Source organism: Camellia sinensis, chromosome 2, assembly GCF_055761805.1.
Source record: "Camellia sinensis isolate YWXY chromosome 2, ASM5576180v1, whole genome shotgun sequence".
NCBI classification, from domain to species: domain Eukaryota; kingdom Viridiplantae; phylum Streptophyta; class Magnoliopsida; order Ericales; family Theaceae; genus Camellia; species Camellia sinensis.
The window spans coordinates 219851233-219923321 of NC_138962.1; the positions used below are offsets into that span (position 1 = coordinate 219851233).

The window sequence follows — 72089 nt, forward strand, 5'->3', positions numbered from 1 at the left end:
GAGCCCATAGGCTGTATGCCAAGTTTGGGAAGTGTGAGTTCTGGCTGAGGGAAGTCAAATTCTTAGGCCACGTGGTATCCGGGGAAGGGGTGTCTGTTGATACGTCCAAGGTTGAGGCAGTGCAAGGTTGGGCACAGCCTAAGAGTGTGTTTGAGATCCGCAGTTTTCTGGGATTAGCTGGGTATTATCGTCGGTTTGTGAAAGATTTCTCCAGGTTAGCGTCACCGTTGACTAGACTGACTCGGAAGGGAGTCAAGTTTGTGTGGAGTGAGACTTGTGAAAAGTCGTTCCAAGAGTTGAAAGTTAGATTGACCACCGCTCCGGTATTGATTATTCCGGAGAGAGGGTTGGGTTATGCGGTTTATTGTGATGCCTCACGAGAGGGTTTGGGTTGTGTGTTGATGCAAGAGGGGAAAGTGGTAGCTTACGGCTCACGTCAGTTGAAAATACACGAGAAGAATTACCCCACACATGACCTAGAGTTAGCAGCTGTGATCTTTGCCTTGAAAATCTGGAGGCACTACCTTTATGGTGAGAGGTTCGAGGTATTCTCGGATCATAAGAGTTTGAAGTATCTGTTTACACAGAGAGACTTGAATTTGAGGCAGAGGAGATGGATGGAGTTCATCGAGGATTATGATTTTGAGTTACATTATCATCCGGGAAAGGCCAATGTTGTGGCCGATGCCCTTAGTAGGAAAACCATTAGTGATGTAGCTTGTATAGCCATCAGGGAATGGGAGATGTTGGGAGCACTGGGCGAGTTTGATTTGCTACTGGGCGAATCTGTTGAGACTGCGGCTTTGTTTTCTGTTGTTGCGCAGCCTACACTTTTGATTAGAGTGTTAGAGGCACAGAGAGGTGACCTTGAGGTGGAATCCCTCCGAGAGAAGATCTCCAGTGGGAAAGTTGAGAAGGGTTTAACGGTGTATCCCGACCTGAGTATGAGATACCGAAACCGTTTGTTTGTACCGGAGTCTTGCCGAGAGGAAGTACTCCGAGAGTTTCACCATTCGCGCCTTGCGGTGCATCCGGGAGGTACTAAGATGTATCAGGATTTGGGTCGCCAGTTTTGGTGGCGGGGTATGAAGAAAGATGTGGCTGTTTTCGTATCGAAGTGCCTTACTTGCCAGCAAGTGAAGGCCGAGCATCAGAGGCCAGCGGGTTTGTTGCAACCCTTGCCTATTGCCGAGTGGAAATGGGAGCATGTCACTATGGACTTCGTTGTAGGTCTTCCGAGGACTCAACGGGGTAGTGATGCTATTTGGGTGGTTGTAGACCGGTTGACTAAGTCGGCGCACTTTATTCCTATGCGCGTGAGAGATTCGGTAGATCATCTTGCCGATTTGTATATTCGGGACGTAGTGAGATTGCACGGGGTCCCAGTGACGATCGTCTCAGATAGAGATCCTCGTTTTACTGCTAGGTTGTGGCAGAGTTTGCAAAGTGCCTTGGGCACTAAGTTGACCTTTAGTACGGCTTATCATCCTCAGACTGACGGGCAGTCCGAGCGTACTATTCAGATCCTCGAGGATATGCTTCGGGGTTGTGTCCTGGATTTCAGTGGGACGTGGGAGAGGCACTTGCCATTGGTAGAGTTTGCCTACAACAACAGTTTTCAGTCTAGCATCGGTATGGCACCGTTTGAGGCCTTGTATGGCCGACCGTGTAGGTCTCCAGTTTGTTGGGCCGAGGTGGGTGATGCACCTTTGTTGGGTCCGGAGTTGGTTAGGGAGACGACGGAGAAAGTTGAACTTATCCGTAGGAGGCTTGTTACAGCCCAGAGTCGACAAAAGAGTTATGCCGACCGTAAGAGGAGGCCTTTGGCGTTTGAGGTAGGTGATCATGTCTTTTTGAAAATATCACCTAGGCGAGGCCTGATGAGGTTTGGGAAGAGTGGGAAGTTATCCCCTCGGTTTATTGGTCCTTTTGAGATCCTTGAGAGGATAGGTGAGGTTGCTTATCGGTTAGCCTTACCACCGCAGTTGTCCGGAGTGCATGACGTGTTTCATGTGAGTATGCTTCGGAAGTATGAGCCAGATCCATCACATGTGCTGGATTGGACCGATTTAGAGGTAGATGAGGATGCCTCGTATGAGGAGAGACCGGTTCGGGTCTTGGATAGGCGGGATCAGGTCCTGCGTGGCAAGACCATTCCTTTGGTGAAAGTCTTGTGGAAACATCACGGAGTGGAGGAAGCCACTTGGGAACGTGAGTTGGAAGTCCGAGAGAAATATCCGGACTTGTTTATTGATATGTAATCTTGTATTTAAAATTTTACATTTTGTTGAACTTAAGAGCTTTTATATATGTCTTAAGTTGTGAAACATTGAAAATGTTTTGGTTATTGGAAGTATGTTTTGGGACTTGCCTCATATGGAAGTTGAATGTGACACTATATGTGTTGAATATATTGTTGAAATTGGAAAGTTAGTGCATAATGTTGATGCATGTTGATAATACATATGTTGTTTACATATTGTGATATGTCTCTTGTTAAAGGGATGGGATGACCGGTAATGGGTCGAATTGTTGAATGTTCAAGTGTAACATTGTTTAAAATGAAGAAAAACTTGTTTTTGAAAACTTGTGCTTAATTTCGGGGACGAAATTCTTTAAGGGGGGGAGGTTATAGCGATCCCGGGTTTACCCTTGTTGTACAGTGATCCGGACATGTGTCCGTGAATGTTGGTAGTTGTTTATTTTCTAGTTTGCATCCTCTTTACTTTGTATATTGAGTTATAAGATGCGTTGGGCAGGTTTGTTTCAGGTTGGTTGCGTTTGGGAGCCTAGTGTTGCTGCCCAGATTTTTGGTCCTTCGCTCGAGCGAGGAGTTTGTCGCTCGAGCGAGAGTGGTGTTGCGTCTGGTTCTGGACCTGAGAGCTGTCTTTCTTGGCTCGAGCGAGCTTTCCTTCGCTCGAGCGGTCTGGGTTTTTCTTCGCTCGATCGAGAACTTCTTGGCTCGAGCGAGAGATTTCTGTGTCTTGTCGCTCGAGCGACCAATCCTTCGCTCGAGCGAGCGTGTTTTATATCAGCGGACAGCAGCGTCTAAAACATCACTTTTTCAGTCCCTTTCTTTGGTTAAACCCTAAATCCGACACCCTCTCTCTCTAAACTTGCACTCTCTCTAAGGTTTGATCTCCCTAGGGTGTTAATCTAGCCTAGGGCCTTTGTTAAAAAGATAGAGGGCGTTGAGAGCTTCGATTTAATCTGAAAAAGTTTGGATTTGGAGCAAGTTGATCTTGGAGTCTTCATCTCCTTTTTGGCTTAAACTTCAAGGTAGGGATATCCTACTCCTCTCTATGGGTTTTGTCTTTAAATTTTGGTATTTTGAGATGTTGGGCTTGTTTTGGTAATTTTGTGAAAGTTTGGGGCTTTTGTGCAATTATACAAAAGTTGGGGTTTGATTCATAATAAACCTAGATGCATGTTAGGCATAAAAAAATAGAACGATTGTTGAATCATTGATGAAAATGGGACCTAAGGGTTAAAATGGTAATTATGGAAAATGGCCTAATTACATTGTTTAATTAATTGGGATAATTAATTGGTGAGAAATGAGGAAATGAAATGTTGATTGAATATCCATTCGTGCATTTATTTTCTGTTTAGAAATAACTGCTTTGGGCTATCGGTGGAGGATAGTCGTGATTGTTGTAGACAATGCATGATGATTAGGTAAACTGAAACTAATCAATGAAATGTGTCATGAAACTTGACGGTTGATAGAATACATTATTTGTATGTATTGGGTGATTGTATATAGAACCTTTGTGTTTGTATACGTTGTGTGTAGAGGAGGAGATAGGGGATGTACTCCGCGGTTTAAGGGAAGATAGGGGATGTACCTCTAAACCGGATAGGTATTGGGAGGAGATAGGGGATGAACTCCGTAGACAGAGCTCATATGCTTGTCTAGAGAAGTGAAGATAGAGCTCATATGCTTATCTTTGTGAAGTGTGGATATAGCTTGTATGTTTATCTGTGGATATTGTTGTTATACATATCTGTTGAGAATGTGGATATAGCTTGTATGCTTATCTGTGGATATTGTTGTTATACATATCTGTTAAGAATGTGGATGTAGTTTTTATGCTTATCTGTTGAAAAAGGGAAAATGAAATGTAATTGGGACTTGTAAGTCGTTGACATAAATAGGTAATTTATGGGATTGTATCAGTGTTGACCAACTTTCAATTGCTAATGTTTTAGTCATTGTCCATGGTTGGTTTAGTGTATTTCTACTGGGCTGTGGCTCACCCTATATGGGAATATCATTTTCAGGTGCAGGAAGCATGCCACCTCCAAGGACATAGCTGGGAGGCTAGTGGCGGGCATAGTTGTGTCGTTTTACTTTTGATGTATTACATGTAATTTCAAGCCAAGGGCTTAATGTGTAAACGAGTTAGAACTCCTTGTTGTAACCAAGTGTTAACTTGGAAAGCTGTAAGCCCGTAGGGCATTTTGTTATGAGGTTAACATGTAATACTTATGTAATGGAACTCTAATGAATGAAAGAATGTGGTTAGTTTATATGTAAATGCATGTCTTATCTGATGGGTTTATTGTTATTATTTTGAGGGCGTTACAGTTTTGGCCATTTGAGCTACTTTTGAGCCACAAAATTTGAGTTACGAGACATTTTCCTTCACAATTTTGTTATCGAGTTGTGATGGGTTATTTTTTTGCTTAAAAAAAAGAAAAATGCTTCAGGGCTCAAATGCTTTGGCTCGAATAGCCCAAAAGCATGGGCTCACGTGCTAGAACAGCTCTATATGGCTCTCTCGCCTCTCTTTTCTCAGTGTTAGCTCACTCGCCTCTCTTTTGTTAGTGTTATACCAAAGCTCTCAAACTCTGTCTCTCTCTATTGCTCTGTCTCTCTCTATTGCTCTGTTTGTCATCGTTCTTCTGAATCATCTCCGAATCATTCGAGTTTATCTTCTCCGAAACGAAGCCGGAAAGTTGTTCTGTCACCTCATCTTTCCTTCCAAACAACGCCGGAAAGTTGTACTGTGGAAAGGACTGTCATCGTGCTCGGTGGTTAGCAGGATACTCCTTCCACAAGTTCACGCTCACGCTCGATTCCCTCGCTGCCGGATTACTGACCAATTTTATTCGAATCTCAGGTAAACCCAAAACTAGGGTTTGATGATTAAGGGTTTTGTATTTTGCCCCAATAATTTCAGTTAACCTTTCTATTACAAAATAGGTATTGATGATACAATTCTATTTAGGATTTTCTCCGGTGAATTTGTGATGTTGCTGTCTATAATTTTATTTTATTTTTTTATTTTTTTTGGTTGTTGTGGAATTAAACCTTATGTTAAACTTCTTCCATTGTGTTGATGCATTCCAATTGTTTGATGAAAGTCCCCATAAAGAAATTATCCTGATTTTATGTTATAAATTCAAAAGACTTATTTGTAAATTTTATTTTTTTAATTTTTGTGGTTGTTCTGGAAGCAAGCCATCTATTAAACATCTCCATTCTAGTTTTAACTGTAAAGATTTTTGACAACTCTAGGCCTCCTTCATTTGATGAAATTTGTTATTTCATGAATAACCCACCATTTTGTTGAAAGAATTTCTCTCTGAGTTTGATATGTTGCCTTCTCTTGATGCTGAAGTATAGCAAAGTAACAACAATGAGTAATGACAAGAAGCCAAAGCTAAATCCTGCAAAAAAAAATTGAATTAATTGATAAACTAATCTCTATCCAAACCAAGTAATTTTGTGATTAGTCATACAAATTTAGTGACATCATGCTAATCCTTCTTGTTTTTTTTTTTTTTTTTTTCACTATTGTTTCCCTGGAAGTGGAACACTTAATTTGTCTTAGTGTTGAAATTGAACAATCTTTAAATTCGTTTTTGGCAAAATTATTTTCCATCTAAGAACTTGGAAATCATTGTAAACCATTTCAATGTTGTTTGATAAGACATAGAACTTTCATGGACATTATACGTACCTAAAGAGAGCTTGATTACTGGAAATTGTGAGGCCTACTTGATGCACCCATGCCCATCTCTTCTGCCATCGCCGTAGTATCCATGTGCACAAGGAAATTGTGAATGGTGCATTTGAAATCAAGGAGGCAAGAAGGGAATTGAAATGGGTTTTGTATTATTTATGCAGATTAAAAATGGCTTCTTCATCTACCAACAACAGTAACATTAGATTAAAACCAAGAATGTATGATTGTGGGGGAATAGCTGCAATGTAAATTGTACAAACCAATGAGAATGGAAATCAAGGGCGTCTCTTTTTTGTTTGCCCATCAAAATATGTAAGTATGTGTTATGAAATTAAACTTGTAGAATGTCGGAAATTATTTGTGTAATTTGAATAATTGATTGTCATGCATTGTAGAGTAATAAAGAACACTGCAATTACTTCAAGTTTGCGGACGATGATGATAGGGACGTTACCTCCACAATCCATTCCAATACTGAACCTTGTAAAGCTATCCGAACAGAAGAATTGAATGATGTAAGGACAAGGCTTTTTGAGATAGAAAATGAAATTCGTGACCATGGTAAAAGGCTTCAAAGGATGGACAAGAATTTCAAGGCTTTGATTTATGTTATTGTAGTCTGTATCATTTTGTACTTTATTATGTAAGACACTTGACTGTTAGTTTTTGAGAAATTTGATTAATGTAATTATAGATGTAATGGACATGTTGGATGTTAGGAATTTAATTGAATGTGGTGTTGTAGGAATTTCTGAAGGAATTTGGTCCTTCCCTAATTAAATGTGGTGTTTTTGGCTAGTTATTGAAGAACATAATCAAACATAGTAATCTGTCAAACAAATTGAAGGAATATCTGAAGGAATTTGGTCCTTCCCTAATTACTTTTTATAAGAGTTTTCTAGTAAGCAGGCATATATAATATGTTATCATTTCCAATAATGAAATATGATGTAGAGTATTTCAACTACAATGAGAAAACAACGATATGACCTTCAAAGTCTCAAATGGATACTGTTTCCCAATGGCTTCAAGCTCTTTCTGACATTTCTCATTCAAACTATCAAACATTGCAACAAATTACCGATCCACAATATCCATCACATGTAAAAAGAAACTAGAGCATCTTACTACCACAGAAACAATTGCATTGCTAGTTGGTAGTCTTGGCTCTTAAAGAAGTGAACAATTCAACTTTACCTTGGAGTAGTGCTCCTTAATTTCCATTTCAACATCAAGACCTGTAAACTCACATAAGTGTCGATGCGTGTAGGAGTCCTCTACTCTGAAAACATGACCTATCTCAAAAACTTGACCAAAATCACCACAAATTGCCAGTTGCTTGTGAAGCTGAAGTGACTATGTCAGACATGCAGGTTGGCCTTTGTAGTCCAGCTTAAAAACAGCTGAGCCACCCTCACTGGAGCCTGCTATCAACTTTGGGGTATGAATCCCAACAAAGCCATCAGCTATTAAGAACTGTCTGAATATCTGCACAACAGTGAAACTGAATTAAGGACCAAGCCCAGTTCAGCTTGGCAATAATATTGGCAAATATACCTGGTAATTTCTTGAACTTCATTCCAACCAACCCACATGTTTGATTACACTGATTGGCACACCAAGTGCATAAGTTGTTCAAATATCCAAAAAATGACAAAAAAACAAAGAGGATTCTTCACCCTCATAACAATCTGGTACCCAACTGAATTGAATAAGAGAACATCTAATTTGACATCACTTACAAAAATAAGAGAAGAAAGACCTACTCATACATCAAATCAAAAATAACACAAGAATCTCAGAATAATAGAATTTGATTAACCCATTTTCATATATCCAAAACCCATTTTCAGGTGACAAAAGCTATGAAGGTTTCTGACCCATTGTTTACAAGCCAAAAAAAATACAAAGTACTAATGCAAAACTAAAAAAAATGTCACATTTGGATCTACATCTACATTCAAGCGAATAAAATTTGAAGCGATTGTCGAACTTTGACTGCTGATGTTGTTCACCATTCCTGATTGAGTATGAGATGTGCCTCCAATATTGTCCACCATATGCATTGGACTAAACTGTGCCTATTCAATATACAAGTAAACTTTACAAATATTGTCCATAAACATATATATAAATTAAAACAAGAACAAATATTTTACTTCAGACATTGAACACATACCGGTACATACATACTCTGTTGCATGTTATCTATGCAAGGAAAATAGTAAAATGAAGTTTGCGTCGCCTTATGAACATTGTAACACAATTTCATTATTCATTTCAGACATTAAAATAAAAAACAACGAACAAAATATAAAGTCCTTTGTCAAACACATACCAAGTCATACATACTGTCTTGCATATCATCCGTACAAGGAAAATTTAACTTTCGAGGCTGACATTGAGGTACCGTACGTCCCTATAGTAAAATACATTGGTGAATAATTGAAAATAAAAACATTCAACAATTTCCATATCACACACAAGAAAAGAACTTACCTGTGCTTTCGGAGGCTTTTTACTCTTTCCCTTCAACCGATTCACTATTTCATCCACTTTGCTAACCTTCCGTTTGGTACATGGACGGCCTCTTCATCGAGTAACCATAGGACTAAGAATCTTGCGAGACATGCTTGCTTTTGTAGTACTACGAGTAGACGGATTTTTTGCCAAACTATGAGAAGGTAGTAGATTACTAGTAGAAGGTGGCACGTTACTAGTAGAAGGTGGCACATGACTCGCACTACCTGATTGATCTTTTCTCACTCTATCCTTGATTTCTATCAACCCAAGATCAAGCACTTCGTGTTTTCCATCATCATTGGCAACAATTTCTATGATTTCATCCAACATCTTGTGGTATTTATCATGCAACTTTGCATTAAGAACTGCCCCAGCTTTAGTGTATGTGGTTATAATGCATGTGTACCCTCTTTCGATATCTTTCCTCCATCTTGATACAATGTATTTATCTGGAACCTGATATATGCTCCTCTCAAGTAGCACAGTAATTGCATGGGCACACATAATGCCCCTAAACTCAAACCATCGACACATACATTGCAATTCACATTCACTTGCATTAAAGTACACAACAAATTCCACATCCTTCATTTTCTCACCGACAAGAACAACCTCCTTTACATGATAAGTACAAATTGCTCCCTCCTCTTTGACAAAATTCGCACAACAATACAATAGTCGCTTCAATTCTACTTGCACGTCTTTAAATTTTGCATTTGTGTAGGCTGCACGAAATTGCTTCTCAAACTCATATATCATTAAGTAATTATACAATTTGTTTCGAGATTTAAAGTCTGCTTTCATATCTTTCTCGACCTTACTTCTTAAGGCATTATCATATTGTTTAACCAATTGCATTAAAGTTGTCTTCTAGTTCACATGTCCATCAAAAAATGCATTCATACTCTCACTTCATTGTGTAGTCAACATGCCAACCCAAAAAACGTCTTTAACATAGGTAGGAATCCACCTATGTCGCCCACTGTATAATACCCCCAACCACTCGTTATCATCCAGCTTGAACTTTAGAATCATCGCTTGCCATTCTTCATCAAATTCATCTTTTGTAAAACAATCATAAATTGCATTTCGCAAAGCAAACTTGATGGATTCATATTGGGCATATCCTCTTAATTTCACTGGAATTTCTTCATTATATGCCATAAGCACCAACAATGTCGAGCTTGTGGAAATACAACTTCAATGCCATTTTGCATAGCTTTGCACTGGTCTGTTATTATAGCTTTTGGAGGAGCGTCAGACAAGCAACTTAACCATTCTCTGAATAGCCACACAAATGTTTCAGTGTTCTCATTAGGTAACAGCCCATAACCAAGCAAAATTGACTACCCATGATGATTAACTCCTACAAACGGAGCAAATGGCATATCATATATGTTTGTGAGATAGGTTGTGTCCAATGAAACCACATCCCCAAATGTTTTACAAGCTGCCCTACTCCTAGCATCCGCCCAAAACAAGTTTCGCATGCGACCATCTTCATCGAGGTCAATTGCAGAATAGAAGTTCGAATTTTGTCATTGCATCCTATGAAAATAAAGTACAACTAATTCAATATTCTCATACTCTCAATATGATTCCTTGCATCTCGTTCATCAAATGTTAATGTCTCATACCCCTCTGTTCAACAACTATAGAATGAAATTCCTAGCCACCCCTATCCTTACTTCATCGTTGATTTTTAGTTTTCTCTTCACAGGAGTAAGAATTCTCTTATTCATTGCAAATGTCGTGAGTCACTAGGAATCAAGTCATGCGTACGTTCAAGCACAATTGTGGTTAACTTAAATCTTCCATCCTTTTGTAGAGTTGCTCTAACCTTTACTTTACATTCAATGAATGATGACAAAGATGGTTTGAGAGGGTGTACTTTTGATCATTTTGTTCTCTTGCGTGCTTGAGTACATTCAATTCTAAAGTATTTTACTTCCCTATCTTGTCCAATATTTTGTGTTCTATAAGCTACAACAAATCTGAGCGCATATTTTGAATAAAATGAATATACTTCTTGCTTTGAGCTAAAACACATGTCCTTCTTAGGTTCTTCAACTTCACCAATCTCATTTAATGATGGATTGTTCTCCGCTTCTTCAACTTCCTTAGTCCCATTCAATGAAGGATTGTTTGAATAAATGTTCATTGAAGCGTGTAGCTTCAAACCAAAATTGAGACAACATAACTAGTAGCCACACAGAAAATAAAGTGTAAGTGCATGTAGTGAGATGATAATCTAATGCAAATCTTAACTTAATATTGTCACATGCAACTTGGGTGATTTTTCATGAACAAAATTTTAATTTTTCTAAGGTTCTCCAACATAACCAGTAACCACATAGATTTTCATATTGGACATGGATATTTCATTTCAAGGTTAATGAATACCATTTGTTTTAATGTCCATGAAAGTTCTATGTCTTTTCAAACAACATTGAAATGGTTTACAATGATTTTCAAGTTCTTAGATGGTAAATAATTTTACCAAAAACGAATTTAACATAGGCAAGAATTTCAACACTAAGACAAATTAAGTGTTCCATTTTCAGGGAAACAATAGTGAAACAAAAAACCAGAAAGATTAGCATGATGTCACTAAATTTGTATGACTAATCACAAAATTACTTAGTTTCTATAGAGATTAGTTTATGGATTAATTCAAATTTTTTTTGCAGGATTGAGCTTTGGCTTCTTGTCATTACTCATTGTTGTTACTTTACTAAACTTCAGTATCAAGAGAAGGCAACACATCAAACTCAGAGAGAAATTCTTTCAACAAAATGGTGTGTTATTCATGAAACAACAAATTTCATCAAATGAAGGAGGCCTTGAGTTGTCAAAAATCTTTACAGTTAAAACTACAATGGAGATGTTTAAAAGATGGCTTGCTTCCAGAATAACCAAAAAAAAAAAAAAATTACAGACATAGATAATTCTTTTGAATTTAGAACATAAAATCAGGATAATTTCTCTATGGGAACTTTCATCAAACAATTGGCATGCATCACTACAGTGGAAATGTTTAACAGAGGGCTTGTTTCCAGAACAACCATTTTTTTTTTCAGACACAGATAAAACAAATTGTCTCTTACATCTCTCTCACAAATGCATCTCAGAAAAAAAAAAAAAAAAAAAGAACAATAGCTTACCTAAGATGCCGAACAGATAAAAAATGTTTAGGACATTCGGCATGGAGATTCCGAATAGAGGTGGACGGTGGTTAGCGACGATCGTCGGTGAACACCAGGTCGGTGGTCGTCGTGGTTGTCTCTCTCGTCGTTGTGAAGTCATGCTCGTCTAGTTTGTAACCCCTCTCTCTCTTTCTCTCTCTCTCCTCTCTTGTTTCTATTTTTTGTTTCATTAGTTTGATCTCCAGAACACGTGAGTTCCATGTGCATCAAATTTTCGGAAGGAAACCACTTTTGAGCTATTCGGGCCACCGCCCATTTAGGCTCTGTAGCAGTTCTGTAAAAAATATAGATGGGTTAATTGTACGATTTTGTTATCGAGCTGTGATGGGTTATTTTTTTGCATAAAAAATGATAGATGGGTTGATTGTAGCTTGAAGTAGTTGGCTTTTGCTGAGAGAGAGGTGGAAGATTTTATTTATTTATTTATTTATTTCAATATTTTAGATAGTTAGATTTGTTAATTTGTTAATAAAACTAGCATACAAAAATATACCACTTAAAAGAGCCATCATTGGTCCATTAGCTTGAATTCTTGATTTTTTTTTTTTTTTCATTGTATTCTAAGCTGAAATTGCATGACAACTTGCCACAAGATCCTTGGCGAAACGAAAGATTTGACAATGCCATAGTTTGGTCAAAAAAAAATTACACTAAATTTTGGAGGATTGAAACTGATAAGCATTTTTTATTTGTTATTATACTAATATAAACTTACAATACTACTAATATAAACTTCTAAGTTCGCGGTATGATTTGGACAGTTTCAAAATAAAATTATAAATTGAATAGCGGTTTAATAGATTGGCAAATTATACTTTAAGCGATTTTGGATGGATTGACAAATTGAAGAATATTCTAACCAATTATCAAGTATTTGCATAATATATAATATTAATTTGGATAATATTTTTCATATATATAACACAAACTAATTTTACATAATATTTTTCATATATATACATATATAACTACTAATTTGTAAAGAGTTTCACATATTAAATATCTCTCACACTCATTTTTACTTTGATATTTCATTATAGATTAAAAAATATAAATATATTAACTATAACGGAGCGGAATGATTTCGAAGGCGGATTATAATTTTTGAAGTTTAAACTATGATTAATGGATAGAACAATACTAATTGATACAAATCAATGCAATTTTAATAGATTATACGGTATTTTGTATAATCCTACTTACAATAAGGGAGTTCTATCCAAATCCCTAAAATGAAACAGAAAAGAAAAAAAACAAAAATACTAATACAACAAAAAATACATAAAACACCTCTCCCATGACATGATGATAATTTTTCTTTGCAATAACAGCCCCATTTTCAAATACTTGACAAACTCATCCATGTAACAATCATAGAGTTTCTGATCTCCAGCTATCTTCGCAGTTTCTCTTAACCGAGCTCTCATTTCATCTCCTTCCTTGGACACCATAGCTAGTTTCAGACCCTTAGCTATGTCGTCTCGGCTAAACGACCCATCTTCACTTCTCTCCACTTCAATCGCCAAACCATTTTCCACCATCAACCTCGCATTCAAACCTTGATCGATTATTAATGGAAGAACCACCATCGAGTGTCCAAATTGCAGAGTTTCAATCACTGATCCCCAACCTGCGTGAAACAGAGACCCTCCGATTGATGGGTGTTACAGAATCTCTCTCTACAGTGCCCATTCAAAGCTCACTCTCTCTTTCTCCAATGTCCAATCAGTGAATTCAATCGGCACAAAATCGAGATCTTCAATTGCCCAAGTGGGTTTTCTCAGTGCCCACAAAAATGGAAGCTTCGATTTCTCAAGCCCATGAGCGATCTCATGAATTTCTTCTTTGTTGAGTTTACACTTACTCCCAAACCCAACAAAAAGAACTGATCTGGGTTTCTGATAATCAAGCCATTTGAAGATTTGAGTCCAATTCTCATCTTTGGTTTGTTTCTAAGCTTTATTTGATTTTAATGGCGAAAGCAAACCCACTAGAATCGCAAGTTTCCCAATTGTGGGGACATATTTTGTGAATGACAACACATGGATAAGGTGACGCCGAAGTGTCAGCCAAGGTGCCACGTGGCTTGGTCATGCGTCGAGGTGATCTTGGCTAGGTCGAGGTTATCTGCGAAGATACTAGAATTTGAGATGAGCGAATAAGGGACAAAAGTCCTAGAACATGGGAGGATCTCAGTCTGGATAGAGATAAGGCTCAAGAAGAGTTTATCTCTATCTAGATGAAGATCCAGGATGAGCATTGAGCTTGAGTCCATTGAAGTGAGGCTTCTAATGGGATCAAGTCACTGTTATTTATAAAGCAAGGCACCCTCGTGGGTTTGAGGTAAGTTCTTTCTTGTGAGTTTAAGCACAATTTGCTATCTTTGAGAGATATTGATTAATGACTTGATCGTCGGAGTGCCCCCGGGTAGACGAACCACCGCTGGATTCTCATCTTCTTGTGCAGGTTGTTTGGCTTAATCTATTCTACTGGTGCTCTCCAACTAAGTTCCATGTTTGGTTGTGTGGCCAGAAAACAACACCCACAATTTGGCGCCGTCTATAGGAACTTAGTAAGAATAAATGGCCAACAACGGGCAGGGGGAAAAGATCGGGGACGATGTTCCAGGCGGGAGTGGTAAACATGTCGATCCTAACATCGAGGAAGAAAACCATAATGAAGGAGCACGCGGATCAGAATCCCGAGGATAAGGACGTCGGTAAAGAGGGAGACGCCCCGAAAAAAGTAGACCGAGATGAGTATTACAACGAGAGTGACCTTCAGGTATGGAAGGATAGATGCCTGAGGGGGGATGATGAGATAAAAAGGGATGGCAAACAAGTTGGCAGACCTGCAATCAGTTATCAACTTCATGATGCAGAACAACTTGCAACCATCGTTTTCGTTGCAGGACACACCAATGCCAGCGGCCAAGAATGATGCCCAGAAATGGGGACAGAAAACAATCCCAGTAGTCCCTCAGCATGACAAGGAGAAGGAACGTTCACATCGGCCTTCACGGGATGTCGAGTGGGCAGAGTCAGTGAGAAGTGAGTCTCAGAGGACGCCTCATACCAAGGGAACTTATGTCAAAGAACATTGACACGTCCAGGAAAAGGGACTTTGCTTTGATACAGTGAATGAAGAAAAATCCAAGAGGACACACCACGACGCTGGGAGCAACGCGCCAAAAAGGCAGAAATCTATTGATAGTCGTGCTCCCGGACGAACGAAGGAGGATTTGAGGGACTACCTCCAGAGGAAGCGACAAAACGCCAAGGTCACATCCCCCATCAAGCCGAGAATGCTATTTTCAGTAGAGTTAGATAGGTTTGAGGCCCCAAAAAGGTTCCATATGCCGAGGTTCCAAATTTGTGACGGTAAGTCCAATCCGAACTTTCACGTCGGCTTATATTTGAATTCAATGGCTTTAATGAACAGTTGTTGTGCAAGGTGTTCCCCTCATCCTTTGGGGAAATCGCCTCGGATTGGTTTCACAAGTTGCCGAAAGGAACTGTGAAGAGTTGGGAAGGCCTGGCCGAGATGTTTGTGGCCAGGTTCGTTACAAACAAGTTACAACCACTAAGGGTAGACTCCCTGATGGCTCTGAAAATTAGCGAGGGTGAAAGCCTCAGGGCTTATGCCAAAAGGTATTATGAGGTGTTCAACCGAATACCAGGATGCAACTAGGAGTTGGCAGTCGTGTCTTTTAAGAATGGCCTGGAGGATAAATGCCTGCTTCGGAAGTCGCTGGGAAAAACTCTACCAAAGAGTATGGAGGAGCTCATGGCACGGACCAGAGCAGAAGAGGATACGCGGGGAACGAAGGCGCCGAAGCAGAAGAAAAGAAATGGCTCACCGAAGCGAGGTCAAGGTAATACTGGTTTTAACAAGTAGGAAACAGTGTTGAGGGCTGCACAAGTAGTCACCACTATGTTCCGGATCCCGGTTTATAAAGTTCTAAAAAGGATCAGGAACCAGCCGTATTATAGAGCACCGAAGAATATTCTTGGTGAGTTCATGAGAAGGAACCTCAGGAAGCACTACGCTTATCATAATGAGAATGGGCACCTGACTTAGGGGTACAGAGCCCTGCAGACGCACTTGGAAGATTTGGTCAGACAGGGTCAATTGAGGGACCTAGTAGATGAGGCCAGAACGAGGGAAAAGCGTAAAAGGCTTCTTCCGACACCAGCGGCACCACCACCGCCACAACCACAGCAAGCAGAACCTCGGGTGATCAATGTGATTCATTCGAAAGTTAATGAGAATGATATGCGTGGAGAGACCCAAAAGGTGAGGCACTTACAGCATGTATATCAGGTCCAGCAAAAGAAACTTAGGACAAATGAGTACCAGGGACCAATGGTGTCCTTTACTGAGGCAGACCTAGACATGGTGCAGCATCCACACAACGATACTCTAGTAGTGACCTTCAAGAATAGAGAATGCCAGGTAAGGCGCATTCTGATCGACCAAGGCAGCTCTTATGGCATTATGTATATCAGATGTTACAAGGAGCTTGGCCTTCATTGAGATGATTTGGAGCAGTCCGATAGCCCAATAGTCGGGTTCAATGGAACATCGGCGTGGCCTCTAGGAGCAATAAATTTGGAGGTGCAGGCAGGCACCAGGAATGTCAGCACAGAATTTACCATAATTAATACCCCCTCCCCTTACAATGCTATATTGAGAAGACCGTGGCTGCACGCAATGAGGGTTGTTCCCTCAACACTACACCAGTTGTTACGATTTCCAGCTAAACAAGGGATTGAGGAAGTTAGAGGGGATCAAGTGTAGGCAAAGAATTTCTCCATGGCAGCAATGAAATCCAACTGCAATGTGCGAGAGGAAAAAAAAATAGAAATCAAGGACGAGGACATGAAAGTCCTAGATGATGTTGGCAAAGAACCGGCCGAGAAGAGCGATGAAACCTTAAAGAAGATTCTGGTCCAAGAAGGGGATGAAGGGCGTTTCTTCTTTCTCAGCTCAGGCTTGGCTGAGGAAGAGGAAAGGGAGTTAGAGGCTTTCTTACGGGCCAACATAGAAGTATTTACCTAGACGCCATATGAGATGCCAAGCATTGACCCCGAGGTCACATGCCATATGCTCAATGTAGACAAGTCAGCTAAACCTGTCATCCAGGGAGCAAGGAGGCCGACATTAGTGCATGTTGAGGCAGTTGAGGGGGAAGTGGACAAGTTGTTAGAAGCCAAGGCTATTCGGGAGGTGAACTACCCAACCTGGCTGTCCAACACAATTGTTATGAAAAAGAAGAACGGCAAGTGGAGGGTCTGTGTGGACTTCAGCGGCCTAAATAAGGCTTATCCCAAAGACAGCTTCCCTCTACCTAAACTTGATCAGCTGGTGGATGCCACTTCAGAGCATGGGAGGATGAGCTTCCTGGATGCTTACAGGCGATATCGCCAAATAGCGATGCTCTCATGACTCGAACCCGCCCCTAAAAGTTTGGGTCATAACCAGCCAGTAATTAGTAGATTACCAAAGGCCTCAAACGATCATACAAAATATTTATGCTAATGGGCCATAAACGGAAGCATTTAATAAAGAGAAGTCCATTGAGCTGTGCCAATCATGAGCAAAATTATAGAGTTAACCATGTAACACAATAATACATATATATACCCATCAAAAATATAAGTGCCACAAGAAATTTACACATATTATTTATAAACCCAAGACCATAATGACAAAAGCAAAGTGAGGTCAAGGTGTGGTGTGAGTCAAAGACAACTCCATTTCAGAGGCATGACTCGATTGGGTTACAAAATAGCTCCTGAAGCTAACTTTAGGGATGCTCTCCATGCTGCTGATCACCTACATGCGCATACATAATATTAGGTGAGCGAAGCTCAGTGAGTAATAATACAGTAAAACAGTGTAAATAGGTGATCATAAGATTCTCACAATGTCCATATTCATATATTCAAATATTCAAGATGGCCTTAGGCCCAATCACATAACAAGCGGCCTCGGGCCCAATCATATAACAAGCGACCTCGGTCCCAAAACATAACAAGCGGCCTTAGGCCCAATTATTTAACAAGCGGCCTTGGGCCCAATCATATAACAAGTGGCCTCGGGCCCAACATTTAATAAGCGGCCTCGGGCCTAATTATTTAAGTATGTATGGACCTAAGAGATGACTCGTACGGACTCTAGAGGTGGTTCCCGCTGTAGCACTTAGTTCCATACAACACTTTGTTCCATACCAGAAATCAATAGGTCTTAAAGACTGAACAATTCATATCATGTCATAGCATAAACGGAACGGCCTTGGGCCCACCATATCATATTACAAACAATTCACATTTCTTGTTCATAACTCATTTCACATTTCTTAGAAACTTGTGCATTTTGACAAAATACGATATTTAGAAGATCATGTCGTACATAAATCAGAATAGATAATGAAAACATATCATTACTATACTATTACTCACAGTGGTTTCCAGAAATGGTTGATCGGTCCTCAAATCATGACCTGCAAACACAATGCGCATGGCACAACATATCGGAACATGGAATTACTCTTTTGATCAAATTTACTTCTTTTAATCTTTTCTTAACTAAATAAATCAATCCCTTACTTTGCTCCTTAACCAATTATTTTTTTTGGTTCTAAACTCATTAGTCCTCAATGGGTCATAATCCGTGTCTAGGAAAATAGAAAGAACCGAAAGGAAACTGGGTTAGGAGAGGAAATAGAATGAAACGGTTAAAAAGAAAGTGAACAACCTTCACTAATTTAAACATATCTATTTGTGTATTTAAAATTTGGATGTGAGACCACCACCATTGAAAACCAGACTTCCGGGGCTTGAATTTAGGCTCAAGAATCATCTAAAATGGAGTCCTGTTGAAGGAGATATGCCTTTTTGAAGTTGGGCTGAAACAAGGGTTCCGCATGTGCGAAAGTCTTCACCGCTCGTGCAGCCCAAATCCACTCGAGCGGAAAAATCGGCCACTCGAGCGCCTAAGGAGCATAATGAAAACTTCTTTTTTTTCTTCATGTTCCACTCATGCGGTGCCCATGGCCGCTCGTGCGGTCTGGGCAAAATCAGACAGTCCGAAAATGGTTCAAAGATGAAAACTTCCTAAGCTCATTTCCAAGCCCAAATTCATGTAAAAACAACTCAAAAACATGATAACTAAGCATGATACGAGTGTAATCCCTCATTAAACATATCAATCTTGCATCAACAACAATCTCATGGTCTCATCTTTTCACAATTTCATACATTACATAAACAAATTCAAAATACATGATCCATGAGCAATCTTTCAACAAATCTTGTTTTCATTAATTATCTAGGGTTTGTTTCATACATTATTCACAAGATTGAACTCCAATCATGCAAAATCAAAACATTCAAGTTCCAATTTCATAGTTTAGCTCACATAAACACATAACCCAACAGGGTTTCAAATCTTCAAATCTCCATATGTTTTCAAGCAATAGATGAGTTGTATACAAGGATTCCAAGTAAATTTTCATACCTTAGCTCAAATCTAGGGTTTGCCCCTTAAATCTCCACCAAAACCTTTTGCTTCTCCTCTTCTTCTCTCTCTAACTCTTGAACTAGAAAGATATATGTAATATATGCTAATTAAAACATTACAAATCATAATTTTACAAAATTTCGCCGTAGGCTCTAAAAATCATACTAATCACAAATATGAAGTCGGTTTTGGTTTATCACGCCTCTAAGACTTCCAATTTTCAGTTCAAAGTTCTAATTGCAACAAATTTTCCTACATTTAACATATATAAAATTCAAAATCACATAATTCACATACTTAATTTGCAAATTCATATTAAACACATAAACACGTATATAATTAAGCATAATACGGGGTTGGGTTATCACAGATGTATCCCCCTAACGAAGAGAAGACTGCTTTTATCAACCCAAAAGGGCTTACTGCTATAGAGTGATGTCTTTTGGGTTGAAGAATGCAGGAGCAACCTATCGGAGGCTAGTGACCAATATGTTCAAACATCTGATTGGGAAGATAGTTGAGGTGTACATTGACAACATGGTCGTGAAAACCAAAGAGCTTGGGAATCACCTGGCCGACTTACAGGCAATTTTTGATATCCTGAAAGTATATTGGCTTCGGCTCAATGCCTCTAAATGTGCATTTGGAGTCAGATCCGGTAAGTTTTTGGGGTACTTGGTCACCAGAAGGGGCATTGAGGCAAGCCCAGATCAGATCAAGGCCATACTTGATTTAAAGAGCCTGACATCAGCCAAGTAGGTCCAGATTTTGATCGGCAGGGCAGCAGCCCTGAACATGTTTATCAACTAAAGTTCTGATGAGTGTAAACCATTTTTTAGTTTGTTAAAAAAGGCCACAGATTTTCTGTGGACAGAAGAGTGCGAAGTCGCCTTAGCCGACTTAAAAAGGTACCTGCCAACAGCTCCACTCTTGTCAAATCCATTACCTGGAGAAGAATTATTCATGTACTTGGCAGTTTCAGACCACGCAGTAAGTGCAGTGGTAATCCAAAAGGATAAGGGAGAACAAAATGCAGTATACTATGTTAGTAAACCTTTTACAAATGTAGAGACTAGGTACTTGTCCCTGGAAAAATTGACATTGGCCTTAGTGATGGCTTCTAAAAAGTTGAATCATTATTTCCAAGCCCACAAGATTGTGGTGTTGACTGAGCATCCCTTGAAGTCCCTGTTGCAACATGGAGATCTGACAGGAAGAATAGCCAGATGGGCAGTAGTGCTGGGCCAATACGACTTAGAATTTAGGCCTAGAACAACAATTGAGGTCCAGGTTCTGGCCGACTTTGTGGCCGAGTTCACCCCTGATGCCATCCCGTGTTGGACTCTGGTGAGACGCGGCTTGGGATGCCCAGGAGAGCAGGAAGAAACCCAACTGGGGCATAAGAACCCCACTCTAGCAAAACAGAAAAAATAAGAAAAACCAAAACCCTGCGACATCTACATCGGTAACTCCTTCTGCCGTCAAAGGGGAGAGGTAAGAGTGGTTTTGGTATCGCCAGATGGGTGAATGATTGAGCAGTCTATCCGTTTAGGGTTCAAGGCCTCAAACAACAAAGCAGAATGCGAGGCATTGATTGCTGGACTAAAGCTAGCAGCAGCAGCAATGGAAGCCGATGAGGTGATAATCTTCTGTGACTTCCAACTTATTGTGAATCAAGCAACGGGTGAGTATGTAGCCCAAGATGAAAGGATGATAGCCTATGTCAAAGAGATTGTCAAGCTTCTCACACTGTTCTATGATTGCCGACTATAGTAGGTTAGTTGAGATGACAACAGTCACGCCGATGCCTTGGCCAACCTCGCTAGTGCAATGAAATCAGGTGAGGCAAGGACAATAATGGTTGATTATTTGTCAGGCCCAAGTGTGGAGCCTGTAGACACCCCATTTTTGACCGACCTTAAGACTCAGACGTCACCGATTGAGCGCTTGGTGATGTTGCATATTGTGCTCGTTCTGAGGTTGCGGAGTCTCAGCTGCGAGCCTTGCCTCCAGACTTCGGGGCTCTTTTGTGCTTTGCCTCGGTTTGTGAACCAGGTTCTATTTTCTCTGTTTTCTCTTCCAGAGGGGAGGGAGAGGTCTCGAAAACCATCTCTCAGTGGCCGTAGGCTACGTTTCGTGGTCGTAGGCCATTTTTCCCGTTTGGAGCCCGGTTTCCGATTTTTCGGAGCCGACGGCCGTGTGCCTTGGTTCGGGACCGCTTAACCACCTCTGTTTGCTCCGATTTTTGGCATGCATCTTATTTGCTCCCTTTTGAGGGACACTGTGGCTCGAGAGACCAACTTCGTGGTCGAACACCACTTTCGGTGCCTAACAGTCAATTTTCGGGGCCTCGGGCTACGCGTTTCGGCCCCCGAACCTTCATTTTGCATCGGTTTGGGCTCATTTTTGGTGGAGACCTTATTTTCACTGCTAAGAAGGTCGTAGAAGGGTGGGAGGCCAGTAATTATTCTGACAACCAGTTTTATTCCTCCATCGCCCTCCGTTGCCCGTTTTTCTCACTTGAAAGCCAATGTTGACCACCCTAAGGCCACTTTTTCCAGCCCTAAACCACATATTTGTGTTGTACACACCTGGGAGGCCACCAATATCACATGGCCGGCCAGTAATTGTGTTTGACCCTTTTGAACCCCTCCAAAAAGTGGGCTTTTCTCTCTCCTGGTTTACTTTCTCTAGTTTTTGACCACATGGTTGTGTTGTGCACACATGGGAGGCCACCAATCTGGGGTGGCCGGCCACTAATACTTCTTGAGCCTTTTGACCCTTGGCTGGCCGGCCATAGGGAGGGCCGACCGGCCACCTGCAACTTAAATACCATGCCGGCCTTGCTCCCCTCCTCTGGTACATTACAAATCTGTATTTTGTTTCCCCCCAGATTGTGTATCCGGGGGGCTGCACTTTTGGGAGGAAATTTGAAATCCATTTCCCCCCCTTTTTTCCCACACTCTTGCCTATATATCCAGGCCCTCCAGCTCCCATTTGAGGGGTTAGAAAGTTTGGTTTAAGCCTCCTACATTGTATCTCTCTCTCTCTACACTCCAACTCTCAAAACCTCTCAAATCCTACATCCATTCTACTCCATCTCCAAGCCAACCAATCCACACTCCATTCCAGAAGCTTCAAGGCCATTTCCAGAGGTCAAGGGCTCCCAAACTTGGTCCAAGAGTTGTTGAAGCATTGGTCTTCAAGGGTAAGTCTTCTATCCCTCTCTTTGGCCCTATTTTTGCTCAATATATTAGCTCCTCTTGCTTGCATATTTGGGCTCCGACCCTAACTGAAAATAGCATTATTTTAAGCTCCTTTTCATGTTTGTTTAAGGGCCTCTCCCTGTTTGAGGCTTCCTTTTTACACTTGCTTCTTTACCTCTCTTGTAGGCCTTATTTTGCATAGTATTTTAGGCCTATTTGTAAACTATTTTGAGCTTGGTTATAAACTATAAAGTGGATTATTTTGAGTCCTTCTTCAACATTGTTGAAGGGCTCTTCACTGTTTGAGGCTTCCTTTTGTCACTTGCTTCTTTGTCTCCCTTTTGGCCCGTTTCTTGCACAATAGTTTAGCCATACTTGTGTTTGTTTTCGTGGCTTGTTGTAAACTGTAAAGTGCTTCATTTTGAGCCCCTATTCAACTTTGTTGAAGGGCTCTTGGCCATTTAGGGCCAGAAGATGCTACTTGCTTCATTATTTCTCTTTTGGGGCCATTTTTGCATGTTAACTTAGCCCTATTTGTGTTCACTTTTTGGCCTTGCTTAAAACTGTAAATATGCTTTTTTGGGGACTTTCTTGCTTCTGTCTTCATGCTTCATGATCAAATAATGCATGTTTTGTATAGCTATAGGCCAATGCATATGCCTAGTTTTGTGTTTCGGGTTCATTCCATGCATCGGGTGCCATGTTTCCATGTTTCAGGGCTGTTTTGCATCATATTTCAGCACTGAAATTTGCATGTTTGCATACCATGTTTCATGCCTTGCCATGCCTTGTTAGTGTTGCATGCTATGCCTTGGGTTCGGTCCTCGGTTTGCGTGCATGTGTGCATGCATTTCGAGTGTCTCATTTTTCATCTCATGGCTACTAATGTGAGTGTGGCTGAGGTCCACTCATGTTGGTGTAAGTCCATTGTGCATTGAGTATGCCATTTCATTTTATAGCATTGCGTATGCTAGGTCGTATGTTAGAGCATTACGTATGCCTTGTTATATCGTGCATTGTGTATGCCATCTCATAGCATTGCACATGCTAGGTTGTATATTAGTTACATTCATGCATGTCATGCATATTGCATTGTGCTTGGGATAGGAGTTAGCCCGAGCACGGGAAACGAGGGACGTTTCGTACTTCGAGTGACGAAACGTGTCTCAATTCCCAGTCACCGACACTCCGTATTATCCATGATGGAGTTTAGGTCTTGTTGTGTTTATATGTGCATTCATTTCATATTGAGTCGTGCAATTCGACTCCTCGGCCATCATGCATCGATATGCGTGATTGGTGGCACGAGGATCGAGGACTACACTCCCCGAAGAGTAGTCATGCATACATATGTGAAAATACTTTGCCATGCCCCTTTGTTGCTCTTTGTTGCAGCAAATTAGAAATCGACAGCCTTCCGGAGCTTGACACGCATTCCAAGAACAATTGCAAACAGAGGCAAACCGAGGCATCGCGAGGGATTCTCCGCACAAGGCAACCCGAGCATGCATCATTCATCATCTGGAGCAGATTTGAGGCAGTCCCTGGCTTGCATGCCAATTTATTGCTTTCCTAATTTAATTTGTTAATTAATTAGGGTTTTGTACATATTTGGACTGTAATTATTCATTTAGGACTGTATATTATTTATTCGGACCCTCTGCGCGAGGGCAATGTTGTAATAAGTGTGCGTGTGTGTGATGTATGTCTTCTAACCCCACGTCTTTCTCCCTTTTATTTACCCGCTTATGATGGTTAGATTAGGGCATGTTCAATTAGCATACAATATGATAGCATGTTTGCATTCATTCATCTTTTTTGCATGCACCGGGCTCGGCGCATCATACTAACTGCATTGTATTTTCAATTCCAAGTTGAATACATGTTAGCTGTAGCATTTCATATGCCATGTTTAGAATAGCCGAGCCTGCTATAGTTACATTTTTGCATGTGTTGCATTAGGCATTTCCGTATAATTAGGATCATGCATGGATTTCTAATTAGCTTCTGTTTTGGCTTAGAGTACTCGGTAAGTTTTATGCTTTAGCATCCTTGCATGCGTGTGAGTGACTGCCATGAATAGCATGCTTACCATGAGGCTATATGCTTATGTGATATAACTGCCTGAATGCCTGTGGGTGAAGGTTGGGTTATTTAAATTGGAACAATTCATCAAATTTGTGTTTTAAGCCCACTAGATAGTGGCAAAATCATGTTTTTCTAAGCCCACCCGAGGGTGGCAAATCCACGTCTTAACCTAGTTGCAGGTAGCACCATCAAACCACTTTAAAAAATAAACATGAAATGTTTTGTTCCAATTCAGATGATCCAGTCTATACTTGTATGTTGTGCGCATCACATAGTAAATCTAGGCTAATAACCGGAATAAGAACGCATAATGTTTTCAAAAATAGATATCATGGTTAGTAGAGGCCGATCTTTGATCGGGCGAGCGGGGGTGCTCACGAAGTGACCTTCCCCAATCGTACCCAAGTTCCCGAGCCGAGGCAACTTTGGTGATGACGGACACGTGGCCTTAGGCAAACGAGTCAAGGTTTCCTAAATTTCCCCAAAATAAAACATTTAGGTGGCGACTCTGTATCTGGCAAAGCAGTCCATGTTTGGCACTTCTTTCAAAATCTGTTTTCTCAAAACGATTTGCCAGATTTGGACTCTTTGGTTCAGATTTAGAACCGTGGCAATTTGAGAGTCCGAACTGTAGTGAACCCCAAATGATCAGAACGGGACACATCCCTCCCGGGGCGTTCGGGGACGTCTACAGAGCCCCAGATCACAGAGTACGAAGCGATGTGTGTGGAAATGGGTCCAAGTTAGATAGATGCAATAGTGATGTTCCTCAAGGATGACAAGTTTCCAGACGGCCGAAAAGAGGCACACAAGACCAGATTGAAGTCGTCCAGGTTCAACCTAACAGTAGATGGCTATCTCTACAAAAGATCCTTCACTGGACCCCTTTTGAGATGTGTACATCCCTCCTAGGTTGAGGACTTTCTATATGAGATTCATGAAGGAGTCTGAGAAGCCATGCTGGGGGCAGATCAGTTGCTCATAGGGCCATCATTCAGGGGTACTGGTGGCCCTACATGCAGAAAGATACTGAAGTCTACATCAGAAAGTGCAAAAAGTGTCAAAGGTTTGCACTTTTGATACATCAACCAGTAGTAGATTTGAACCCAGTATCCAGCCATTGGCCATTTGCCCAGTGGGGCATGGATCTTGTTGGACAACTACCCCAAGCAACTGGGCAAAGGAAGTTTCTACTGGTAGCAACTGACTACTTCATGAAGTGGGTAGAGGCTGAACCCCATGTGAAGATTCGAGATATTGATATGAAAAACTTCATATAGAAGAACATCATCACCAAGTTTGGGATCCCAAGGGCAATAATAGCAAATAATGATACACAGTTTGACAGTAAGCTAATCAAAAGCTTATGTGCAAAGTACAAAATTAAGATCTACTACTCTACTCCAAGTTTTCCTTAGAGCAATGGACAGGAAGAAGCATCCAATAAGACTATCTTGGATGGGATCAAGAAGAGGCTGGAAGTAGCAAAAGGAAGTGGGTGGAAGAGTTGCCCAATGTGCTCTAGGCATATCGGACTACACCGAGGAGATCAACTGGGAAGTCTCCTTTTGCCATGGCTTATGGCACTGAAGCAGTTATCCCACTGGAAGTCGACATCCCTGGAATCAGAACCCAGGGAGTAGAAGATGAGACCAATGAGGCATTCTTAACCCGAGATCTAGATCTATTAGAAGAAAGAAGAGAGAGAGCAGCAGTTCCGCTGGGGGCATACCAGCAACAGTTTGCTAGGGCTTACAACAAGAAGGTCAACCCAAGAAAGTTCAAGGTTGGAGACCTTGTCCTGAGAAAAGTTGTCGGCAACAAAAAGGATCCTAGGGAGGGCAAACTTGGCCCAAACTGGAAGGGGCCTTATAAAATCATCTCAGTTGCCGGCAATGGGGCATATCGGCTTGAAGACACTAATGGCAATGAGTTGCCAAGACCCTGAAACAATTGTAATTTGAAGTTTTTTTATCATTAGTTTTTTGTTTTTCGAAGTTTATGTCATACTTTTGTTAGCTGAAGTACTAATAAAATACTAGTTTGATTTTTATGAATTTGAAATTTGTACGATAGGACTGACCAGTCCTATGACGATGCTTCCGAATGAAACATGACGAATAACTTAGACTTATTATATGATAGAGTTGAATTATACTTGCATATAATAGAGTTGAACTAAGTTGATGATGTTTCTGAATAAAACATGACGAATAGCTTAGACTTATTATATGACAGAGTTGAATTATACTTGCATATAATAGAGTTGACCTAAGTTGACGATGTTTCTGAATAAAACATGACGAATAACTTAGACTTATTATATGGCAGAGTTGAATTATACTTGCATATGATAGAGTTGAACTAAGTTGAATTAACTTAGACTTGCCATATCGGTAGAGTTGAACTCAGTTGAATAAAATCAGACCTGCTTAATGTGTCGACAGGATGGAACTAAGTTTGCTTTAGTTAGGTTAACCGAGAAACCAAGGTCGAACACCTCGGCTAATCTTTGTTTGAATCTGACTTAGGCAAAAAACCATAAATGCATAATATGAACTTAAGTGGAACTTAGGCTCACATTAGAGGGTAAGGAGCAAGAATGATAAATAAGCTTAAGAGCTTAGCACTTGTTGAAATTTTTAGAAGAAATTTACAAGTTAGACTAGGCTTGACACTTGTTGAAAATTCAGAACAATTTACAAGTTGAAGTTAGCCGAGGTAATAAGGGAAAGGGTATCCGAGGAATTCATTATCCGAGATAACCAACCAAGCCGTCAGGCTTGGAAGGGTTGGAAGGGTAAAGTCTTGCTAGAAGACAACGAGTTCAAAATAAGGAAGAACATCTATAAAAATATTTTGAATAAAATATTTTTTAATGTGGTTTGACTGAGATCACAATAAAAGGAGAACTCCGAGGTTATTTGGCCTGAGGTGACCAATTAAGGGTGCACCCGAGATGAAACGGGTCCGAGATGATGCTTCACCGAGGTATTCTAACTTGAAGTGATCACACAAGAAACTTGTACTTAGAAATATTCCAAGTGTGGAAGCATACAAGGCATAAAAGAAAAGCAGTAAGCATACATGAAGAGGAGCATCCAACACTTAGAAGAAACAAAGGCATGCATTCATTTAAAGAAAACTTGTTCAATGAAGACAACTTGTTCGGATACAAAAGAAGGCGCATCGGCCAAATTGAAATGTAATATTGTTCAAACAGCAAAAGTTACAACCGTTCAAGAAAGAAGTACAAACAAAGAAAAAATCCTAAGTATTGGTAGCCTTGGCGTTAACTTCGGATTGCTCAACCTTGGCTATTGGTGTTATGTTGGCCTCAGTTGGCGGAGCTCCCTCCATCTCAGTCGCTATCTCGGCATCAATTTCAAGAAAGGTCTGGTCCAGACTCTTTTCGGTTACAGATGAGGATTTTTTAGCAGAAGTATTTTTGGTGACCTCATCATCTTCTTCATCCTGAGCCAAGTCCAGGATTTTCTTATTCAGAGCCGGGGACTTGGCCCCAGCAACTGCAACTTCTTCGGACTTATCGGCCCCAACATTTTTTTCTATTTTAGCCCCATCCTCAGATTGGCTTGGAGTAGAGGGGAATGGTAGAGCAAATCGGATTGGACTTGGCCCCAGCAACTGCAACTTCTTCGGATTTATCGGCCCCAGTGTTTTTTTCTATTTCAGCCTCATCCTCGGATTGGCTTGGAGTAGAGAGGAATGGTAGAGCAAGTCGGCTGGTGTCATGAAGAGGCGAGTCGTCGGCGATGGCCAACTCCTTCAACACAGCCATCCAACCAAGGGTATAACCCTTGTTGCATGCCTAGTTGACTTGCTTCTTGTAGGCATCGTGGACGTCAGTGGTCCATTCGGCGTAAGCCTTCTCGTCGACGGCTTTGAGTTCGGCCTCTTTTGTGGCAAGTGCCGTTTGGAGCTTAGTCTGGGCCTGGGCCTCTTTCTCTTTTGCTTCGACCTTGGCGACCTCAACAATGTTTTCAACAGTTTCAACACGATCCTCGGCTTTGTTTTAGGTTAGTTGGGCAGATTTGACCTAGTCTAGCAAACCTTGGATGTGAGCCTTGGCTTGATTCAGAGAGGTAAAGAGTTTGGCAGCCTCCTTAGTCTTCTTGGTCAATTCCTTCTTAAACTCCTTGGTTTTGACAGTGAAAAAGTGACCCTGCTGAATGGCCTGCAAGAAATGAAATAGATTAGTAAAAATTTGGCTAAGTGTTCAAAAACTTTAGAATATAAAGTAAAGAGACTTATCAGGATGCAATGCTACATCATCAGCGCATAGTTCTCATACTCCGTCAACGGCGGTAGAAATGGCGGCACGAACTTCCACACTGTCGGGGGCATTGTCCCCGGCTAACAAAGGTCAGTCTCTGACCTTGATAGATTGGACCCAGGGCTTGTTAGTTGGGAAAGCACCAGGGTGAGTAGCACCTTCGGACCTTGACTTTTTTTGTGGTGGTTTGTTGGATGCCTCAGCCTTGGCAAGTCTCTTCTCGGATGCAGAGATAATTTTCTTTATTTCAGCTAGCTTGGAAATTGGCACAGTATCTTCTGACTCAACCTCAGTGGCTGTGGCTTTAGCCTTAGCCCTTTTTACCCTCTTTGCCTTGGGCTTTTGTTGAGATTGGGATAGGGAAAAAGAATGGACCGATACCACGCTAGGGATATAGGCAAGGAGATCATCTGGAACAATTTTGGCATGCCCCATTTCGTCGGCGGTGGCTGCAACACTGACTCTAAGGCCGAAACGAATTGCTAGCAAGGAAATTGGAGGATTAGATGGGTCGGTGGCCGAGAAAACTGGACTTCGGCGTCTGCGGTTGCAAGTTCTTCCTGCTTGATGGCTAGCTGCATCGAGTTGAGTTTGTAGTAATGGAGGACTTCCCTAAATAGGGTGTCTAGGGGGAACCTAAGTCCACACTCTATGAAGGCAACTACTGGGAAGGGCATGGAATCTCCATTAGGCATGATAGAGTCCTCCTCCCCAGCCAACCTGAGTTGAATGTCGGCTGGGATGGAGAACTCTTGTCAAAAATACTCTATTTTGGCCAAAGTGTCTACCCTCCACCTAAACATACCCATGATCTTGGCTTAGAGCATTTTGTGGTGGATTTCAGATAAAAGAAACTGGTAGGGTTTGAGAACCTCGGCTAAACCGTAAACAGGCATTGGGGCAAGAATTTTGAAGATCCAAGGGGAAATCTGTTTTAGTTTTTCCTAAGGGTGTGAGTTTTAAAGCAAATCCCAAACCTAGAACTATAGAAACAAGAGCACAAATCTAAAAAACTAACAAAGAAAACAGAAACAGAACGAAGTTCAGAGCCAAGAAGGATTCGGAGGCAAAATTCAAAGAATCACATAAAGAAGAAACAAACACAGATATAGAATCCCAAATCCTTAAAACACTGAGTGAGTGTGTAAGGGCAATGTTGCACAGATCACAAACAAATGTGATTGACAATCAAGAGATACAATGGCAAAACTTCAAAGTATAGAGCAGATTCAAGAAATTGATCCATGATACAACTATGAATACGAGATTCAACAAACAACAAATGTAGTTAAAAAAGCATATGGTGAGTTCAAGAAGGAAACATATTCAAAGTAGTAAAAGACTAAACTTAAAGAGGAAAGAAATTGTGAACTTACCGAGTGAAATGAACGCCGATATAAAGATCGCGAAGTCAAACGACCGGAATAGTTGAAAGCAGGTGATGAAAAGTGCATTGGAGGTGGTGAAATACGACAGTTGCGGAGTTCGAAGGAATGTCAATGGAGGTTTTTGGAGAAGAATGTTAGAGAGAGAAGATCTGAAGGGAGGCAAATGGAATTCGTAAAAGTGAAGAGACAGGAAGAGAATGAGCGGGTTTTTTGTCAAAAATGTGAGAAGGCAGCAAAACGTAGTGAGATACCTTGGACGACGTTTTTGTCAGGCAGTGTGGGCAGAAATGACGCGCCCTAATAGTGCGTGTTAGGTACGGCTCAATGAAGAAGGGGTAGACGGAGGAAACAGATGAAAAGACAATACGTGACAGCTCATGCGCAATTAGAACTCTTGAAATTCTTGAAGTAGAGAGGCCATAACCTCGGCTAAAGAAGCGATCTCAGTTGAAGATGCTTAAAGAACTTGATTCTTGATTCTTGACCCTTGGTAAAGTAGACATTTGAGTCCTGGGTACTTGAAGCCAACAAAATGATCTCGGTTGTGAAAAAAAAATGAAATTTTAGCCGACATGCTGTATGGGCAAACGATGTAGGTTCCATTACCTCAGGTTACTGAGGTAATAGAACCTAGGGGGCAGTTGTGGGGACGTATTTTGTGAATGACAACACGTGGCTAAGGTGACGCCGAAGTGTCAGCCGAGGTGCCACGTGGCTTGGTCATGCACCGAGGTGATCTTAGCTAGGCCGAGGTTATCTGAGGAGATACCAGAATCCGAGATTAGTGGATAAGGGACAAGAGTCCTAGAATAGGGAAGGTTCTCAGTCTGGATAGAGATAAGGCTCAAGAAGATTTTATCTATATCTAGATGAATATCCAGGATGAGCATTGAGCTTGAGTCCATTGAAGTGAAGTTTCTAATGGGATCAAGTCACTGCTGGTTATAAAAGCAAGTCACCCTCGCAAGTTTGAAGTAAGTTCTTTCTTGTGAGTTTAAGCACAATTTGCTATCTTTGAAGATATTGATTACTGAATTGATCGTCGGAGTGCCCCCAGATGGGCGAACCACTGCCGGGTTCTCATCTTCTTGTTCAGGTTGTTGGGCTTAATCTATTCTGCCAGTGCTCTCCAGCTGAGTTTCACGTTTGGTTGTGTAGTTGAAAATCAACGCCTACACCAATGATCTACTCGAACAAGCTCAAATACTCACCCTCGATCTCTCTACAACTCCGAATCATAACAGCTTTAGAACCTTCTAGAGTTTTCCCAACTCTTCTCGCCGTCGAGATCCCGGTCGAATTATCCCCAAAAAACCCGAAAAGAGCTCCGGCAGCTTCGAATCTCCGATACGCCATAGCCGACGAAAATATGACCCACTCCGGCGGCGAAGTCAGGCTCTCGATAGACGATCGGACTCATTTCTGACCCTCGCCGGAGAGAAACTTAGGCGGGCCGAAGAACACATTGGTCGCCGCCGAGAAAGCAGAGAAGGTCAATATAAGAACACCCAAGTCTCGAGCTACATCGGAGGTTGTAGCTTTCTTTTCGTGCTCCTTTCGAATACGACTAGCCCTACAGTTCGGACTCCCGTTGTTCTGAATCTAATTTCACAAGTGCAATGTGAAATAGTGAAAACACAAATGAGCCCAAATCTAGCAATTCTTTTTGAAAATCGATGTTTGAATCAAATACCAAAAATTGACTGCTTTGTCAGATTATAGAGTCTCCACCTAAATATGTTTAGAAATTTAGGAAACCCGAGACTCGTGCCAAATGCCATTAGTCCGTCATCACCAAAGTGTCTCGGCTCAGGAACTTATGTATAAGAGAGGAAAGTCATGAATTGAACAGCCCACTCGCCCGATCAAAGATCAGCCTCTACTAACCATGATATGCTTTTTATTTACATTATATGCTCTTGTTCCGGTTTTATTAAACTAACATTACTATGTGACGCACATAGGTATAGACTAATTTGCAAAGATTGGAATACTTTGATTTCATGTTTGTTTGAAAATTGTTTTGAATACGCGTCATTTGAAAATGTGAGTTTGTACATTAATCAATTTGTCCCAATTTTAGCAATTTAGCCTTCATCCACAAGCATTCAAGCAGATATATCAATTAAGCACTTAGCCTCATGGAAAGCATGCTTGACACACTGCCTCATGTACATTAATCAACTTGTCCCAATCATTGCCCTCTACTTCTGCAAAACACATTGCCTTACCAAACATTGATGGCCGGCCAGCCTCCAATGAAGCCCGACAGGTTCCAAATAAGGCCGATCGTGCCTTAATTTTATGCAAAATCCTGTTTTTATGCTCTGTGGTAAAAATAGTGTAGACAGAGTTTTCTGAGCTCTGTTTGTGCCTCTCACACTTCTCTGTCATGGAAAAGCCTCAAGAGAAGGTTGGAATCATTTCCAAAACCATCAATGAGCAATTTGTTTGCTCGATGATTTCGGCCACAATTTAGACAAAATTCAATAAATGCAATGAATAACAACCATCCCTCCCCTTTATCATGGAGTAAGCTTAAAGGGGGGAAGTAAAGACGCTTCAAGGGTCATCAAAACACCATGAATTAACGTGTGACGACTCTTGACACAATAGACTCGGCATAACGTCCGGCCGAGCCTAAGCAATATAATCCATGTTCTTTATGTTGGTTGGTTCATTTTAATCGAAATTCATTAGTCTTTTCCATTTGTAGACACCCAATTTTTGACCGCCCGCAAGACTTAGGTGCTTCGTTTGATACACTCGATGATGAAAGTTGAATTGTGTGCTTTGAACTCACAGCGATTCGGATTCAGTCAGGCTCTCGAAATAACCTCAAATCTTCAACATTTTCCTTGTTTGAACCTTTGAGTCTCATTTTTAGACGTTTATCCACACTCAACTGAGTTTGAACCAAAAAATAGGGGAGGGCATAAAAGCCCAGCTGGGCCTCAGTGATGGCCGGGCGTGGCTATGAATGGTCAGTCGGCCTTTGGAGGCAAAAAACACTGTTTTGGGCAAGAGGCTGCCAGCTATCCATTTTTGAAGATATTTATCACCTATTGAGCTCGAATTCTATAAAAATGAAACTGTGTTATTGTTTTGAGGGTTAAACAAAATTTAGAAAGCCTATACACACCTTGAGAGCTCATCCCTCCTCCTTCTTCCTTAGCAAGCCACCTTTGAGCTAACCTAGCTTCCTTGTGGTATCTCCATACACCATACACAACCTTGTCTCATCATCTTAGAGCCTTGGTTGATCTTTGAGAAACATAATTCAAGCTTGAGAGTGTGTTGGAGCTAAGTTTGGATCACAAACAAAAAGCTTACCCCTTGAGAGGTATAAGCTTGTTTTCTTCTATCTTGCTCTCATTTCTTTCATTTACTACATAATTCTTATTGTTTTGTATTGTTTTGATCCTATTTGAAGTGTTTAAGATTGGGTTTGAAGAGCTACCAAAAGAGTTGAGAGAGCTTTCTCTTTCTACACCTTTATCTATAGCTCAAACCCTTTCTTTTACACTCCTTTTCTTTGATATCTACACTGATTTTCAGAGTTTTAAAAGGGCTAAAAATCATGCTTTGAAGTTTCAAAAGTGGAGGGGTTAGCCACCCTCCTTATTCTTGCTTCCTAGCCTTGTTTCATCTTTTTATTGTTAGGCTTTTTAGGCTCTTTTCATGTTTTTTTAGGTTTTGTTTTTCATGTGTTAAGGGCTGTTTTAGGACTGTCCAAGCCTTTTAAATTGGTTCATGCTTTGTTTAGTTCATTTGTTGTCTCATAAGTTGGCATACATAACTTATTGCATGTTGTTATATAGCTTTTCTTTATTCATTTCCATGTCTAAAGTCTAATTTTAAACAATCCATCTACCATCCATCTCTTTCATTCTTTGAGAATGATTTCAACCAATTGAGGTTTCACAAAACATGTAAGAAAGATTCCTACTTGATGGCTTAATCTTTTCGAAGATTCATTGCCAATGATATAGTCTTTCTCTCATGCTTTAGAAGAACCTCTCGTTTGAAATTACTTGTTGTTTAGAGGATTTTAACATCACTATGGACAAATGGATTAAAGAATGGCAAGGCTTCATAAAATTGACTTAAAACTTGAAACGACCCGTATAAAGAAAATGGCTTTAATTGCTTAGACTTGGCCAGACGTTATGTCAAGTTCCTTGTGTCAAGAGTCATCATATGCTAAGTCATGGCATTTTGATGATTCTTGAAATGTTGCAACCTCCCTCTTTGAGCTCATTCCATGACAAAAGGAAGTGGTGGTCTTATTCGTTGCATTTCATTGATTTTTGTCCAAAACTGTATCCAAGACCATCAAGTAATCATTTTGCTCATTGATGGCTTTGGAATCAATTCAACCTTCTCTCGAGGCTTTCCCATGACAGAGGAGGAAGAAAGGGACAAACAGAGCTTGAGGACACTCTATCTGCACTGGTTCACCTCAGAACACAAAAACAGAGTTTTACACCAAATTGATGCATAGCCGGCCATCTGTAGGCCCGGCCGGCCATCAGCGATGCACGGCTGGCCCTCATTGCATGGCCAGTAGTGTAGTTTTGCAGGAAAATAGAGACAGTGGCTGAAGGTGAAACAAAGTTAGCTTGGATAGATAGAGTGGCTCGTAGGCGCTGTGCATGCAACCTTCATCCATCTTTACTTACGCCTTTGTCGAATGCGATTAATTGTTTCATTAGTGTTATAATTATCATAGTTGTAAATTAATCTTATTGTAATTAATTAGTTGTAGCTATTTGATTTTGTAAAGTGTTGTAACTAATTAGTTAGTTAACTAGAATAGTTAGTTGATTCATTTGTTGTAATAATTAGTAATGTAATTTAGCTAATTCAACTTGTTTTGTAATAGTTAGCTTAATTAGCGTAGCTTAATTCATTCGGAATATCCTTCGTGAGAGCGCAATGTAATAATGTGTATATCTTCCAACCCTACGTCTTTCTCCCTTTTATTTAACTGCTTACGATGGTTAGATTAGGGACATCATGTTTCAATTAGCATTCCTCATGTTTGCATCCATTTGTATTTCATGCAGCGAGACTCGGTTCAACATTCTAACTGTATTGTTAGTTTAAATACTTCTTTAAATACGTGCTTAGACCACATGCTATTTCATTGATTCATATGCCATATTAGTAACTGAGCCTATTAATTGCATGTTGCATGCATTGCATTAGTCATATTGCTAGCATTTGAACAAGCATGTACATTCATCATCGGGTGATCAATCGATGGTGCCCAAGTCTTAAGGGCGGTCAAAAATGGGGTGTCTACACTAGTACCATTTATCGTATGTAAATTTGCAGTTAATATGGGTTTAAGAAAATGTTTAGAATCAGAATCCAAATCCAAATCATACCCATCTTTGTGGAAAGCAAGACGAGGATTGTTGTGGAGAAATTGTTGATTGTCATCGTCGGAAACTTGAAAAACGTACCAATGATACTGGACCCAGTCCGTTAGACACATGTAGGCGAGTTTTGAAGAAGAAAAAGAAGAAGAAGAATGGCAAGAGTGATGAGATTGAGGGTGTTGGTGGTGATTTAGTATACATAAATGGATCAAGAAAAGGAGGAGCAATTTCCACAACAAGTTGCAGACTGACTCTCTTTTTCTCCTCCTCATCGTCGAAGGGAGGCGGAGGATTCATCTTGCCACAATGCATCATCATCTTCTTCGGAAAAAAAAACCCTAGGGTTCAGGTATTGCATCGCAGGTACGAAACAGTTGTTAATTTCTTTCACTTCGCATTGTATATAGTAGCGGGTGCACAAGTAAAAAATAAAAATAAATACGCGCCTGGGTTTCTATTTAATACAGATTCTGCTTAATGTGGGGTCCTTTAATATCTACTAGATTGAAGACAGAGGATTGTGAACAGTTAAGAATCAAGTTGCTTCAGAGGATTCAAAAAAGAGTCATTCCTCTCTAGCAGTTTTCTCACAGGGGTGTTTAGTTAAAGTTCCAAGATTGTATATATCCTCTAAAATAAAAGCTTGCAAACAAACCTAACAAATACGTACTTTGTTGTTTCAGCTAAAATGAAAAAGAATGGCAGTGACGTATAAGTGTAATAATAATCATAATTAAAGCAGCAAAAAAAACAGAAGAAGAAGAATAAAAATGAACAAGTAGGTAAAATTATGGAGAAGAAGATGATGTGCTTGCATTAAACCACCAAGCCATTACAGAAATAAGTTGAATTCTCAGCAACTAAGTAAGATTGGCATGAAATGGAAGAGATTTCAAAGGGAAATATTCCACTCTTTGGGGGACGACTACCATCAGTAACTCCAAACTTCAGGTAGTGAATGCAAGAGAGTACATGTTAAGTGGTCTGGGGACCACCTCCTCCTCCTCTTCGGACTCCTCGTCAGTTATGGTTGTTGGCTTGGGATGCACTACTGAAAACCAAAATAAGCAGAACTTGTCACCACCTAGATGAGCGAAGCTCGGAGGAGGAGGAGGACTAGTATCTTCAGGTACGTAAAATTGTCCATAGTCATGGAGCTTGAGCTTGCCCATGAACCATATCTTCTTCGCTAAATCATACCCAATTAGGCGACGTTGAGTGTATAGAGCTGAATACCAATACAACTTGCTGTCAACTACCAATGCATGTCCCATTAAGTCATCTAGACCAAAGAAGCAGGTTTTGGATGTTTCAAACTCTTCACGTACCCAAATTTTGTTATCAACATCATACCTTCGAAGGACATTATCCTTAGGCCAACCCAAGAGAATACATGGCTTGGGAACATGTATAGCTATAGAGAATAAATTATAAATCCCATGTGGAAAAGGTGGTGTTGGAGAAGGGTTAGGTAGAGACTCCCATTGATTTAGGGTCGGGTCGAAAGCCAAGGCCCATTGTGATGGTGGTGGTTCTAAACTACCCAGGCAAAAAAACTTACCAGCCAGAACGAAAGTGTGCACATTTGGACCTAGGGCAGGAGGCAATTGAGGAAGAATCTCTAATTTCTTGGCCATAGGATTATTACCAAGGTCAATTCAAACCAATTGATATTCGCGATCCTTACGTTGAATAACCAATTGGTATAATGAAGTGTTGTGAATCACCTAGCTAGTACCATTTACTGTATGCAAATTTGCAGTTAATATGGGTTTAAGAAGTTGTTCAGAATCAGAATCCAAATCATACCCGTCTTTGTGGAAAAGAAGACGAGGTTTGTTGTGGAGAAATTGTTGATTGTCATCGTCGGAGACTTGAAAAACGTACCAATGATACTGGATCCAATCCGTTAGACACATGTAGGCGAGTTTTGAAGGAGAAGAAGAAGGCGGTAATGGTGAGAGTGATGAGATTAGGGGTGGGGGTGGTGGTGGTGATTCAGTATATATAAATGGATCAAAAAAAGGAGGAGCAATTTGCATAAAAAGTTGCAGACCGACTCTATTTTTCTCCTCCTCGTCGTCGGAGGGAGGCGGAGGATTCACGTTGCCACGATGCATCATCATCTTCACAAAAAAAAAAAAAAAAAAAAAAAAAAAAAAAAACACCTAGGGTTCAGGTATTGCATTTCAAGTGCGAAACAGTTGTTGATTTCTTTCACTTCGCATTGTACACAAGTAAAAATAAAAACAAATATGAATCCCTTTTCAAAAATCAAGCATTATGAATTGTTTTATTTTGTTCTTCTTTCAAATTTAAAGTATATTTTTTATAAAAAAATAAAATAATAAAAAAAGTTAAAAGATGATTTTAAAAAGTTAATATTTTTAAAGTGTAATAATTGTATTATCAAAAATTAAATTCCGAAACTAATATTTTGTGACGAAAGGAAAGAGTAATAAATAAATTAACAATAATTGGTAGCCCGAATTTTCATGGCTCCAATGTCTCAAAACCACATCGTTTTGGGGGGTAAAACGATGTCGTTTTGATACATTCGAGCCATTTGGGCCACATAAATTCGAGTTACGAAATATTTTTGCAAATAAATTAATATTATAATATGTAGGCCTCGTTTTGTTTTGTTTTTTTTTTTTTTTTTTTTTTTTTTTTTTTTTTTTTGGGAACTAATATGTAAGCCTCGTTTGGCAAGAGCTAAAGTGACCAAATAAGCACAAAAGATAAAATAGTCTAATTTAGCCAATATGATAAAATATTACATTCAAATCATAATCATTCACATTTTCTCCCAGAACTATCACATCCAAAAAGTTTTTTTTTTTTTTTTTTTCAAATGAAGCTAATTTACTTAGGCTAAATTAGCCAAAAAGCTAAAAAAAATTAGGCTAAATTAGCTATTCCCAAATGAAGGTGTAGTTTGAGGTCTCGGTGCAAACGTTGTTTACCACATTGTATAACTTTTTTTTGGGATATAAAAATTTATCACGTGGCATGAAAAGAAGACTTTGACACCAAGTTTAGCCTTCAAATTGATAGATTTTTATTTATTTATTAGTATTTAGTATTTTTTTCAAAAAAAAATTTCCTATTTTTTATGTTTAAGTGTATTTAAATTGAGTGGATCTAAAAATTATAGTGTTTTTTTTGTATTTAGTATTTTTTACAAGATTTTTTTCATAAATTTTATACATTTTAAGTGTATTTAGATTGAGTCAATTTAAAAATTATATATATATATATATATTTGTTAGTATTTAGTGATTTTTTGTATACATAAAAAAATCATAAATTTTGTGGATTTGAGATGCATGTTGTCATAGCACCCATGCTATCAAACCCTGTGAGATTTATTCCGATTATATTAAAATAAATTCAGGACACGTCGGGACCCAGGTTGAGATTTTATACGTTTTAAGTATATTTACATTTAATGGATTTAAAAGTTTTACAAAATGTATATTTTTTTGATATGTTTGTTAGTGTTTAATGATTTTTTTTTTATTATTAAAAAGAAGTCATAAATTTTATACATTTTAAAAAATGTTTAGATTAACTAGATTTGAAAATTTAAAAATATTAATTAAAGTATTTTAAAAAATTAACTACAAACAATAAAAGATGATTGAAATTCAACAATTATTTTTGAAAACTCTAAAATCAAAAGTGTTTTAAAAATTATTTCAAAATCACTAAACCAAATGAGTTTTGGATTTTCAATTTTTTAAAAATTATTTTCAGAATGTACGACCAACAAATTTATCATATTTTGTATATTAATCAAGTGATAAGTGTGTTATTTATCAAACCCAAATGTTAATTCGAGTCTTACCCTCTTTTCTAACTTTTTTTTTTTGTTTAATTGTAAAATTCACTTGACACATAGAGAAGTCAAAATTTTAAGACACCAGAATAGATGTCTGGGAAACAAATTTCTAAACTAGCATTTATATACAAAACCTAAAAAAAATTATTTCAATCTATTTCAAAGCAAAGAATTTCGTAGACATTCTAGGTTTTGTATAGAAAACATAGATTGCTAAGAAATAATTTCTGAATACAAATCGTATTCAATCTCATCATTATTTCTATTCAATCATGCCTAACATATAATTTTACATGCCTCTTCCTCCAATTTTTTCAGATACACAAACAGAGGGAAAGCAAAAGCCAAAAACAAAAGAGAATAAAAAAATATAAAATAAAAAAAAAAGGAATGAAACCTGAATGGAACCGCAAGTGATGTCGATTGTATGCATAAACGGCTTGAAGCTAAACCAAATCGAGAATTCCACAGTTCAGATTTCCTTGATGCATCTTCACTCACTACATATATATACATATCACTACCAAAAAAATTATTTTTTACAACTGCTACAAGCATCACAAATAATATAAATATATTTGCAAAAGACCTTTTGCGACGGCAAATGGATGAAACAAATGTGGGGGTGACATACTTTTTGCAACCGCAAAATCACGGTTGCAAACTATTTGCGACCACCTAAGAGCATCTCCAACACTTTACTCAATTTTTTTTTATCAAATTTCACTTGCTTGATTTGATTTCGTGCGTTCCAATGAAGTAATTTGGAATTTCATCAAATTACTGGTCGACTGGGAGGACAACCAAGAGGACGACCGGCTGATCAACCGGCCAGTGTAAATTTTCAAAAAATTTTGCAAGGAAGTGGTCGACAGAGGGACATCTAGCCGGTCGTCCGATGCTCAATAACTAATGGCTCTCTACAATAATTTAGTGAAAGGTTCCAATATCTTAATTTGATGAAACAAAAGATGAAGAATTGGAGCACCAGTTTTGTACAATTTTTCATCAAATTTAAATTTGATGAAACAAAACAATCAAGGTACATCCGGTCGGTCGTCTGATGCTCAAGAGCTAACGGCTCTCTACAGTAATTTAATGAAAGGTTCCAATATCCTCAATTAGATGAAAAATTTGAGTTATTCTCAATTTGATGAAACAAAAAATGAAGACTTGGAGCACCAGTTTTGTATAGTTTTTTATCAAATTTAAATTTGATAAAACAAAACAATTACGGTACATCCGGTCAGTCGTCTAGTGCTCAAGAGTTAACGGCTCTCTATACTAATTTGATGAAATGTTCCAACATCCTCAATTGGAGGAAAAATTTGAGATATCCTCAATTTGATGAAACAAAAGATGAAGCGTTGGAGCACCAGTTTTGTACGATTTTTTATCAAATTTAAATTTGATGAAACAAGAGATGAAGGATTGGAGATGGTCTAACCTACTTGCAACTGATGTTTTGCCGTTGCCCGAAAAAAAAAAAAAAAAGGGGGGGGGGGGGGGGGGGGGGTTTAGCAACCATCTTGTTATCGTCTTAAAAACCAAAAAAAAAAAAAAACACCAAAAGTGGTTTTTGATGTACACTTTCATTGCCCAATAACAAGGAGTTTATGAAAGAATCTTGTAATGTTTTCCACCTCTCAGTCATGTAGGCAACAATGTTACATAGTCGGGAAGAAGAGCTAGAAGAAGAGCAGCAGCACTTGAGATTTTGTTTTAACTTTCTAAAGAGCAACTCCATAGTATGCAAAAAAGCTAAAGAAGAAATCTAGCCATCTGAATTACTCACTCGATTATTCAACTGGTCACTCACCTTCAATGTCACACCTCATACAGCTTCACAAATTGGAAGTGATTTAAGAAACTTTTCATGAAATTACAGTTACAGACATCTTCTGGTTTTGTCAACTATTCTCTACAAACAGCAAAGTTCAAACTATCAATATGAAAACTCTACCTTGTATCATTCTGCCATATGAGTGGATACTTCATATATAGGGAAGAAAACCACCAGTATAGTAGTAACCTCATACATCCAAGAAAACAAGTGTGTGTGTGAGTGAGTTAGCAGATTTAACCAAATAACAAGCTGCAAATCAACCACTCGACCCTAAATTTTGGAGCAAAGGTATTTATGGAATATTTATCTTCTACTTGCATGTTCTGAGAATAGCTTAGTTATAATAATAGTTGTTTTTATAAAAAAAAATGATTCAAGTATATCAATTTTTATCAATTGAAGATAACCAAACAACCAAAAAAAGATTCACCTTGAGGTTTGATTTCAAGTTCACAGTAATTCTGATGGGGATGCTGATTTAGTGCACTAATACTTACAAAATTGATAATTTAGGCTGATATAAAGTTTCAGGTTCTCCTTGCAATACCTAAAGCTAAAATCAGTAGCTCAGAAGCAGTAATGCATACAACTCTGATAATAAGTCAGTTTCCAATATGGAATGTCATTCATTGATACTTTTAATAGTTGTATTTTACTTAAATTGTGCTTCTTAGTTCAATTGATATAATAAAAAAAAATTTAAAGAAAAAAACAACGCCCAATTAGTAGACATTAATATGTATTTGGGAGGGAAAAGATTGGGACTTGAACCTGTAACCTCAAGGTTATTGAGCCAAGGTTTTACCATTGAACCAATGGTAAAATTGCATACATGAAGATTTTATTGAGCAATAAAAGACACTCCTATCTTAATCCGTCTATCAATCAAAACATGCAATAAAAATCAATTTTGATGTTTGATTAATAATTTCACGTTTCACGTAGAGCTTTGAAATTTCATGCACACAAGTCATAGAAAAAAGGCAATTTTACTAGCACTAATTGGCACATATAGATGTGAGGGAGTACTTCCCCAACAATGAGATTCCTACGGCTGTGACAAGGTACATGGGTTTTAGAATATCAAGTTTTAGGCCAAGGCCTTTGTAAAATCTTTGAGAATTGATCGAAATACAAGGAGGTGAGCAATCGTGAGTGCATAGGAGAGAGATTGTTATCATACCAATTGCAAGAGATACAGGATGAAGACCATATTTTTCTGCAATGTCAATATATGGCAGCAAAAAAAATAAGTTAAGCATGCATAAAGTACTTACTACAAACAATCTTGAGCTCAATGAAAAACTCAAATAAGTTGGTGATTATCTTTTCCATTCTTTATCATAGTTGAATGCTTCACAATTTCAAGAAGAATATATTGTCTCCTCGGTATCTCAATTTTGAACTGCTACAAAAATAAATCTGATACTCAGAGTGCGAACAATTTGCTTACTTTGGTAGCATTTTTTACAAGAGTATTGGACAGGTTGTATCTGGACTCCCCCTCTGAATACCTCCCTGAGCAAAAAAAATAGAGCAATGAGATATATTCATCAAGAGGTTGCAAGATTTAAACAACACTACTAAAAACCAGACCTTTTGCGACGGTCTTGTACATCGCAAAAGGTCCACATGCTGTCGCAAAAGACTTTTTGCAACAGAATAGCAACAGGAAATGAGAGGTGGCAAAAGGGGGCGTGACAAAAGGTATTTGCGACAGTTACAAACCGTCACTTGATGGCAAATCAGTGATTTTTGCGGCAGTTTAACCTAACACAAAAAAAAATGAAAAAAAAAAAATCACTTTTAGCGACGGTTTATGATGCCGTCACCAAAAACTTTTTTAGAAACAGTAGTTGCCGTTGCGAAAAGTGTTATTACCGACAGTCCAAAACATCGCAAAAAGACATAATTAAATCAATAATGTATTCGAGACAATTTAAACTGTCGTTAAAAAATTGAACTAATATGTATATGCGACAAGTTAACCCATCGCTAATAAAATAGTTTAAAAAATGATGATTACATTAGCAATGATTTATTATTGTCGAAAAAAAAATTATTTTCATAAAATAAATATATGTTTTATTAATCAGTCGTGCCAGAGGCCTCGAAATTTCAAGACTCGAATGCCTCAAATCATTTTTATTTTTTTTTTGCTGTGTTGGTTTGGTTTGGTTTAGTTTGGTTTTTTTTTTTTTTTTTGAATGGTAGTTATGTGTAGGGATGTGCTAAAAAACTAGACATCCCTCACCAACTCAGCTTGTGTGATTTGATAAGGTGAGTGGGTTGGATTGAACTAGTTTGGTGATAAAATTGACTAATTAGTTACAGCTTGTGTGATTTGATAAGGTGAGTGGGTTGGATTGAACTAGTTTGGTGATAAAATTGACTAATTAGTTAGACTGCTGGTTAAAATTTGTTAATTTTGTACAATTTTGTACGAGTCACTACTATATTTTTATTTCAAATCAAGAAGACTTGAAGGAAATTGAAATGGCTTTGATTTTCAATTTCCTCTAAGTCTTCCTAATTTGAAATAAAAATATAGTATACACTCATACAAAACTCTAAGTCAATTACATCACCCAACCAGTCCAACACAACTCACTCACTTTATCAAACCACACAGGCTGAGTAGATATGAGATGTCTAGTTTTTTAGCGCACCCCTACACATAACCACCTTTGTCAAATAAAAAATAAAAAAAAATCAAATCAAATCAAACCAACACAGCCCAAAAAAAAAAACAATTTTGAGGCATTCGAGCCTTAAAATTTCGAGGCCTAAAGCATTTTTCTTTATTAATTCATTTCCTATACAAATTATTAATATTTTCTAAAATAAAATACAACCACATCCACACACATCCATATTCACATTCACAAAATCATATATATGAATAATAATATATATGTACCCTGTAATGATACAGTGTTAACCAAACATTCTTTATAAAAATATATAAAACATCATCCAACTATACTAATAATTTTTGATAATTCAAAAACTCAAATTTGTATCTAAAGCAAAACCAAAGTATCGACAATACAAATAAAAAAAACATATATATTAATAGCTTGTTTTATTATCAACAATAAACTCTAATATCGATATGTGAATATACAATCACGTACTCAAAAGGGTAACATCTGCAAAAGAAACAAAAAAATAAAATAATTATTTACAATATAATTAATTTCAAACTTAAAAAAAAATGTAAAACATTTTATATTTATTTCAAGAAATAAATAAATAAGATTGTTACATGTACATAAAACAAGCGCCACACAATGCATCTTCCAACAACTTTTCCAACAGTTCTTAGACCTCAGGATGGTGTTTCCAAACGAGCATCTGGTTTTTTTGCTTTTAAGATAAAGACTTTGCAATATTTGGGCTCAATTAGAACTCCATCAATTTCACACAACAGATCGTCACTAATAAGAAGTCCCTACATCAATTGGACTGTTGGTATACGTGAAATATCCAAAGAAACTTTAATTACATCCTACAATGATAACAATACTATTAAAATCAAGTATTGATTGAGCACATTCCGCTATAATCTAACAATAATCGAATAAACACAAAATAAGAAATCTAGCCAAATAATTGTGCTTAAACACAGACATAGCAACCCCTACTAATTCATGCTAGTAGACATGAAATAGATGTGAGATTAACAACAACAAAAAAGCAATATAGGTGACACAAAACATAGAACAAATAATCAATGTCAAGAGGCCAAGTCCCATCTTTTCTGACAAGTCATTTGTGCCTAATTAGTCATGTGTGTCAAGTTTCATTGACATCCGACGTTGTTTGAACATTTTAGTGTCAACCAATTCAAAAAAAAAGTTTCTAAAGGACGCGTGTTTACAAACAAGAACTAGACTCTAGATTCAAAACCGGAAATTGGTTTTAAGTCCCGTCTTTTCTACAAGTCATTTGTGCCTAGTTAGTCGTGTGTGTTAAGTTTCGTTGACACTTGACGACGTTTGACCATTTTAGTGTGTCACCCGATTTGGAAAAATGTTTCTAAAAAATAAATTTTTACAAACAGGAATTAGGCTCTAGATTCAAAACCGGGAATCAGTTTCAAATTCCATCTTTTCCTACAAGTCATTTGTGCCCACCAAGTCATGTGTGTCAAAGTTTCGTTGGCATCTAACTCCATTTGACCATTTTAGTGTGTCAACCGGTTTAGAAAAAAAATTCTTAAGGACAAGTTTTCACAAACGGAAATTAAGCTCTAGATTCAAAACCGGGCATCGATTTCGAGTCCTGTCTTTTCCTACAAGTCATTTGTGCCTAGTTACTTGTGTGTCAAGTTTCGTTGGCATCCGATGTCGTTTGAGCATGTTAGTGTGTCACTTGATTCGGAAAAAGAGTTTCAAAATGACAAGTTTTCACAAACGGAAATTAAGCTCTAGATTCAAAACCAGGAATCGGTTTCGAGTTCCGTCTTTTCCTACAAGTCATTTGTGCCTAGTTAGTCATGTGTGTTAAGTTTCGTTGACTATTATCACTTCTATTTTTGGAAAGAAGATGAACTACATTGGCTAAGATTTGGATTTCATCAAGTTACTTTTCAAAAAAATAAAAAAGAATACATGAAGTTTTTTCTCATTAATACGTTTAAGCTCGAACTTCATACAAAAACTATTGAGAGATCAAAAAGGCCCTAAAACAAAAATTGAGCTCACCTATGGAATCTACAAGAAGAAAAGAGGATGCAAGAAAAAAAAAATTCCTTTACACCAAAAATCATAGCTATGCAAAAAAATTACCTCAAGCTTTTGACTCCTTAATAGTCTCTTTAAAAGTATGTCTATTCATTTCTCTCTCCCCATGCACCACATAATACGCTGCCACAATCCAAGCTTTCTTCTTTCTCTTCCACCTGCATCTGTTGTCCCTCCCACTGCGCCCCCCCCCCCCCCCCCCCCCCCCCACAACAAAATAAATAAATAAAATATAAAAAAAAAATACATGACAGCATCCAGTCCTAAAATTCAGCAAGCATGCAGGGAGAATGCCTTTTCCCTACTTAGATGCCCTTATTTCACCCATAAACCACTAAATCACATCCAGTCTACAAGCTCTCTCAAGTTCCTTGGGTGAATAAACAAGTTTTACCATCAGGACCAAATTAAGTTATTGAAATGCTCCTGCACAAAGTTTTCAACACAAGCTGTAAGGATAACTTTTCGGACAGACATGATTTCTTCAAGTAATCAACCATGGGAATTTGCATCAACTATTAAACAAAACTCTAACCAGAAAACAATAAAGAAATTATAGCATCCCTTAGAGGGCACTGTACTATTAATTCATATGGTACAAACTACAAAGGCTAATCCAATTGGAAAACTGATTGTTGAGCACAAAGCCTAATCTTCAATACTAACCAAACAAATAATTGCAAAATCCAAAGAATTAAACAAAACCCTAAACCCCAATTGCAGGAATTGAAGCAAAATACCTGAGACCCAGCAAGCTTCTCAAACTTCTTTACCCAATCCTCCATCATAGCATCCTTCCCGAAATCCTCTGCACCGGGTTTCAATCATGGGGGTTTTAGAAAAGATTGAAACTACTATAGAACATTTTGCATTGTAAAGTAGTTGACAAGCTCTTTAAAGCCTCCAATCAAACTGAAGAATATTTTGATTTTACACAATGACATAAAGCCTCCACTTTGGGTAGAGATTTTAAAAGTTTCCACTCAGATTGACAACTTCAGGTTTTTGACAAATCCAATACCCAGTGTGGAGACTTTAATGTTGATCTGGAAGAATTTCATTTACCTCAAACATAAAGTCCCTAACTTTCCTAAGACGTTTGTCGGTAACCTTTCTTGAATTTCAATGTGGCTTATTCATGGGATACCCATCTTAATTGGTTAGAAAAAATATTTATGTTCTTAACATGTCTAGAGAGATGGTATTGATTGAAGTGGAGCATCATCGGATGATGTTAGCCTCCAGGACTGTCATCCATGACCCAAAATACATGGGAGGCATAGTGCACCCCTTCATTTTCCAAAATACAAAACGTAACCAAATTACATGAGCTGAGCTCTAAACCCAAACCTGCAAAGCTTTCAAAGAGACTCGCTCCATGAATATAGCAATTTGACTTCTCCAATTGATGAAGTACTGGAGGAGTTGAATACCACAAGACTACAAAGCCATGCATGCCAAAGAGAAAGAGGTCATTAGTTGCAATAAAATACAGGGACTTCAAACGTAGATGGCAATTTCTCAATATCTTTCCATGGGAACATCATACAAAAGCAGCACAATATATATTACACAACTGAAAAGTAAAGAATAGATTAGATTTAAAGGTGCAACAATAAAGCTGCATCAGATCCTGCAGAGCTCAATCACTTTCAACATTCCCATGATCATTAAAAAAGTGTCATCACAACCATCAAAATAACAAAATGCACCCTTGGAATTTGAACCACAACATTAGTAAGTAGTCCCTCCTGAAGAACCTAAAATAAGCAAACAATTACGTCCATCTGTTACCAAGACCAAGGAACAAAACAGTAAACAATAGTTCAGGCCTAATCTGCCATTCCAAAAGGAGTCATATTAACAAGATACCCCATATCCAGCAATGCACAAGTTCAACTAAAAATGTCACTTGTTCAGATAAAAGTAAAAGCAGAAGGCAGAATATTAACTAAAAACCACTATCAGTGTTTCTATATCAGCTAGACAGCCCTCATATCCTGACACACCATTTGTAGCATGTCTGTGCAGCAGAAAACCTATCCTCTCTCTCCCTCTCTCTCGCCCCAATCTTCGTTTTCCTTACAAATCAAGTGACCTCACTTTCTTTCTCTCATTCTCTTTTACGATATCTATTCCATTCTCTTCGTATAAAATCAAAATTCCTCCTCTCCAAATCAGCTCTCTCTCTCTCTCTACAAACCCAATGTGCAGTCTGATTCAATTTACATGAAGATGAATGACAGTTTGATTCAGAAATTAACATTGAAGTCAAAATGAAATCTTAAGTAATACATTACATCCTTTCCAAACTATATATAAACCATAGGCAGGAATTGCAGCAAGACTTTGATGAAACAAAAATAAATGTAAAAAGTTTCTAATAAGCTGCATAAAACAAGGTTATTGAATAATTAATCAGCAAACTGTGAAAAGAGGTTTATTAATTTGGTGGTACTGCTAATAGAGAATGTTAGCATTGCAAGTCATGGATAAGCGAGGGGAGGGGGGGAATATGAATCACATGTGCTGATGTTGTCACCATAATACAAAAGTGGAGGGAGAGGCGGCTAATTTATGTAAAAGTTGAGCAGGCCGGTAGAGCATAAAAAAAGAGAGCATGTAATGTGAGGTTAGCTAATAGCCATGATATCTTCCATGACTTGGGAACGGTTTTAAATTAATTATTTTGGTTTAAAAATCAGGTACAAATCAAATCATCTTTTTGTATGAATCGTATCATGTGATTATTTGGTACTTTATAGTGTAACTATGAAATCTCACATGGACTGTCAAGTATTTTACATTGTGCTCGGCTGCCAACCCTTATACAATGTTACCTGACTAACTTTTGTTAAAGAGTGGCCTAATTTTTCACATAAAAAGAGAGAGAGAGGTTGCTTAATTTTTGGGTCCACCTACTTTAGAGAGAGTGACAGAGAGAGAGGTGGGAGTTGGTTCAACTTCTGCATCCACCTTTTTTGGACTTCTGAAAGCCAAATAGAGAAGAAACCATAAAGCAGAAGAGACAGCAAGTATAGAGTACAGGTTGAATTTTGGAGTGTCTTCTTTTGGACTTTTTGAAGAGACGAACAAGAGACTAAATTGCCAAACATTGGATTCTCATCATTGTTTCAAGTTCTAGTCTAGATATGGAAGTTCGTCATCATCATAAAGAATTGTCATTCAGAATTGAACAATATGATAGAAATTAATTAAAAATAAAATAAAATTGTGTAATGAAACTCCCAATTCTCTTGAATAAATTGTGGCCTCTTTGATGAAAATGTCAAAATTACATCAAGAAAACTTTAAAAGCTATTTTCTTTTTATTACGTCAATCAAGTGACAACTGCCAAGGAGATAAATACTGACGGAAAAGATTGAGCACCCAAAATAGGATCATAGCGAGGCATGATAAGAGCAAAATTGCTTTCATCACAGTGAAGTTCACATGACATATTGATGTAGGACAAGATTTTAAGAATTTTTATATTTTTAGTTTTAATATTTTTGATATATTATTTATTTATTTTATTATTTTAAAATTAGATTTTGACTAGGATTTTAAATAGTTTAGAATCTTACTTTCATATTCTCTTAGGTTTTTCAATTTGTGTTGATTTAAGTTTCCTAGTTTATTTTAGAATTACTTTTCCTACAAGTATTAAATTTAGTTTATTATAAATAGCTATGTAAGCCTCATGGCAAAGACAACTTTTATTCATTCAATCAATAATATTAAGATATTTTCTCTTCCTTGTGGATTCAAAGTTCTATTTTTCTCGTGGATTCGAGAGCCCCTTTCGTCAACTAGAACAATATCTAGTCCCCGTGTATTCCGTTGCGTCACATATGGTATATATATAAGCTATTCATATGCACCTATACAATCAGATTATCAGAAATATACAAATAAATACTTTTTAGAATAAAAAGATAAAACCAATTAGACATGGGCTTGTAGAGAAATGAAAACTTACATGGACCAATCAATCACAAAAATGAAAACAGAGCAAGGACACCAAAATGCACAAAAAAACAGAGCAAGAACACCAAAATGCAAGCCTCTCTTGACATTTTGCAAAATTAAATTTAAAAATTTGAAATAAAATTAATGTAGCAATGTAATTGGGTGGATGAGGTGGTGCTTATGCATACACCTCAAAATCTGGCTACCTTCAAACCCTATTCATTGGATTTAACTAGAAAAATAGTTTAGATCAAACCTATGTCAATTTTCATACTATTTTATTCTTAATCAAAATTATTCAATCAACTAAATGACCTGTTAATGTCAATAGCTCAAAGATAAACGAAGGAGAAAGAAGAGAAAAAAGAGAGAACGAACAAGAAGAGCAGAGGAGAGCTATACATGGATGTCGGAGGGAGAATCGGTGGGAAGTCGCCGCCGCTGCTAGAGAGAGTCTGTGAGGGTTTGCGAGAGCGAGCGACAGATTGTGAGGGTCTGAGCGAGGGCGAGAGGAAAGAAGAGGGGAGGAGAGGAGAGGAGGGGAGAGAAGAAGAGGGCTACCTGGATGCCGGTGTTGTTGCCGCTGCGAGAGAGAGAGAGAGTGAGGACTGGGCACAAGAGAGAGTGAAATTAGGGCAGGCTGAGAAGACAGAAAGTTTTTTTTTTTTATATCCGAAGAGGAGTCTGGACGTTTAGGGATGAGTGGGAAAGAGGGGGGGTGGGGGAGAGGAAACGGTGAGTGGGAAGGAGGTGGGTGGGGGAGAGGAAACAAAAATTAGGGATTAAGTTTTTGCGACGATTTTAAGGACAATCACGAATGAGCAAAAATAAAAAATTTTGCGACTGACTAACAAAAGGCGTCACACCAAAAAAAAAAAGCCACAAAATGAAGAAAAAAAATGTACGACAGGTAACGTACCGTCACGTATAATATTATTTTTTGCCACGGTTTTGGATTTTCCGTTCGTAATAATGGTGTTTATTTTTGCAACAGTCAATTGGCGTCGCAAAAATAATACTTTCATGACGGTGTTTTTTACCGTCGCAAAAGCTTGCTTTTTGAGACGATTTTCAAACCGTCGCAAAAAGTTCCATGTCTTAAGCCTCCTTTTCTAGTAGTGTAAGTTGGTGTTCAACCTTCAAAAAGATTCAAACGAGCATCAACTGGACCCGCATCAGGTGAGAAATACTTTCCAGAAAGTATGCCCATTGGCCAATAAGCTCACCTTGAAAAAGGTCTAATAGTGAGAAAGGGAAAACAGTATACTACTAAAATTATAAGGCACCATTACTAATCAATATACCTCTCATGATGACAGCATTCAGCCAGCTCACAATCAAAATTTCAGCAAAGAAGTTAGATAAATTCTGGAACAAAGAAAATGTGTTACAAATTAGCCTCAGCTTGCAGATAGCACATGCAAACACACCCCAATGATGGGTTGCTAATTTCTGACCTCGAATTTGACCATATAATACCTATAAAGATACTATCTTACGGAAAACCAGGGCCACATTTGGCACTGTGAAGAAACTTCATGACACAATATGGCGGTTCATTACTGAGCCCAACATATCTGATCTAATAAAACATCTTCGACTATATTAGGAAAATTAGAAATGACATTGGTACAGAGATACAGAAGCAGCAAAACCCTTGATAGTGCCGGTAACCTTAACAGCATCAACAGCTCTGCCTAGAGCATCAAGCTGCCCCTCTATGTCTATTGAATGAAACTGTTGAATCGGATCAAACTCGGTTTCTCCAAACATAGGAACATAGCTACACGAAAAGCAATGGAGCACTTCAACAATAGTGGAGTGGAACAATTGAAAAATTTTGAAATAGAAGTTCATTTGGCAACTAAATGAGAAATCTATCCATGATTTCCAAATAGAAACCGTGTTTACCTATTTGTTCTTTATTACCAACACAGTATAACTGAATCTGAAGAACACATTATAGTTCATAAAGCACACCAAATAAAACCAATGGCCCAGTAATTTCCCATGAAACTTTTGAAGAAAATGAGCAATTGAGTATTTATGAAGATTAAAAGCTCAAAATAATACTATCATAATCAACCACATTTAGTAAAACTCAAAAAAACTAACAAACACAAAAAGTAGTAGTAGTTAACATTCTAAACTAATGATCATTAACACATACATTATTAAAAAGATAAAAATTCCATGTCTCAAATTTCCCAACCCAAATATCCGTTAAAATATTTTAGTCAACCACACTATAATCTACAAAATGCCAAGTCAACTTCATTGCTTCAAGAAACACAAATACCAATAAATAGCTTTTGTTTTTTGTTTGTTTTTTTGTTATTAATTTCTTACTCTTATAAATACCCTCATCTTCAATTGATTATAATGTCCCATCATTTACTGAACCTTCAATCATCTACTCAAGAGGTTCACCCAATAACAATGAAAAAAATGATTTCCCACAAGAAGGCAACAGGCCCCTACTTTTTCATCAAGTTAATACAATTTAAAGACAACACAAAGCTGATGCTAAATTTCTAGCTATTTAAAGAAGAAATGCTGCAAGAAGAAGAGGAAACAGGACTCAAGTTTAAGAAAAAAATCCTCTCTTAAACAATATGTTCAAAAGCCAGAACTTTTTTTATTATTATTATAATTATATCATAAAAAAAATTATTTCAAAATTTTTTGGATCAGCAATAAAAGAAGAATTTTATTAAAAAGGAGAAAAGAGAAGTACAAAGGAGAACAAGAAGTCCCCTAAAGCAAAAACCAAAAAATCTACGAAGGAAAAAACAAGAAGTCCTCAAATTTTTTTATTTCAATTTACTATCCAATTAAGGAAAAACAAGTGGTTTACAAATCAATTGTCACTAACAATTTAAGAAACATATATTGAGATTTTCATCATCAATTTAAGAAATACAAAGTTTCCATATTGTTGAAAATTCCAAAGATTCCAATTAATGGACAAAATTTGAAAGGTATTGCCATAATGATAATTAAAATTAAAAAAGAAAAAAAATTTATGAGAACCAATAATATGACACGTAGATTTTTACATTAAAAAAATTCAAAAATTTGAGAAAAATAGATTGAAGCTTTCATCAATAAAGACCTTACAACGTCTTTGCTTATATTATATAATGTATTCCCAATTGTCTTGTAGTTCTAGTTCTAGTTCTAGTTCTAGTTTTAAGATGTAAACTATAGCAACTCTTTATCATAAAATATATTCTCTTAGTTGTAATCATCTAATCATTTTTATTTTATTTTTTGGGGAAAATATTCATCAAATAATTAGAGTTTATACTCCTACTCTTTTTGGAATTGGAAACAAAAACTAATTTCCCATTCGTCTATGTTGAAATTTGCAGCAATCAATCACAGCATCAACAATAGTCAACACATTAACTGTATGTTAACTGAACACATTTGTCAATAAACATGGCATTCAAACTACAAAAGCTAACAAATTGAAATCAATTCCTAAACAGTAAACAAAAAGCTAATAAAGAGTTGTTCAATACAAATCTAAACAAGATCAAAACCAAAACAAACATGTAAACAAATAGATTAGAGCTTACCTCCAATGAGAAAGGTAGGGTTTCTTTTCTCAAATGAGTTGATTTTTCCACCGCCGCCAATCAATGATTAGATCAGTCGAGAACCTGAAAGTAAAATAAGGATGACTATTTAATCAATACATAGAGATACATATATAAATTCATATATATACTTGTATAGAGAGATTTTTAGGAGAAGAAAAATTATCTAAAAAAGGTCAGATAATGTGTACGTAGATATAGAGAGAACGATATTGTACGAGAGAGAGACAGAGATCAAGAGAAAGATTGAGAGATCGAGATCGAGATCAAGAGAGAGAGTCAAAGATTGAGAGAACGGGAGAGACAAAGATTCATACCGGTGTTCTTTAGACGACGAGAGAAAGAGAGCGATGTCGAATCCCAATGGTTTTAATGCCTATCTAGGGCAAAACTGGGAATGGAGCAAATAAATAAAAAGAAATAGGAGAAATAAATTAGGCCTTGCATTCCTACAGGCTGAATGAGGCTTAAAGTAACTGATAAATTGGGACCTTTCACCATCACTTGCTTTTGTCTCATATTATGCTGTCCCAAATATATTTTTTCCCACGGCTAAATAGGTGGTCACAAGAAAATAGAAGCAAAAAGTCAATTTTCCAGTAGTGGAGAAAGAGAGAGAGAGAGAGAGGATTAGTTCTATGAGAAAGGAAGTACACAAAAACTGAGAATTCATCTGATTCTCAATAATGATCAACAATGAATTAGAGAGGATTGGAGAGAATTCACCAATATCTAGATACTATGTCCTGAATCCAAACCCTAGGAGCAGCTTTAGAACAAAACGAGAGAGTTTGAGATTTCGATAGGGGATAGGGATTTTCGATGGTGGTGCTCGCTCATTAGACGGAGATTGGATCTTCGACGACGGTGGTGATAGTCGAAGATTTTTCATCAAAATCCCTTCGATGGTAATGAGAGGAATACTAAGAGAGCACGACTGTTCTTCAGTCCAGTCTTGACTTTTGACGAAAAAAACATGCAACATAATTTTTTCAATCTCAGTTCTTTATAAGACCAAGATTAAAAATTATGTATCAATTTTTTATAACATACCTATACCATCACGCTTCACTTAAAAAAACTGAAATAAAAAACACAAAATTGATAAAAGACACAATTAATATTTTTAGTCATGTTTTTTTAAAGTGAGATAAAAAAATAAAAAGAGTAATATTTTTAATCATGCTTTTTTTAAAAACTGAGATAAAAAATAAAAACTAATCAGTGCGTTTGGTTTGAGTTTTTTGAATTAAGTTTTTTGAAAATTAACCTTTTTGGTTTTCGTGTTTTTTTATTTTTAATGAATATTTTTTAAATTTTAAACATTTTTTTTACTTTTTTAGATGCACCTTATTTAGATGTATCTAAAAAGTAAAAATTTTGTGAAAAAATATTTTAAAAAATTAATAAATACATAAAAATACAAGAAATGTACTGAATTCTTGTATTTTTTTTTGTATTTTTGATATTTAGTGAATTTTTAAAAGATTTTTTTTACAGTTTTTTTACTTTTTAGGTGTATTTATGTTAGGTGTGTCTAAAAAGTAAAAAAAATCGCTTAAAATATTTTAAAAAATTTCAGTAAAAACAAAAAAAACACGAAAAATAAAAAAATAAAATTTTCTGAAAAGTGTTTTTTGAAAAGTGGAAACAAGCAAGGTGAATATTTTCAATCACGCTTTTATATAAACTCAGATCTTTTATACTTATACTTCTATATAAACTAAGATCTTTTTAAATTTTTAAGTGTGACCTTTAACCATTATTGTAGTAGTGTAATGCTTCATTTATATTGGTCAGCGAAAAAAAGGAATCACAAGAACTTATGGAGATGCAATACAACAGAATAAAACCAGCACAATGTTGAAAAGGAATCAACAAAGCACCTAAAAGGAAAACACAAAAAACACTAACAGCAAACAATCCCCAGACACACCTATAACAGACCACTAAAGCCTAAACAAAACAAACACCTTGAAAAGATCCCAAGGCAGCAGAAGTTCCTTGTAACAGTGATTGTCCTAACTCAAAGTAGCTGCAACCCCATTGTGGACCACCTTACAAAGCCTCCCAAGATTCACTTGTTCAGCAAAAATGAGTTGAGAAAGGTTGTGGGTCTTGAACAATTTGAAACAGCAATGAACATAGACAAATGAGAAAATCAACAATCAACCTACAAGCTCAACTCCAAACACCATTAGAAAAGCCTCGAAACTGCCACAATTCAGTACCAAAGCAACCACAATCCAAAGATGAGTCAAGAAAAAGCAATGGTACTTCCCCAAACCAAACCAGAAAATCTACAATCAATGATCAAAATTCAAACACCAATTCCGCATCGGCCACAACCCATTTCTAGACCTTCCGGAGCCTCCCAAGGTGCACTTGTTCAACAAAGATGAGTTAAGAAAAAGGTTGTGAGAAAACAAGCACCAATCATGCTACCAATCTCACTATTAGCAAGAAAACAAGCACCTAGAACTCCTACGCAACATCAACTGCCAAGAAACCAATAAATACAAAATTGATACAAAGGTTAAATTTGTAATGTTTTCATAGATCCAAAGCATGTGAGACAACTGACTATAAAGCACCTAATGAGGGAAACCACTGCATACTTTGGCATAAGTTTTTAAACATGCCAACCAAAACAGTGTTGTATGACTGGAACTTAAAAAGGCAACCACTTCCTCATTCCAGGTATATCACAGACTCTAGCATAAAATTTTAAGCATGCCTAGCAAATGTTTCCTTGCAAACTGACCTATTTGCTTTGTAGGGTGGAGATAACACTTTCACAGGCAAGAAGAATCTCCAGCATATCAAATAATCCATGAAAGGCATGTTTGATTGGACGGATTATAGTATAGGATTGAGATTATTAATCCACGATTCACAATCATGGATAACCAATCTTATACTAATCTCATGGATTGTTAATCCCCTCACAATCACTGGATAACCAATCTTACACTAATCTCATGGATTGTTACTCTCAAAAGATGTTTAATATATTTTACCTGATAACCAATAACATTGGGTTATAGGATGGTTGGTTTTGATTGGGATCAATTGCGTTGAGAATTGTTTGTTTTTGTTATTTAGGCATTATATTCAGTATGAGAAGCAAGCATTGCAATTAGTTTTTAACATCAGTCCAAAAAAGCAAGTTTAAGCCTAATTGATTATTCGTTGTGGAAAAGTAACAAAAGAATTATTACATATAACCAAACCAACATAACAAAAGAAGTTTTCTCACAAGAAGAAGAATACAAATGAACAAGTAGGTAAAAGTAACAAGAAGAAGTTGTTGGCTTACATTAAACCACCAAGCCGTCACAGAAATAAGTTGCATTCTCAGCAACCAAGTAAGACTGGCATGAAATGGAACAGATTTCCAGGGGGAATATTCCACTTCTCAAGCGACGGCTACCATTAGTAACTCGGAGTTTCATACAGTGAATGCGAAGAGATTCCTCCTCCACTTCCTCCACGTACTCCTCATCCTCGTCCTCGTCCTTGGTCAAGGAATCCTCCTCTGTTATGGTTGTTGGATTGGGATGACACTTCACCACAGAAAACCAAAACAAGCAGAACTTATCACTGCCTAGATGGGCCAAGCTCGGAGGAGGAGGAGGACCAGTATGCTCAGGTATGTAAGACCGTCCATAGTCATGGACATTGAACTTGCCCATGAACCATGTCTTTCTCATTAAATCATACCCAATTAGGCATGCAGTAGTGTCTCGAGCTGAATACCAATACAACATGCTGTCAACAGCCAATGCAGGTCCCATTAAGTCATCTGGACCAAAGAACCGGGTCTTGGGTATTTCAAACTCTTCACTCACCCAATTTTTGGTATTAACATAGTATCTTCGGAGGACACGATCCTCAGGCCAACCCACCACAATACATGGCTTGGGAACATGTATAGCTGCAGAGAATATACGTTTAATCATAATTGGAAAAGGTGGAAAAGGAGCGGGGTTAGGTAGAGACTCCCATTGATTTAGGCTCGGGTCAAAAGCCATGGCCCATGGTGATGGTGGTGGTTCTAAACCACCCAAGCAATAAAACTTGTCATCCAGAACCAAAGTGTGTATACGTGGCCCTAGGGCATGAGGCAATTGAGGAAAGATGTCTAATTTCTTGGCAATAGGATTATTACCAAGGTCAATTCGAACCAATTGATTTCCCTTTTTGTCATTCCTCCATTGACGAACGAACTGGTATAATGAACTGTTGTGAATCACCCAGCTAGCACCACTTAAAGTAAGCAATTTTGCAGTCAAAATGGGTTTGAGAAATTGATCAGAACCAAAATCATACCTTTCATAGTCGTCTTGGTGAAAAGGAAGACGAGGGTTGTTGTGGGGAAGTTGTTGATTGTTATGGTCGACGTCCTCGGAGACTTGAAAAGCGTACCAATAAGACTCATCAATATCAGTTAGACAAATATAGGCAATTTTTGAAGAAGAAGGTGGTCGTGGTAATGGTGAGTGTGATGAGATTGACGGTGGTGGTGATTCAGAATATATAAATGGGTCAGGAACAGGATGAGCAATTTCCATAACAAGTTGGAGACCGACTCGCTTTACCTCTACGTCGGAGGAGACTCGAAGAGGATACCAATGAAAGCCGTTACAGTCGGCTAGACAAAAATAGACGAGTTTTGAAGATGGAGAAAAAGGTGGTAATGGTGAGAGCCGTTGCAGACCGACTCGCTGATCCTCGTCCTGGTCATCGAAGGAGGAGGGAGGATTGGGGTTGCTACGATGCATCATCATCTTCTTCTTCTTCAATAAAACCTAGGGTTCCAAAGGAATAGGATCTCCCATTGCAGGGACATTGTTACTGTATAAGTAGGGAAAGAAAGCGTTTCTGAAAAGGCGGTTCCGTTCCAAAAAAAAAAAACTAAGGCGGTGTTTGGATGTATTTGGAGTATGATTATAGTTAGAAAGAAAGAAATTGTCATTTGTGAAAAAAAATTAATTATGCATAATTTTGGTTTTTAATAACTTTTTTAAAAATTTTATCAAATAGTAGAATTTTAGAATTATGATTTAAAAATAGAGTTGTATTTTGAATTTGTGAGTTTTGAAATTATGATTTAAAAAGAGAAAATTTGTTTGGTTATGAGTTTTAAAAAAAACTAAAAAATTTTACTCAAAACTCATAACTAAACTCTTTTTAAAATTCAATTCAAAAAATAATTTGTCATTGTGGTCTAAAAAAATAATTTGTATATTTAAAAATATCAAAAATAAATATTATTTTTTTCCAAATAATAGGTGGCGATTGACAATTGCAAAATAAAAAATAAAAATAAATAAAAATTGTACTATTCTGGTCAACTGACCAGACATTCGGGGGATAATCGAGTAGACCAAAAATTCAAAAAGTGTTTGATTTACCAAATAGGTTTTCAAAATGTGTTTTGAAATTGATTTGAAATCATAATTTCAAAACTCAAACCAAACATAACATTCAAATATAAGGGTGAAAACTTGATTTGAAAATCACACCAAACACAAAGATAAAATATAAAATATAAAAAACAACTATTACCTTTTTTCAAAATTAATTTTTAATTTTTTCAAAAAAAATTTAAAAAAAATACTACAAAAAACCCAACCAAAAAAATTATGAAAAAAGTCAATACCAAACACCTACTAAAGCCTCATTTGGGAACTAAAATATTTAGTCAAAAAGTTATTACAAATTACTAAATTATTCTCTTTACTTTTTTACACTTTTTTTTTTTAAGAATTTAAAATATTTAATCATTTTTAAATTTACTAAAAGCGAAAATAAACTTTAAGAAATCATCGAATAAGCAAAATTCAAATACCCACTTTCGACCTCCGTCAAAAATTTTCTCCTATTTTTTAAAAAAAACATTTAGTGATTTTTTTGAAGTAATTACTAAAGAAAAAATTCAGAATTTGACCATTGTAATAAAATAAATTATGAGTTTTAAATGTTGTCAATTTAAATACTAATTTTTTTATTTATTTTCACTTGTTTATTTTTATTAAATAAACGAATATAAAAATTATATTTTTTGTGCATAAAATGTTTAAAATATTATTTTTTATTGAGTTTAATCATTAAAATATTTTTTTTTTCTTTGGTTTTATTTAGCAAAAATATGTAGATAGTTTAAATTGAAAATAAATAAAAATATTAAAATTTAAATTGGTAAAATTAAAAATTTAAGATTTATTTTATTACAAGGGTTAAACTATGGGAATTTTTTTGTAATTACTCTTCTTTTTTTAAAAAAAAAAAAATGGCTTCTCTGTTGGCCCATGGTGGGCTCATATTGGAGCTCATTTCGATAATTCAAATTATTAATGGGTAAAGCATGTCAAGCACATCATCCTTAAAAAAAATTACATTGATCAAACATTAATAGCCACTTAATCATATTGCATTTATGTCAACAGTTTTATTTATAAAATCATGCTGCTTGTTGACATAAATGTAATCTAATCAATAAACTATCGATATTCAATCAGCGTATTTTAAAAAAAAAAAACAAATTGTAAAAATGAATATATTCAACGAACTCTACACATTGAACAATTTGGATCATCGAGATAAGCATTTAATATGGGCTAACAACACGCTCTAATCCAATTGCAGAATTGGAGAGGAGCCAAACTCTTTTTTTAAATTATGTTGAACATTTTTATTTTTTAAGTTGGTTTAGTGTAGATTGAAATAAAAAAATAAAAAGGGAATTTGGTCAAAACCCCTTCATAATAAAATTTTAATGCATTAAAGATATGTACAAAAAGTTTTTCTTAAAAAGCCCAACATACCGCTATTACTAAAATATTAAATTTTAAAATAGTATAACTTTTGATCTAAATGTTGGTTTTTAATAAAATGAGTATTTTTAAAATCCTCTCATCAAGATCTATGTTAATTATGAAATTCTTAAATAAAAAATATTATTGTTGAAATTGATGTAAACAGTAATATGTTATTCTGTTTGACAGTAACATGTTACTCTATCTTACAATAACATGTTACTCTAATTCACAATAACATGTTACTCTGACAATATTGTCCAAGAAAAAAAAATGATATTTTACTTTGTCCTTGTTTAATTATGTGTCTCATCCTTAGGGGGTTTATGAAACACAATAAATTAGGTTGTGCCTTTTGCCAAACAAGGGCCAATGGAGAGATTTTAACTAAATTTCTCAAAATAAAAAATAAATTAGGATTAATTACACTTTTCACTTTTGTAGTTTGACTCAAATTTCACTTTAATCTCTATAGTTTCAATCTAAACTGTTTGTTTGTTTTTTTTTTTTTTTTTTTTTTTTTGCAAAGAAAAAACTTAGTAATGAATTAGGAAAGTAAAAGGTACAAAACAACAACATTAATAAAGTAAAGCAAGTGCATAAACGTCACAATGAGCTAAATCATCCCAACTAAGTTGGCATCACAAAACCTATCTTATCATTTACTAGCACACACAAAGTTAGTGAGCAACCAACCAAAGAATAGAGGACCAACAATAACATAGAGGCCCACAGCTAAGCATAGCAGGCCAACAAAATAGATCATCCACCTATAACCCATTCTATCATTAACACAGCTGATCAACATTAACACCTCCAGCATAGCAGACAGTAGCCCACAGTTGGGTATGGCAGACAACAGCCCACAGTTGGGCATAACAGACCAACAAAACAGATCATAAACCTATAGGCAACATAACAGTTTAGCGACCACTCCTTATTATCAATACAAACTCAATAGCAGCCCCTGATTTGCCTCCAATTGAGAACAATATCATTAACTGAGAAGGGGAAGTCCTTGAGAGAGGCTTTGAGCCAAAAAGCTAGTCTGATCTTGATGAGTTCCCACAGGTCAGTCGAATTAGGATGGGCATCAGTGAAGACACACTCGTTCCTATGCTTCCAAAGTGACTAGATAACTACTAGGGAGATAGCTCTCCAAAATTTCCTCAGTAGACACTTGAATTGCCTACCCATCCACCAGTTAAGTAAACTTGCCACAGATTCAAGGATGCACGATTGAAGCCCCCATTCATGTAGCACAGATGACCAAATGGCCCAAGAGAATGGGCTATGAAGCAAAACATGATGAGCAGATTCAGGAACATATTTGCAGAAGGTGTTTGTAGAACTGTTTATGAAAAGGCAGTTCCTCCGTTCAAGAAAAAAAAAAAAAACTAAGGCGGTGTTTGGATGTATTTGGAGTATGATGATAGTGATTTAGAGAGAGAGAGGGGGGGAAAAAAAAGTGTAACGCCCTCAAAATTAACCTATTATATATAACATTGACATGCGTTATTTAAAGAAAACACTTTAATAATTTATTATAATATTCATCAGAGTCTTACTAAACAAGAGCATTACATGTAACATCAAATTAAATGCCCTACAGGCTACATCTTTCCAAGCCATCACTTGGACACAAAAGTATGAGTTCTAACTCAATTACAAATAAAGCCCTAGGCTTGAGTGTTTACATGTACTAACAAATAAAAGCAAACAGCTGAAAATAGTCTTCAGAATTCCAAGTCCTTCCAAGCTAAGTCCTTGGAGGTAGTTTATCACCTGAACCTGAAAATGATGTTCCCATAAAGGGTGAGCCACAGCCCAGTAGAAATATACTAAACCATATATAAGCAATGAATAAAGCAATAGCATTCAACAGATGGTTAACCAAGATAATCAATTACTTCATTTTACAGTCTCATGACACTATTGTCTAAGACATGTTTTACTTTCCAACTTTATCCATATGGCTCAGAACCTGGCCAAACTTACAACAGTGAATTATATATATTATATTCACATTCTTCCAATGTCAACAAACAAATGAGACTCAAGCTCAAATCAAAACACTTCATACTTCCAGATTGATACACATTTTAGTGTTGTATCAATAAAAACACTTCTATATAAATAAGCACACATAAAAGTGATGCTAATGGAGTCCATCCCCTATCTCCTCCCAAACAAAATCCGGTTTAGAGGTCCATCCCCTATCTTCCCCTAAACCGTGGAGTACATCCCCTATCTCCTCCCACACAAAAACAATGTATGTAAACACATAACATATACAACACACAATCAATACACATAATGTCTGTATTAATTCAACAGTCAAAGTTAATGACTTAATCAATGATTAGTTTCAGTTATCCCTAATCCACATGCAGTGTCTACAACAATCACAGCTATCCTCCACCGATAGCCCAAAACAGTTATTTCTAGACTGAAAATAAATATATCAACAATTCAATGGGTGAGTGATTTAAATTAACCAACTACACCATTTAATCAATGAATTCCTCAATTCCATGAATGTAACCAAATTTCCCAATTCCCTTAAACTAATTATACAAATTAATTTATTAATCCAACTAGGGTTTTTCCCAAAATTACCAAAGTACCCCCAACATATCAAAATACCAAAACTTAGAACAAAACTTATAGAATGGAGTAGGAAATCCCTACCTCGAAGAAATAGCCCCAAAAGAGAAGATGGAGATGATGACCCAAACTCCAAAGTGCTCCAAACTACCAATAATTCAGATTAAAACGAAGCCCTTGTCTCACACACTCTTTTTAATGAAGGATCTAGGGTAGAAACACACCCTAAGTGGATCAAATCTAAGAGAGAAGGTGAGTAGGGTGAGAGAGAAGTCGGACCTTAGGGTTTGGAATCTAAAAAGAGGATGAAAAACTGATCAAAACCCGCTGCTGTCTAATTAAACTGGACAAGCTCGCTCGAGCGAAGACTTTGTCGCTTGAGCGACCAAACACAAGAAATCCTCGCTCGAGCAAAGAAAATCTCGCTCGAGCCAAGAATGCAAAGCTACAGGTCCATACTAGACGCAAACGCTCGCTCGAGCGATCAAACCCTGGCTCGAGCGAAGAACCAAAAACAACAGCTCGCTCGAGCGACCAACTACTCGCTTGAGCGAAGATCCAAAATTCTGGACAGCAACACTTGGTTTCTAAACCCAACCAACCTGGAACAAACCTGCCCAACACATCCTATAACTCCAAATGAGAAAATAAGTGACAACAACAACAATTATACAATGACAGAATCTACGGAACCTAAGTCCGGATACAATAACCAAATGAGAAAAGACCGGGGTCGCTATAAAAAATGATTGTCATTTGTTAAAAAAAATTTATTATGCATAATTTTGGTTTTTAATAACTTTTTTAAAAATTTTATCAAATAGTTTTAGTTATGTTTGGTAGAATTTCAAAATTATAATTTGATAATAGAGTCGTATTTTGAATTTGTAAATTTTGAAATTATGATTTGAAAAGAGAAAATTTGTTTGGTTATAAGTTTTGAAAAGAGTTTTCAAAACTTAATTCAAAAACTTATAACTTATAATTAAACCCAAAACTCAAAATTCTATTCAAAACCCATAACCAAACTCTTTTTAAAATTCAATTCAAAAAAATAATTTGTCATTTTAGTCTAAAAAAATAATTTGTATACTTAAAAAATATCAAAAACAAATATAAATTATTATTTTTTCCAAATAATAGGTGGCAGTTGGCAATTGCAAAAAAAAAAATAAAAATTAAAAAAAATAAAAAATAAAAAAATTGTACTATTCTGGTCAACCGGCTAAACATCCGGAGGATGACCGGGTAAACAAAAAATTCAAAAAAGTGTCTAATTTACCAAACAAGTTTTCAAATTGTGTTTTGAAATTGATTTGGAATCATAATTTCAAAACTCAAACCAAACATAATATTCAAATATAAGGGTGAAAACTTGATTTGAAGATCACACCAAACACTACCTTTATTTTTTAGATTCGTTTTGTGCAGACGACACTAAAAATTAAAAATATACTAAAGATAAAATATAAAAAAACAACTATTACCTTTTTTTCAAAAATTAATTTTTAATTTTTTTAAAAAAATAAAAAAAATACTAAAAAGAAAACCCAACAAAAAAAATTATGAAAAAAGTCAATCCCAAACACCTACTAAAGCCTCATTTGGGAACTAAAATATTTAGTTAAAAAGTCATTACAAATTACTAAATTATTCTTTGTACTTGTTTACACTTCTTTTTTTTAAGAATTTAAAATATTTAATCATTTTAAAATTTAATAAAAACGAAAATAAACTTTAAGAAATCATCGAATAAGCAAAATTCAAATGCCCACTTTCGTCCTCCGTAAAAAAATTTCTCCTATTTTTTAAAAAAAAACATTTAGTGATTTTTTTGAAGTAATTACTAAAGAAAAAATTCAAAATTTGACCGTTGTAGTAAAATAAATTATGAGTTTTAAATTTTGTCAATTTAAATAATAATTTTTTTTATTTATTTTCACTTGTTTATTTTTATTAAATAAACAAATATAAAAATTATATTTTAGCCATTAAATTTAATATTAGTGTACATAAAATGTTTAAAATATTATTTTTTATTGAGTTTAATCATTAAAATACTATTTTTTTCATTGGTTTTATTTAGCAAAAATATGTTGATAGTTTAAATTGAAAATAAATAAAAATATTAAAATTTAAATTGACAAAATTAAAAATTTAAGATTTATTTTATCACAAGGGTTAAACTATGGGGATTTTTTTGTAATTACTCTTCTTTTTTTATAAAAAAAAAATTAAAAAATAAAATAAATAAATAAATAAATAACAGTGGCTTCTCCGTTGGCCCATGGTGGGCTCAAATTGGACCTCATTTCAATAATTCAAATTATTTAATGGGTAAAGCATGTCAAGTATATCATTCTTGAAAAAATTACATTAATTAAACATTGATAGTCACTTGATCATATTACATTTGTGTCAATAATTTTATTTATAAAATCATGTTGCTTGTTGACACAAATGTGATCTAATCAATAAACTAACGATATTCAATCAACGTGCTTTTTTTTATAATTTTTTTGTAAAAATGATGTATTCGACGGACTCTATACATTGAACAATTTGAATTATCGAGATAAGCATCTAATATGAGCTAACAACACCCTCTAATCCAATTGCAAAATTTGAGAGAAGCCAAACTCTTTTTTTAAATTATGTTGAACATTTTTATTTTTTAAGTCGGTTTAGTGTAGATTAAAATAAAAAATTAAAAAGGGAATTTGGTCAAAATCCCCTCATAATAAAATTTTAATGCATTAAAAATATGTGAAAAAAGTTTTTCTTAAAAAGTCCAACATATCGCTATTACTAAAATATTAAATTTTAAAATAATAAAACTTTTGATCTAAATGTTGGTTTTTAATAAAATTAGTATTTTTAAAATCCTCTCATCAAAATCTATGTTAACTATGAAAGTCTTAAATAAATAAATATATATATATATATATATATATTACCGTCGAAATTGATGTAAACGGTAACATATTATTCTGTTTGATAGTAACATGTTATTGTATCTCACAATAACATTGTACTCTGATTTACAATAACATGTTACTCTGGCAATATTGTCCAAGAAAAAAAAAAAGAGGATATTTTATTTTGTCTTTGTTTAATTATGTGCCTCTTCTTTAGGAGGTTTATGAAACAAAATAAATTAGGTTGTCCTTTTTGCCAAACAATGGCCAAATGGAGAGGTTTTAACTAAATTTCTCAAAATAAAAAATAAATTAGGATTAATTATACTTTTCACTTTTGTAGTTTGACTCAAATTTCATTTTAATCCCTATCGTTTCAATCTAAACTGTTTTTTTTTATATATACATATATATATAATTTTTTATATTGCAAAGAAAAAAACTTTATTAATGAATTAACAAAGTACAAGGTATAAAACAACAACATCAATAAAGTGCGGCAAGTGCATAAGTATCACAATAAGCAAAATCATCCCAATTAAGTTGGCACCACAAAACTCATCCTATCATTTGCTAGCACACCCAAAGTTGACGAGCAACCAACCAAAGATTAGAGGACCAACAATAACATAGCAGCCCACAGCTAAGCATAGCAGGCCAACAAAATAGATCATCCACCTATAGCCCATCCTATCATTAACACAACTGATCAACATTAACACCTCCATCATGGCAAACAGCAACCCACGGTTGGGCATAGTAGACCAACAAAACAGATCATCCACCTGTAGGCAACATAACAGTTCAGCGACCACTCCTTATTATCAATGCAAACTCAATAGCAGCCCTGATTTGTCTTCAATTGAGAACAACATCATTAACTGAGAAGGGGAAGTCCTTGCGAGAGGCTTTGAGCCAAAAAGCTAGTCTGATCTTGATGAGTTCCCACAGGTCAGTCGAATTAGGATGGGCATCAGTGAAGACACACTCGTTCCTATGCTTCGAAAGTGACTAGATAACTACCAGGGAGATAACTCTCCAAAATTTCCTAAGTAAACACTTGAATTGCCTACCTATCCACCAGTTAAGTAAACTTGCCATAGATTGTAGGATGCACCATTGAAGCTCCCATTTATGTAACACAGATGACCAAATGGCCCAAGAGAATGGGCTATGAAGCAAAACATGATAAGCAGATTCAAGAACAGATTTGCAGAAGGTGCAAGAGGTGGAAATATTGTTACCAAGAATGCCAAGATTGTGCAAGAATTCAACTGTTTTAATTCTATTTTTCCAAGCCAACCATCCAAAGAAATGAACTTTGAGGGGTAAGGTGTTGCTCCAAATAAACTTGCTAATACTGAGATGAGGCCCAAGAAGAGAAGTACTAAAAGAATATAAAGAAGACACAGAGAAAGTACAAGAACCAACAGCTGCAGATGCCTAAGCCAGACTGTCATCACTCACTTGGCTCAATAGAGGAGTAGAGGATAACAAAGCAATCAATCTAACTTCATCAGTCAATTTCCAAGCATACAAAACTCTTCAATAAAGGAAGTTCCAATCACTAGAGTTGGTTTTCCTAGCATAAAAGTGGTGAAGAAAGCCATTCTTATCAGTAGAGAGGTTGAATAGAAAAGGGAACTCATCCTTGAGGCAAGTGACTCCACACCACTTATCATGCCAAAACCTGATTCTACTGCCATCCCCCACCTTGATTTGGCAATTATCCAAGAAGAAGTTAAAGATGTTCCTACTTTACACCCTAATGAAGATAATGTCCTTTCACATCCTAGAATCCTTGTAAGAAGATTTCACAGGAGAATGCCAGCATTCTACCTTAATCTTGTATTTGTTGCAGATAACTCTCCTCCATAGTGCATTAATTTGATTTCCAAATTTCCACCACCATTTGAGAAGAAAACATGCATTAATATCCCTAATCGTCCTAATGCCCAGACCCTCTTGGGCAACACTCTTTATTACCTCTAACCATTTCACCAAATTAACTTTTGTTTTTAGGTCATTACCACCCCACAAGAAAGCAACCTCAATTTTCTCAAATTCACGCACCACACCTTTAAGCATTTTAAAAAGAGAAAGATAGTACACATGTAGACTTGATAGGACAGACTTGATCAAAGTTAATCTTCCTGCTAAGGACAACATTTTCCTCATCCAACCTGATAATCTTGTTCTAATGTTGTCAAGCACAAGTTTCCAAGTTGATTTTCTACTTGGGTTGGCACCTAAAGGCAACTCCAAAAATTTTAATGGCAAGCTAAGCACCTTGCAATTCAAGAGGTTTGTAAAAGCATGTGGTGACTCATCATCCACACCAACGCCACATCCAACACTTTTGTGGTAATTGATTCTGAGCCCGGATAAAACTTCAAAGCATCTAAGAATTCTTTTAATAATTACCACCTAATCCATATCTAATTCACAGAAGAAAATAGAGTCGTCAGCAAATTGAAGATGAGATATAAATACCTCATTAGCCCCAACCAAAACTCGTTTGAGAATGCCAAGATTAAGTGCCCTGGTAAGGAGAATATTAAGCCCTTCAGCCACTATATTGAATAGGAATGGTGATAATGGGTCACCTCGCCTAAGGTCTCTTTTCGGAGAGAACTCATTAGTAGGTGATCCATTCACGAGGATGGAGATTCGGGGTAAAGACACACAAGCTTTCATCTAAGAGACCCATTTAGACCGAAAACCAAAGCTAGACATCATAGAGAACAAGAATTCCTAGTTTACTGAATCAAAGTGTAGACACCCCATTTTTGACCGACCTTAAGACTCAGACGTCACTGATTGAGCGCTCGGTGATATTGCATATTGTGCTCGTTCAGAAGTTTCAGAGTCCCGGCTGCAAGCCTTGCCTCTGAACTTCCGGACTCTTTCGTGCCCTGCCTCGGTTTGTGAACCAGGCTCTATTTTCTCTGTTTTCTCTTCCCGAAGGGAGAGAGAGGTCTCGTAGATCATCTCTCAGTGGCCGTAGGCTACGTTTCGTGGTCGTAGGCCATTTTTTTCATTTGGAGCCCGATTTCTGATTTTTCGGAGCCATCGGCCATGTGCCTCGGTTCGGGACCGCCTAACCACCTCCGTTTGCTCCAGTTTTTGGTATACACCTTATTTCCTCCCTTTTGAGGAACACCGTGGCCCGAGAGACCAACTTCGTGATCGAATGCCACCTCCGGTGCTTAACAGCCCATTTTCGGGGCCTCGGGCCGCGCGTTTCGGTCCCCGAACCTCCGTTTTGCATCCGTTTTGGTTCATTTTTGGTGGAGACCTTATTTTCATTGTTAGAAAGCTTGTAGGAGGGTGGGAGGCCATCAATTGTTCTGAAAATCCAGCTTTATTTCTTCATCGCTCTCCGTCGCTTGTTTTCCTCACTAAAAAGCTAATGTTGACCACCTCGGGGCCACTTTCTTTAGCCCTAAACCCCATATTTGTGTTGTACACACCTGGGAGGCCACCAATATGTATAGGCTGGCCAGTAATTGTTCTTGACCCTTTTGAACCCCTCTAAAAAGTTGGCTTTTCTCTTTCCTGGTTCACATTTTCTGGGTTTTGACCACATAGTTGTGTTGTGCAGACATGGAAGGCCACCTTTTTTAGGTGGCCGGCCAGTAATGGCCGGCCGGCCACCTGAACCTTTTGAACCTGGCCGGCCATGATCCTCTCTCCAAGTGTATTCTAGCTGTGCAATTTGTTTCCCCCAAGATCCTGTATCCGAGGGGCTGCCTTTTGGGGGGGAAATTTGAATTTGTTTTTCTCCCCCTTTTCCTTGCCTCTCTCCCTCTATAAAACCAGCACCCCAGCTCCATTTTGAAGGGTTACAAAAATTGTTTAAGGCCATTGCATACAATCCTCCCTCTCCCTCTCTTCCAAGCCTCAAAACACCCTTGGTTCTTGCCCATTTACACACCAACCCATAGCACAAGGCCTCCATCCTCCATTCTAGCATTTTGGGACTGTTTTGATGAGGTTGAGAGCTCAGAAATTTGGTCCAAGAGCTGTTGAAGTTTGGTCTTCAAGGGTAAGTCTCATTTCCCTCTTTTTTAGCTCTATTTTGCATGCTTTCTTAGCCTTTGTTGCTTGCATTTTTGGGCTCCGAACCAAACTGGAAATAATCATATTTTGAGCTCATTTTCATGTTTGATCAAGGACCTCTTGCTGTTTGAGGTCTCCTACTGCCACTTGTCTCTTTATCTCTCTTTTAGGCCTATTTTTGCATGGTATTTTAGTCTTATTTGTGAGCTGTTTTGGACTTGGTCATAAACTATAAAATGTTTTTTTTTGAACCTCTCTTCAACTTTGTTGAAGGGCTCTCCTCTATTTGAGGCCAGATTATACCACTTGTCTCTTTATCCCTCTTTTAGGCCTTTTTCTTGCATGTTGTTTTAGCCTCACTTTTGTTCATTTTCGAGACTTTATGTAAACTGTAAAGTGCTTCATTTTGATCCCCTCTTAAACTTTGTTGAAGGGCTCTTCACTTTTTGGGTCCAGCTGCTGTCCCTTGTCTCTATTCTCTCTTTTAGGGCCATTTTTGCATGATAGATTAGCCCTATTTATGTTCATTTTTGAGACTTGTTGTAAACTGGAAAAAGGCTTGTTTTGACATCATCTTCATGTTTTATTAAGGGCATCATTTTATTTGAGGTCACATGCTTCCTTGTATGCTTGATTGTCCCTTGTTTTGAGCCTTACACCTAAGCCCCACTTGCATGCTTTGTTTGGCCTTATAGCCACTGAAATCCAGTGGATTTTTAGTGGCTAGAACACTATTTTGAGAGCCAAGATTAGAGGGGGGTGACCCCCTCTCTCCTTCTCTTGTTTGGTGGCCTTTCTAGCCTTCCAAAGAGACCCTACCTTGCATGTTTCGAAGTCACTTTCTAGGGTCAATTTGGTGAGTTTTAGGACTACCATATTTGATTTTCATAGTTGTTTATGCCATGCTAAATGTCTACCTTGCATGTGCTTAATAACTCCTTGCATAGCCCTCCAAAGTAACTCATTATTTTTGCATACCATGGTTGCATATCAGTGGTTATTTGGGCCTATTTTCACATGTTTTGTTCACTGATTTTTGCTGGTTTGGTGAGATTACATTTGCTTCATATACTTGCCATGTAAACCATGATTGCTAGTCAAGATTACATGCTATTTTGTCCACCATGCTAGCATCTTTTGGCCATGCTTTGAACTGGAAATGTTCATGTTTTGGGACTGCCTTGGCTCTGTCTTCATGCTTCATGATCAAATAATGCATGCTTTGTATAGCTATAAGTCATTCCATGTGCCCAGTTTCGAGTTTCGGGTTTCATCTCATGCATCGGGTGCCATTTTTCCACGTTTCGGGGCTGTTTAGCATCATATTTCAGTGCTGAAATTTGTGAGTTTTCATGCCATCTTGCATCCTTTGCCATGCCTTGTTAGAGTTACATGTTATGTCTTAGGTTCGGTCCTCGATTTGCGTGCATGCGTGCACGCATTTCGAGAGTCTCATTTTCACCTAATGGCTACTGATGTGAGTGTAGTTGAGGTCCACTCATGTTAGCATAAGTCTATTATGCATTGTGTATGCCATTTCATTTCATAGCATTGTGTATACTAGGTTGTACGTTTGAGCATTGTGTATGCCTCGTTACATCGTGCATTGTGTATGCCACTTCATAGCATTGCGTATGCTAGGTTGCATGTTAGGATTGCATTCATGCATGCCATGCATATTGCATTGTGCTTGGGATAGGAGTTAATCAAAGCACGGGAAACGAGGGACGTTTCGTACTCCGAGTGACGGAACGTGTCTCAATTCCCAGTCCCCGACACTCTGGATTATCCATGATGGAATCTAGGCCTTGTTGTGTCCATATGTGCATTCATTTCATATTGAATCGTGCAATTCGACATCTCGGCCATCATGCATCGAGATACGTGATTGGTGGCACGAGGATCGAGGACTACACGCTCTGAAGAGTAGTCATGCATACATATGTGAAAATACTTTGCCATGCCCCTTTGTTGCTCTCTGTTGCAGCAAATCAGAAATCAGCAACCTTCCAGAGCCTGGCACGCATCCCAAGAATAATTGTAAGCAGAGGCAAACCGGGGTATCGCAAGAGAT

General features: G+C 37.2%; 1 protein-coding gene, 1 long non-coding RNA gene and 1 pseudogene across 24 annotated transcripts; 1 reads left to right on the top strand and 2 right to left on the bottom strand.

The window, feature by feature from the left end:
• The first annotated feature begins 4838 nt into the window (after window positions 1-4838).
• On the top strand, window positions 4839-6731 carry LOC114308537 (uncharacterized). The gene is made up of 2 exons (XR_014362613.1): window positions 4839-5126; window positions 5946-6731. It is a non-coding gene; the product is annotated as an uncharacterized LOC114308537 (long non-coding RNA).
• A 36003-nt stretch (window positions 6732-42734) lies between these two features.
• Window positions 42735-58542, bottom strand: LOC114269869 (uncharacterized). Of its 23 annotated transcripts, none has more exons than XR_014362614.1 (10): window positions 57940-58511; window positions 56927-57836; window positions 53587-53670; window positions 51307-51370; window positions 47380-47469; window positions 46770-46837; window positions 46335-46455; window positions 46075-46208; window positions 44550-44792; window positions 44177-44433 (listed from the first exon to the last, which is right to left on the bottom strand). XR_014362614.1 is itself a non-coding variant. In XM_082917059.1 (10 exons), the coding sequence occupies exons 1-3, from the start codon at window positions 58395-58397 to the stop codon at window positions 56928-56930; spliced, it is 888 nt and encodes a 295-aa protein (XP_082773185.1). In that variant the 5' UTR covers window positions 58398-58542; the 3' UTR covers window positions 44177-44433; window positions 44550-44792; window positions 46075-46208; window positions 46335-46455; window positions 46770-46837; window positions 47380-47469; window positions 53587-53670; window position 56927. The 23 variants fall into 23 exon arrangements, 21 of the variants coding, with proteins under 21 accessions (XP_082773169.1, XP_082773168.1, XP_082773185.1 ...); XM_082917059.1 differs by lacking the exon at window positions 51307-51370 and having other exon boundaries at window positions 56927-57544; window positions 57940-58021; window positions 58209-58542; XM_082917050.1 differs by adding an exon at window positions 51043-51139 and having other exon boundaries at window positions 56927-58513.
• On the bottom strand, window positions 52383-52489 carry LOC114269886 (small nucleolar RNA snoR74; annotated as a pseudogene).
• Window positions 58543-72089: the final 13547 nt, after the last annotated feature.

Bases quoted from the DNA above. Each gene is read 5' to 3' on its own strand.
- LOC114269869 (XM_082917042.1), bottom strand. From the start codon at position 58,397: ATGATGATGCATCGTAGCAACCCCAATCCTCCCTCCTCCTTCGATGAC.